We start from the raw sequence: 72,089 nt of genomic DNA, 5'->3' as shown, positions 1-72,089 counted from the left end.
TGGGTGAAGATTTTTGAAAAATTGAGGAGAGAGAAAGTGGTTAGGAAGTTTTGAAAAAAATCTGAATTTTAAAAATTGATTTTTGAAAAAGATGCTTTAAAATAGAGAGAAAAGCAATAAGATAGCACACGATTTAAAATTTTTAGATCTAATGCTCCTTGTTTTCGAAAATTGTTGGAGGGAAAAACACCAAGGAACACCAAACTTAAAAATTTTAAGATCAAGACACAAGGAAGACTCAAAAACACTTTGAAGACTCACAAGAACACAAGAACATGAAGGAAGAACACCAAACTTAAAATTTTTAGAAAACCAAACTAAAATTTTTGAAAAACACAGAAAAATCAACAAGAAAACACCAAACTTAAAGTTTGGCACATGATTTAATAGAAAAATTATTTTTGAAAAAGATTTTTAAAAAAGAGAAAATAAGGATTCTAAAATTTTAACACGACAATAATAAGAGACTCTAAACAAAAAAAAAGAGAAAATTTTCCTAATCTAAGCAACAAAATAAACCGTCAGTTGTCCAAACTCGAACAATCCCCGGCAACGGTGCCAAAAACTTGGTGCACGAATTGTGAATCACACTTTTCACAACTCGTACCACTAACCAGCAAGTGCACTGGGTCGTCCAAGTAATACCTTACGTGAGTAAGGGTCGAATCCCACGGAGATTGTTGGTTTGAAGCAATCTATGGTTATCTTGCAATTCTTAGTCAGGAAGCCAATTGTATTTATCAGTTGAATTGCGAATAAACAAGAGAGCATGGGTTAAAGGTTACTTGTTATGCAGTAATGGAGAATATGTTGGAGTTTTGGAGATGCTTTGTCTTCTGAACCTCTGCTTTCTTTTGTCCTCTAATTCACGTACGCACGTCCTTCTATGGCAAGCTGTGTGTTGGGGCATCACCGTTGTCAATGGTTACATCCCCTCCTCTTGTGAAAATGATCCAAATGCTCTGTCACGGCACGGCTAATCATCTGAGGTTCCCGATCGTGCTGGAATAGGATTCACCCTCCTTTTGCGTCTGTCACTACGCCCAGCACTCGCGAGTTTGAAGCTTGTCACATTCATTCAATCCCTAAATCCTACTCGGAATACCACAGACAAGGTTTAGACTTTCCGGATTCTCATGAATGCCGCCATCAATCTAGCTTATACCACGGAGATTCTGATTAAGGAATCTAAGAGATATTCATTCAATCTGATGTAGAACGGAGGTGATTGTCAAACACACATTCATGGATTAAGGAAGGTGATGAGTGTCACTGATCATCACCTTCTCCATAGTTAGGCACGAATGGATATCTTAGATAAGAACACGCATGTTTGAATGGAAAACAGAAATACTTGCATTAATTCATCGAGACACAGCAGAGCTCCTCACCCCCAACAATGGGGTTTAGAGACTCATGCCGTCAAAGAGTACAAAGTTTTGATCTAAATGTCATGAGATATAAAATAAGTCTCTAAAAGTTGTTTAAATACTAAACTAGTAGCCTAGGTTTACAGAAAATGAGTAAACTATAGCAGATGGTATAGAGATCCACTTCTGGGGCCCACTTGGTGTGTGCTGGGGCTGAGACTTAAGCAATTCACGTGCATAAGGCCATTTTGGGCGTTCAACGCCAGGTTTGGATCCATTTCTGGCGTTGAACTCCAACTTTTGATCCTTTTCTGGCGCTGGACGCCAGAATTGGGCAGTGAACTGGCGTTGAACGCCAGTTTACGTCGTCTATTTTTGAGCAAAGTATGGACTATTATATATGTTTGGAAAGCCCTGGATGTCTACTTTCCAACGCAATTGGAAGCACACCATTTCGAGTTCTGTAGCTCCAGAAAATTCACTTTGAGTGCAGGGAGGTCAGAATCCAACAGCATCAGCAGTCCTTTTTCAGCCTGAATCAGATTTTTGCTCAGCTCCCTCAATTTCAGCCAGAAAAATACCTGAAATTACAGAAAAACACACATCTCATAGTAAAGTCCAGAAATATGAATTTTTCCTAAAAACTAATGAAAATAAACTAAAAACTAACTAAAACATACTAAAAACTATATGAAATTAACCCCAAAAAGCGTATAAAATATCCGCTCATCAGGAAGCAGTTCGAGTTCTTTTTGGGCTTGAACGTTTCTGATTTCATCATAAAATCTCACCCTTAGACTTTGCTCATTGATCTCTACTAGGATCATGGCTTGTATTCCATATGCAAGTCGAAAGGGTGTTTCTCCAGTCGTGGAGTGAGGTGTTGTTCTATAAGCCCAGTACTTGAGGGAGCTCTTCAACCCAAGCTCCCTTCGCATCCTACAACCTCTTTTTTAACCCTGCCAATATAAATTTATTGACAGCTTCAGCTTGCCCATTGACTTGAGGATGCTCGACTAATGTGAATTGATACTTGATTTTCATACTAGCTACTAGATTTCTGAACGTAGTGTCGGTGAACTGTGTACCATTATCTGTAATGATGGAGTGAGGGACTCCAAATCGGGTAATGATACTCTTGTACAGGAACCTCCGACTTCTTTGAGCTGCGATAGTGGCTAGTGGCTCTGCTTCTATCCACTTAGTGAAGTAATCCACTCCACAATCAATTATTTGACCTGTCCAGGAGCTTGGAAAAAGGGTCCGAGTAGGTCCAATCCCCATTTTGCGAAAGGTCAGGGAGAGCTTACAGTAATGAGCTCTTTGGGGGGAGCGACGTGGAAGTTCGTATGCATCTGACAGGGTTGGCACTTTTTAATAAAGTCGGTGGCGTCCTTTTGTAAGGTCGGCCAGAAGAACCCAGCTCGAATCACCTTCCTGGCTAAAGACCTTACTCCGAGGTGATTCCCACAAATGCCATTGTGCACTTCTTCCAAGACTTCCTCTATCTTAGAAGTTGGAACACACTTTAGCAATGATGTAGATATCCCTCTTTTATAAAGGATATTTTGTACCAAAGTATAGTTCTGTGCTTCCCTCCGAAGTTTTTTGGCTTCTTTCTGTTTCTCGGGAAGTATGTCGAATTTCAGATATTCGACTAAAGGGGTCATCCATCCGACGTTTAAGCCCAAAACAGGTAGAACGTCCAATTTGTTATCCGTCTTCATAACTGAGGGCTCCTGGAGAGTCTCTTGTATCAAAATTCTGTTATTTCCTCCAGGCTTAGTATTTGCTAACTTGGAGAGGGTATCGGCTCTGCTATTGAGTTCCTGAGTTATGTGCGTGACCTCGGTCTCAAGAAATTGCCTAAGATGCTCAAGTATTTTTTCCAAGTACCTTTTCATATTAGGATCCTTTGCCTGGTACTCTCCATTGATTTGAGAAGTTACTACTTAGGAGTCATTGAAGACTATTACCTTGGTTGCACCGACTTCTTTTGCGAGTTTCAAGCCTGCGATTAAGGCCTCATATTTGGCCTGGTTGTTGGAAGCAGGGAATTCAAACTTCAGGGAGACCTCTATTTGAGTCCCCTCTTCACTCACTAAGATGATGCCAGCGCCGCTTCTGACTTTATTAGAGGCTCTATCAACATAAAGGCTCTAGGTCGTAGAGGCTTCGCTCTTGTCGCCTGTGTATTCTGCCAAGAAGTCGGTAAGGCATTAAGCTTTAATTGTTGTCCGAGTTTTGTATTTCAAGTCGAACTCGGATATCTCTATAGCCCATTAAACTATTCGACCTGCAATGTTTGTTTTCTGAAGGATTTGCTTCATGGGTTGGTTCGTCGGACTCTTATGGTGTGAGTCTGAAAATAAGGTCGGAGTCTTCTGGATGCCAAAATTAAGACATATGCAAATTTTTCTATTTTTTAATACCTCAATTCGGGTCCTTGTAAGACTTTGTTGGTGAAATAAATTGGATGCTGTCCGACCTTATCTTCTCGAATTAGTGCCGACGCTACTGCTTTCTCAGCGACAGCCAGGTACAATACAAGGTGCTCTCCCGCTTTAGGCCGGGTAAGGATTGGTGGCTGACTCAAGAACTTCTTGAATTCTTGGAAAGCTTCTTCACACTCAAGGGTCCATTCAAATTGGCACCATTTTCTTAGTAGAGAAAAAAATGGCAAGGATTTTAGGGCCAATCCTGCCAGAAATCTGGATAGAGCTGCAAGTCGGCCGTTCAACTATTGGACTTCTTTTATGCAGGTTGGGCTTCTCATCTCTAAGATTTTTCTTCACTTGTCAGGGTTAGCCTCAATCTCCCTTTTTGTGAGCATAAAACCCAGGAATTTTATTGCTTCTACTATAAAAGTGCATTTGGTGGGATTTAGTCTCATCCCATGTCTTCTTATGGTGTTGAAGACTTGTGAGAGGTCGGATAGAAGGCATGTCTCAACCTTGGTTTTTACTAACATGTCATCCACATAGACTTCCATTAAGCTTCTGAGATGGGGTGCAAACATCTTGTTCATCAACCTTTGATATGTGGCCCATGCGTTTTTTAATCCAAAAGGCATGACCACGTAGTAGTAGTTTGCTCTGGGTGTGATGAACGATGTCTTTTCCTGATCCAACTTATATATTGGGATCTAATTATATCCTAAGTACGCGTCCATGAATGATAGGTACTGGTATCCTGAGGAAGAATCCACCAAAGAATCAATGTTGGGAAGAGGATACGGGTCCTTAGGACACGCTTTGTTGAGGTCGGTATAATCGGCACACATCCTCCACTTCCCATTTTGCTTTTTCACCAGTACTACTTTTGCTAACTATGTTGGGTACTTGACTTCCCTTATGAACCTAGCTTCTAGGGGAGCTTGAACTTGTTCTTTGATCGCCTGGGCTCATTCGGTTCCGAGCTTCCGACGCCTTAGTTGAACAGGTTGGGACCTGATGAGCGGATAATTTATACGGTTTTTGGCATTGTTTTTAGCATGTTTTTAGTAGAATCTAGTTACTTTTAGGGATGTTTTCATTAGTTTTTATGTTAAATTCACATTTCTGAACTTTACTATGAGTTTGTGTGTTTTTCTGTGATTTTAGGTATTTTCTGGCTTAAATTGAGGGACTTGAGCAAAAATCAGATTCAGAGGTTGAAGAAGGACTGCTGATACTGTTGGATTCTGACCTCCTTGCACTCAAAATGGATTTTCTGGAGCTAAAGAACTCAAAATGGTGCGCTTCCAATTGCGTTGGAAATTAGACATCCAGGGCTTTCCAGCAATATATAATAGTTTATACTTTGCCCGAGTTTAGACGATGCAAACTGGCGTTCAACGCCAGTTTTCTGCCCAATTCTGGCGTCCAGCGCCAGAAACAAGTTGCAAAGTGGAGTTCAACGCCCAAAATGGCACAAAAGCTGGCGTTCAACTCCAAGAATGATCTCTCCACGTGTAGACTTCAAGCTCAGCCCAAGTACACACCAAGTGGGCCCCAGAAGTGGATTTATGCATCAATTACTTACTTCTGTAAACCCTAGTGACTAGTTTATTATAAATAGAACTTTTTATCATTGTATTCGTAGCTTTGGTTACTCCGGTTCCCCTCTGGGGCCAAGACCAATGAACTCCATTATCACTTATGTATTTTCAACAGTAGAGTTTCTGCACTCCATAGATTAAGGTGTGGAGCTCTGCTGTTCCTCAAAGATTAATGCAAAGTGCTACTGTTTTCTATTCAATTCATCTTATTTCGCTTCTAAGATATTCATTCGCACTTCAACCTGAATGTGATAAACGTGACAATCATCATCATTCCCTATGAACACGTGCCTGACAACCACTTCCGTTCTACATTAGATTGAATGAGTATCTCTTAGATCTCTTAATCAGAATCTTCGTGGTATAAGCTAGATTGATGGCGGCATTCATGAGAGTCCGGAAAGTCTAAACCTTGTCCGTGGTATTCCGAGTAGGACTCTAGGATTGAATGACTGTGGTGAACTCCAAACTCGCGAGTGCTGGGCGTAGTGACAGACGCAAAAGGATAGTAAATTCTATTCCAGTATGATCGAGAACCTCCAAGATGATTAGCCATGCAGTGACAGCGCATCAGACCATTTTCACAGAGAGGAATAGGATGCAACCAACGACAAGGGTGATGCCTCCAGACGATTAGCCGTGCTGTGACAGAGCATTTGGACCATTTTCCCGAGAGGATTGAAAGTAGCCATTGGCACCGGTGACATCCTTACATAAAGCCAGCCATAGAAAGGAGTAAGACGGATTGGATGAAGACAGCAGGAAAGCAGAGGTTTAGAGGAATGAATGCATCTCCATACGCTTATCTGAAATTCTCACCAATGATCTACATAAGTATTTCTATCCTTACTTTAGTATTAATTTCGAAAACTCCATAACTATTTTATATCCGCCTGACTGAGATTTACAAGGTGACCATAGCTTGCTTCATACCAACAATCTCCGTGGGATTCGACCCTTACTCACGTAAGGTATTACTTGGACGACCCAGTGCACTTGCTGGTTAGTTGTATCGAAGTTGTGACAAATTATGAATTGAGATTAGAGCACCAAGCCTTTGGAGCCATTACCAGAGATCACAATTTCATGTACCAGGACCCAGAATAGACAGCCAGCTTGTGCATCATGAGCTCGAGGTCTATTCTAGGCATATCGGAGGCTCTCCAAGCGAAGAGGTCGGAGTTCTCCTGTAGGAGTTTTATGAGATCGGTCTTCAACCCCGCTCTCATATTAGGTCCTATGTTGGTATTCTTTTCGGTTTCTTCCCCGATTTGGACCTCTTCTGTCTTCCCTTCGGGTTGTGGTTGTAGCTCTTATCTTCTTCGGACTCCTCTGAGTTCAATTGTATTGACCTCTTTACCTTTGCCTCGTAGGTTTAGGCTTTCATTATAGCATTTTTTTGCTAATTTTTTATCTCCTTTGATGGTAGCGATCCTTTCCTGTGTTGGAAATTTCATGCAAAGGTGGGGAGTAGAAATGACCGCGCCCAATCAATTTAGGGTTATCTATCATTCTCGACTTGGTAGACTTCTTTTAAATATTTCTTCCGAGATGACTTGGTCAGCCCCCTTTAGTGAATCCTCCAGATATCATGTGAATGTGTCGTTCTGGAGTCTGCGGGGGCGGACCTCTTCGGTCAAGGTCTTCGTTGTCTCTTTTCCTTTTTCCGTGATTGTCCGACCTTTCCATGAGATATCTATCCAACCGACCTTCCCTGGCCAGTTTTTCTATCACATTTTTTAGGTTATAAGAATCATTTGTTGAGTGCCCATACAACTTGTGGTACTCATAATACTCGTTACGGCTCCCACCTTTTTTGTTTTTAATTGGACGCGGGGGAGGGAGCTTCTCGGTGTGATAAATTTTCCTGTAAACATCCATGAGAGAAACTCGTAACAGAGTATAATTGTGGTACCTTCTGGGCTTCTCGGATTTGACTTCTTCTTTCCTCTTGGGTTCCCTCTCTTTTTCCTTTAGCTGGTGAGGGTGCCTAAGTCGCCAACTAGGTTCTTGTAGCCGGGCATTTTCTTCTATATTGATGTACTTTTCAGCTCTCTCTTGTACATCGATCAGGGAAGTCGGATGTCTTTTTGATATAGATTGGGAGAAGGGTCCTTCTCGGAGCCCATTGACTAGTCCCATGATTACGGCTTCAGTAAGCAGGTCTTGGATTTCCAAGCATGCTTTGCTAATGCTCTCCATGTAGTCTCTCAGGGGTTCTCGGGCTTCTTGTTTCACTTCGAGTAGGCTAGGTGCATGCTTAACCTTATCTTTCTGGATTGAAAATCGTGTGAGAAATTTACACGCGAGGTCGTCGAAACTGGTTACCAGCCTAGGAGGCAGGCTATTAAACCACTTCATGGCCGCTTTTGTCAAGGTTGTCGGGAAGGCCTTGCAGCGAGTAGCATCTGAGGCGTCGGCCAAATACATTTGACTTTTGAAATTACTGAGGTGATGCTTCGGGTCGGTTGTCCCGTCGTATAGATTCATATCTGGGCTTTAAAAGTTTCTAGGAACTCTAGCCTGCATGATGTCCTCAGTGAAAGAATCTTCTCCCCCCAGAGGGGTATCTTTCCGAGCTGTGTGGAAATCCTTCCTTCGAAGGTTGGTGTTCCGAGAGTTACCTAAAATTGTAGGTCAATCTCGGACGAGATCTTCTGTACTGGTCGGAGCTGACGTGTCCGGCTGGTGAATGGTGACCAGAACTGTGTCCGACTTGTCGGACTGGCTATGCTGCTGATTCTTTGTCACCGGAGGGTGGGGGTACCTGCAAGGGACTCCGATGCTTAAGTTAGCAAGGGTATTAAGCAGGTATTTTGTAGAATCAGAGTATGAGTTATACCTGGGTGCTCCAATGTATTTATAGTGGTGAGGAGTGACCTTCTTGGAGATAAGATAGTTATCTTATCTTATCTTATCTTATCTTTGAGTGAGGTCATCTTATCTTCAGGGGAACCGCCCTTATCTCTGTAGGCTTGGACTGCCTTTGGATTTGGGTCGTGTTCCTCTTGTTTGGGCCCTATTTGGGCTTTTCCTGATAATTTGGTCGAGCTCTTTGAGAAGAGGTCGGATAGTCCTGACCTGAAGAGGTCGGTTGACTTGTCGTCTAAACATCCCGGGTCGGACAGTTCGACCCAGGGTATGAATAGTGCCCCTGCTCGAGTGTGGTCTTCCTTTTGAGGTCGAGTCCTTAGTTTTAAGACTTCAATCCTTCTCTGGTGAAGCCGAACTCGAGCATTTTGTCGACTTCTTCTTTGTAGAGTTTCCCTTTGAATGCTGAACGCTTCCTTTAATTTTTTTGAAACAGGCGTTCCTTTGTTCTTTTGAAACGCGCGTCTCTCTGCCTTGGGAACGTGCGAGGGTTTAATAGCCCATTAATTCTTTCCTTTGCTGTTTTTCCCCCTTTCTTCATTTTGAATTTAGTTTTTCAAAGATTTGGCTTCCGTTTCTTCTTCTTTTATGCTTGCATTGTTCTATTCTTGGTAAAGTTTTGATCTGGCTTGACTTTGTGTTGGAAAGCTTGAACCTTTTCGTATTACCATGCTTGGTTGTTACTGTGATGTATGTTTTCTGGTTTTCTTTCGACCTTATGTACGCTCTTGGGTAGATTCCCTGGTAATTTGTCATTTTTAGGGCTTTGCATGTTGTTGTTGCTTTTCTGATCGCACTTTTGATTTTGAGGGTTTATGACCTACTGTTTGATTTTTAAGAAAGATTGCTCCTTTGATGACTTTTGCCATGTTGGTAGTTTTCTTTTTTGATAAACTTGTAGGAGATAACGACTTTCTGGTATCTTGTTTTGCTTCATGTTGATGCTTGTTTGGAAGGGGATTACTTTGCTGAGAGTTTTGTTGGGGTGTAGCTTTGTAGACTCTTTTTTGAGTCCTTACTCTATCCCTACTCCAAAGGATGCCCCTGGACCTTGGTGTGCGTCTTGGGGTTTTCCTTTTGCTGTTTGTGTTGCTCTTAGTCATGTTCATCCGAGCTGATTTCTTTTGTCCGAGCTGTTTTTGGCTAGTAATCCATTTTCTTTTCTGGCTGTAGGACTAGTTGACCATGTCTTCTCGCAAAAATATTGTCGAGACGTCTTCCAAGGTTCCTGAGGGTATGTCCGATTGGCTGGACTCCCTCGTCCTGCTATGTGTTTCTCTAGCTGACTCTGAATTCTATGCGAAGCTTAGAAAACATCATCGAATATGTAGTAGTAGAGATCAAGAGAACAACTATGAATTGGTAGCACCTGATTCTGATGAAAGGGTTTGCTTCCCTGTTCCAACCCAGGGGGAGCGTCCCTTCTTTTATGCGTACGACTTCTTTTTTAGCCAGATGAATATCACCCTTCCTTTCACCCCTTTTGAGACCGACCTGTTGTGGTCGTGTAACGTAGCTCTATCTCAGCTTCATCCAAACTCATGGGGGTTTATCAAAATTTTTCAATTGCTTTGTCAAGAATTTGATGTTAAACCTTCTCAAACTCTCTTTCTGTACCTCTTTGTGTTGACCAAGCTTGGGACTACCAAAAAGAAAGCTTCTTGAATTTCGTTCAGGTCTGCCCAGGGACACAAAGTTTTTTTCATGTATGATGAGTCTTTCAGGGATTTTAAGAATTACTTTTTTAAGATCCGAGCTGTTGAAGGAGCTCGTCCTTTCTTTTTGGATGAGAATTGCGAGTCCAGCTTTCCCTTAGAATGGCAGAGGAATGTAGTGGTGTCCAGGTACACCTGGGAGATGTTGGACGAAGTTGAGCAAGCTTTTGTAACTATGTTGGAAGAAAACTGGGGGCAGCCTCCCCATCTTGATACTAAGAAATTTTTGAAAAATCCTTTACTTCTCCGAACTGAACTGGGTAGGGGTCGACTTCCTTGATATTTGTCGTATTTGTTTATTTTGTCGAGTTCATTCTTCTTCTTTCTGGTTGATAACTTGGTTTTCTTTGTGTATTTTCAGAGATGGTTAAAAATAATGACTCCATGAGGGCCTTTAAGAAGGCAAGGAAGGCTACAGCTGCCCAGAACATCTCGGCCAGGGTGGCTGGGGAAAGATCTTCTTATGTTTTGCCAAAGCCATCAGTACCAAGCTCTCCTGGACCGACAAGGATGATTCCTACCCCTCAGGTTCATTTGGTCGATCCTCCCCAGACTTCTGCTGCTACCTCTTCTCCCACTGGTGCTCCTCCTTCGAAGAAACAGAAAACAGCTGAGCCCTTTAACCTTGATGCCCCCGATTTCGATGCTGTCGAGTTTGTTGATTAGCAAATTGGTCCTTATGGTACCATTCTTACTGACGATGTTTCTCTTCTTCGTCATTTGGATTTTATTACTTGGAGTAGCATTAAAATGGCACATGTGGGGGCAGCTTTATATCGGACTGCCCAGGACCTTCCTATTCATGCAACAAAGGTCTTTATGGAGGAAGCCAAGTTGGAGTTCGACCGGATGAATGGTTTGAAGGAAGAGCTCGAGGTGAAAGTGGCCAAGTTAGAAAAAGAGTTGGAGGGGGAGAAGACTTGGGCCATTGCCTTGGCGGCTTCTGCCAAGTTGTCTGAAGATATGGCGTTGAAGCATAAGGAGAGCTATGTCACGACTTATAGGGAGATGATGGGTCTTAGGGAGGATTTGAAGTCTGCCCGAGCTGATTACGCCGATCTCCAGGATCATCTTGTAGGCAGTGTAAATGCTGCTTATGAGAATTTGAAGGATTAAGTTTGAGTTCTTGCGCCCGAGCTTGACCTTACTTTTTTCAGCTTGGATAACATTGTAAAAGATGGTAAGATTGTCCCAGATGACCCTGATGATGATGATGATGTCAACCCTCCTCCTGTTCCTTTTGCCAAGGTCTCCGTTGCCCCGCCTTCTTCAACTCTGGCAGCTGAAGTCAATCAGCATGAGTCTGATCCCGATGTCCAGATCCTGAACCGGGATGATGGGACGGTAGATGCGGTGCCTCTTTAGACTCGTCCTCCTTCACCTCGGGATGCTGCTACTAGAAAATCCTTGGATTTTCTCTGATTATTTCTGATGTTTTTGTGTATAGCCCGGCCTGTGGGCTTTGAACTTTTTTTATTTTGTAATTTGTGGTTTCTGACTGCTGGATATTTTTAGTTGCTTTTCTGTTAGCAACTTTATTTTTGGAAAAAACAAGGTAGTTTCTCATACTTTTGGGGTCGACTTCAGGTGGCCTCTTGAGTCTTATTATTATAACAACTTTGTTTCTTTTTGTGATATGCTTGTTTGCACCTTTTTTGACACCTTCTGGAATCTTGAGAGTGTTGGAGCCTTGTTATCCAATCTCTTTTGACTGCCCTTTGTGTTGTATTTTCTATTTTAGTTGAGGCTAGCTTCGTGCCACTAGTCTTCTTTGCATTCTCTTGATATGGTGCCTGTATTTTGATTTTCTTGAGGTCATGGCTTTCTGGGTCTGACTTGGGTCCCCAATAGCGCCTGCCTCCTGTTGTCCGACTTCTTTTTGAAGCTATTTCTAGTAATTCCTTCTGCTTGGACCTTGGCAGGTCTCTTCCTATGGATTATAACTTTTAGTTTGGGCCGACCTTCTCATGTTGGTCCCTTCTAAGTTATTTCTAGTAATCTATTTTCTTGGACCTTGGTCAGGTCTCTTTTATGGATTATAACTTTTAGTTTGGGCCGACCTCCTCATGTCGGTCCCTTCTAAGTTATTTCTAGTAATCCATTTTCTTGGACCTTGGTCAGGTCTCTTTTATGGATTACTTTTTCATAACTTTTGGTTTGGACCGACTTCATCATGTCGGTCCCTTCTAAGTTATTTCTAGTAATCCATTTTCTTGGACCTTGGTCAGGTCTTTTTTATGGATTACTTTTTCATAACTTTTTTTGTTTGGACCGACTTCATCATATCGGTCCCTTCTAAGTTATTTCTAGTAATCCATTTTCTTGGACCTTAGTCAGGTCTCTTTTATGGATTACTTTTTCATAACTTTTGGTTTGGGCCGACTTCATCATGTCGGTCCCTTCTAAGTTATTTCTAGTAATCCTCTTTTTTAGGGCTGGCCAAGCCTCTTTTCAGGGATTTACTTTTTATAACTTTGGTTATTGTGGTCGACTAGTCTAACTTCTTTATGTCGGCCTGTCTTTTAAGTTATTTTTAGCAACCTATTTTTATTAAGACCTCGTCAGGTCCTTTCTATGGATCACTTTTGATAACCTTTTCATCTTTGCCGATTTTGTAGAAATTGTGTTTGATCCCCGTTGGGTCGACCTTTTGATGAATTTGGTTTTCATCTTTGTTGGTCTTTATCGTGATCGAGCAGTGAATTTGATTTTCACTTTCTGTCGATTTGTCGCTTTATAATCGGGCGATGAAAATTTTTGCGTTTCAGATTTATGCGTCTTGAGGATATGTAGAAAATCTAAAAACTTTATTCAAAATCAAGAAAATGCAAATATATACAGGTGGGCATTTTATCCCTCTAAGTCAGGCAGTTCATGGATCTTGGCTTGGTGCCTCGTTAAAAAACCTTTTTTAGGAAAAAGAGTGCACCTCATCCTAAGATCTTTTATTACCTCTTAACTGTAATACCTTCTTAAGTTTCAGGCGTGCCATGACCTTGGAAGCTCTCGCCCTTCGAGTTCGGTCAGCTTGTAGTATCCCTTTCTGAGTACTTCTATGACTCGATAGGGTCCTTTCCAGTTTGCTGCCAGCTTTCCTTCTCCAAGTCGAGTTGTTCCGATATCATTTTGGATTAATACAAGATCGTTCTCGATGAAACCTCGCTGTACTACTTTTTGGTTGTATCTTGAGGCCATCCGGTGTTTTAATGCTTTTTTCTTGATCCGAGCTCTTTCTCGAATTTCGGAAAGTAGATCGAGTTCCTCTTTTTGAAGTAGGGGATTGGCCTCTTCATTTTAGTGGATTACTCTGGGTGATCCTTCTTCGACCTCCACTAGGATCATTGCCTCCATTCAGTAAGCTAATCGGAAAGGTGATTCCTTAGTGGTGGAGTGTGGTATTGTTCGATATGCCCATAGGACTTGTAGGAGCTCTTCAGCCCAGGCTCCTTTTGTGTTCTGTAATCTCCGTTTTAACTCGGCCAGTATGATTTTGTTGGCAGCTTCTGCTTGCTCATTAGCCTGGGGGTGTTCTACGGATGTGAATTGGTGCTTTATTTTTAAGTTGGCCACCGGTTTTCTGAAGCCTGTATCTGTGAATTGAGTACCATTGTCTGTGGTGATGGAGTATGGAACCCCAAACCTTGTGATAATATTTCTATATAAGAATTTTTGACTTCTTTGAGCAGTGGCGTTAGCTAGGGGCTCTGCCTCAATCCACTTTGTGAAATAGTTTACCCCAACGATTAGGAACTTGACCTGTCCTGATCCTTGAGGGAACGGCCCAAGGAGGTCGAGTCCCTATTTTTCAAATGGCCAGGGTGAAGTTACGCTGATGAGTTCTTCTGGTGGGGCGATATGAAAATTAGCATGCTTCTGACATGGTGAACATGTCTTTACAAATTCCATTGCTTCTTTTTGCAAAGTTGGCCAATATAATCCAGCCCGGAGTACTTTTTTGGCGAGGGCTTGTGCTCCAAGATGGTTGCCACAAATGCCACTGTGTACTTCTTCTAAAACTTCTTTTGTGTTGGAAGTCGGTACACATTTTAACAGTGGTGTTGAAATTCCTCTCTTGTATAGAGTATTGTTTATGATGGTGTAGTATTGTGCCCCCCGTTTTAACCTCTTTGCTTCTTTCGTATCTGTAGGGAGTGTTTCTGCTTTGAGGTAATTAATTATGGGAGTCATCCATCCTTGATCCATACCTGTTATGGCTAGGACTTTTTCTTTTTCCGAGATTGATGGGTTCTGCAGTATTTCTTGGATGAGACTTCTATTGTTGCCCCCTGGTTTGGTGCTCGCTAGTTTTGAGAGTGCATCAGCTCGAGCATTCTGTTCCCGGAGTATGTGGCGGACCTCATATTCCCCGAGTTGTCCGAGCTGTTCCTTGGTTTTGTCCAAGTACTTTTTCATGGTGGGATTCTTGGCTTGGTAGCTCCCTGCTATTTGTGAGGTGATTACCTGTGAGTCGCTGAAGATGACAAGCTTTTGAGCTCCTACTTCCTTAGCCAGCTTCAAACCAGCTAGTAGTGCTTCATATTCGGCTTGGTTGTTTGAAGCAGGAAACCCGAATTTAAGGGAAAGTTCGATTTGGGTTCCCTGATCGCTTTCTATTATCACGCCTGCGCCACTTCCAGTTTTGTTTGAGGAACCGTCTACGTAGAGATTCCACTCTGTAGGGATTTTCGAGGTGTCCGTAAACTCTGAAATGAAGTCGGCCATGTATTGTGATTTGATGGCTGTCCGTGCTTCATATTGAAGATCGAATTTGGACAACTCGACTGCCCATTGCAAAATTCTTCCTGCTAAATCCATTTTCTGTAGAATGCCTTTTATGGGCTGGTTGGTCCGAACCCTGATGATGTGGGCTTGAAAATATGGGCGAAGTCGTCGAGATGTTAGTATGAGGGTATAGGCGAATTTTTCTATTTTTTGATAGTTCAGTTCGGACCCTTGTAGCGCTTTGCTGATTAAGTATATATGTTGTTGTCCACTGTCGTCTTCTTGGACTAGTGCTGAGGCTACTGCCCGATTTCCTACTGTGAGGTACAATACGAGTGGTTCTCCCTCCCGTGGACGAGTTAGAATAGGTGGTTGTCCTGGGAATCTTTTGAAATCCTGGAAGGCTTGCTCGCACTCTGCAGTCCATTCGAACCTCTTTCCTTTCCTTAGCGTGGCGTAGAAGGGGAGAGATCTTATTGCTGATCTAGCCAGAAATCTGGACAAGGCTGCCAATCTTCCATTGAGTTGTTGTACCTCTTTGACGCAAGTCGGGCTCTTCATATCAAGTATGGCCCGGCATTTATCCAGATTTTCCTCGATTCCTCTTTGTGTGAGCATAAAACCCAAGAATTTGCGAGCTTCTACTGCGAAGGTGCATTTTGCAGGGTTAAGTCGCATGCCATGCCTTCTTATAGTGTCGAATACTTGGGTAAGGTCAGACAGTAACGACTCTTCACTTTGTGTCTTTATTAACATGTCATTCACGTAGACTTCCATGATTTTCCCAAGGTGGTCTGTGAAGACCTTATTCATTAATCTTTGATAAGTGGCTCCTACATTTTTGAGTCCGAAAGGCATGCGATGTAGCAGTAGTTTGCTTTTGGGGTTAAGAATGAAGTTTTTTCTTGATCAGGTGGGTACATCGGGATTTGATTGTATCCCGAATAAGCGTCCATAAATGATAGGTATTTGTATCCGGAGGAGGCGTCTACTAGAGCATCGATACTTGGAAGCTGATAAGGATCTTTTGGGCAGGCTTTGTTGAGATCAGTGTAGTCGGTGCACATGCGCCATTTCCCGTTTGATTTCTTCACCAAGACGACGTTAGCTAGCCATAGTGGGTACTTGACTTCTCTTATGAATCCTGCCTCCAGTAGAGCTTGTACCCGCTCTTCCACAGCTCGGGATTATTCTGGTCCGAGCTTTCTACGTCTCTGCTGTACTGGCCGAGATCCTGGGTAGACTGCCAACTTGTGGCACATTAACTTAGGGTCTATGCCTGGCATGTCTGCGGCCTTCCATGCAAAGAGGTCGACATTGTCTCTTAAGAACTGTATGAGTGGTCTTTTTATATCTCCTTTTAGGATGGTGCCAATATTGGTTGTTTTCTCTGGGACATCTCCGATATGGATTTTTCTATTTCGCCTTCGGGTTGTGGACGAAGTTCTTCCCGTCCTCGAACTCTCCCGAGTTCGATGGTGTGAAATTCTTTTCCTCTGCCTCTAAGGTGTAGACTTTCGTTATAACAGCGGCACGCCATCTTCTGATCTGCTTTTATTGTAGCTATTCCTTTTGTGGTTGGGAACTTCATGCACAGATGTGGAGTCGAGACTACTGCGCCGAGCTGATTTAATGTTGTCCGACCTATTAAGGCGTTGTAGGTTGAACTCACGTCGACCACGATGTAATCTATGTTGAGTGTCCTTGACCGGTTTCCTTTTCCAAAGGTTGTGTGTAGTAAGATGTATCCAAGTGGTTGGATTAGAGTGTCTCCCAGCCCGAATAGGCTGTTCGAATATGCTCTGAGTTCTTTTTCTTCCAGGCCAAGTTTGTCAAAGGCGGTTTTGAACAAGATGTCGGCCGAGCTTTCCTGGTCTACCAGTGTGCGGTGGAGATTAGCGTTGGCTAATATGATAGTGATGACCATGGGGTCGTCATGTCCCGAGATGATTCCAGCTGCGTCCTCTTTAGTAAAAGTGATAGTGGGGATGTCAGGTGCTTCTTCTCCACCCTCAATATGATATACTTCTTTAAGATGTCTTTTGCGGGATGATTTGGAGATTCTGCTCCCGCAAATCCCCCGTGTATCATGTGGACATGTCTGTCCGGTGTACGAGGTGGTCGTTCAACTCGTCCGACATCTTCGTCCCTTCTTCTTTTTCTTGGTTCGTCTGCTCTGCTGGCTAAGTACCGATCTAGCTTTCCTTCTCTCGCTAGTTTTTCTATGACATTTTTCAAGTTGAAACATTCGTTGGTGGAATGTCCATAGATTCGATGGTATTCACAATATTCAGTCCGATTTCCTCCTCCTTTTTTACTTTTGAGTGGGCGAGCTGGGGTATCTTTTCAGTATGGCATACTTCTCGATAGACATCTACAAGAGACACCCGAAGAGGGGTGTAATTGTGGTATTTCTTGATCTTTTCTCTATGCTGATCTTCTTTTTTCTTGGACTCTTTGTCCTTATCTCGGGAGGAGTAGGAAAATCCAGACTTTGAGGTCTCTCATAGTCAAGAGTTTTCCTCCATATTGATATTTTTCTCTGCTCGTTCTTGCACTTTATTCAGAGATGTGGGATGTTTTTTCGATATAGAGTGGCTAAAAGGTCCCTCTCGCAAGCCATTGATGAGACCCATAATGGCTGCTTCTGTTGGTAGACTTTGTATGTCCAGACATGCTTTGTTGAATCTTTCCATGTAGCTGCGGAGACTTTCCTGATCTCCTTGCTTGATCCCTAGTAGACTTGGGGCGTGCTTAGTTTTGTCTTTCTGGATGGAGAATCTGGCTAGAAGCTTCTTGGCTAAGTCATCAAAGCTTGAAATGGACCTAGGGGGCAAATTATTGAACCATTTAATTGCTGTCTTTGTTAAGGTAGTTGGGAAGGCTTTGCAGTGGACTGCATCTGAGGCGTCAGTGAGGTACATTCTACTTCTGAAATTACTGAGATGATGGCTGGGATCTACTGTGCCATCGTATAGAGTCATGTTCGGAAGTTTGAAGTCCTTTGGGATTTTGGTCTTCATGATCTCTTTGGTGAATGGGTCTTGGTCCTTACGTGAGCTATCTTCATGGGTGGATCGAGTAGTTTTGGCCTTGAGATCGGCTTCGAGCTTTAGGAGTTTGTCCTCTAACTCGCGGTGTCGCCTAGCTTCCCTTCGTAGGTCTCTTTCGGCCTCCTGTTGATACTCGACCTCTTTTTTGAGTTGTTTTAGGCGATCCTGAAGTGCCTGCATGGCTCCCGTGTTTGGTAAATTTTTGTCTTTATTAGGTTGAGGAGTATCTTTTGGTGTAGTGTATGCGTTTTTGTGTGGCGTCCTGTCTTCTAGTTCAGAGTCGTGGTCATTGTCAAGGTTGTCCGCCATGATGATGGGATGACTTCCAGGTCCCCGGCAACGGCGCCAATGTTCCGAGGGTTACCTGAAACTGTAGGTCGATCTCAGACGAGATCTTCTGTACTGGTCGGAGCTGACGTGTCCGGTTGGTGAACGGCGACCGAAACTGTGTTCGACTTGTCGGACTGGCTATGTTGATGATCCTTTGTCACCGGAGGGTGGGGGTACCTGCAAGGGACTCCGATGCTTAAGTTAGCAAGGGTATTAAGCAGGTATTTTGTAGAATCAGAGTATGAGTTATACCTGGGTGCTCCAGTGTATTTATAGTGGTGAGGAGTGACCTTCTTGGAGATAAGATAGTTATCTTATCTTATCTTATCTTATCTTTGAGTGAGGTCATCTTATCTTCAGGGGAACCGCCCTTATCTCTGTAGGCTTGGACTACCTTTGGATTTGGGTCGTGTTCCTCTTGTTTGGGCCCTATTTGGGCTTTTCCAGATAATTTGGTCGAGCTTTTTGAGAAGAGGTCGGATAGTCCTGACCTGAAGAGGTCGGTTGACTTGTCGTCTAAACATCCCGGGTCGGATAGTTCGACCCAGGGTATGAACAGTTGGATTCTAGCTTTGAGAGCTTCTCCTCTACCTCTATTCGCCGTTTGATCTCCTTCCTCAGGCTCCTTTCTGCTTCGCGCTGTCTTTCTAATTCCTGCTCCAGTTGCTCAAGTCGACCCTGATGTCCATGCAGCAATCCTATGAGGTCGGCGCTATGAGGTTGTCCTTCCCCTTCGGGGAGATGAACCTCGGATGGGATTCTCCTTTGGTGTCGGTCGCCAGAGGGACCTTCACCATGTGGTTCCTCCGTTCTTGGAGGAGGTACTACTAGTGCTTGGTCGTTGTTGACCATGTCTTGGAATTCTTGATATGACTCAGATGCTATACGTCTGATAAACTACTATTTTATGGTTTATCTTGTGTTTAATTGAGTGGTTTCATCAAGTCTTTACCCACTTATTCATATGATTTGCATGATTTTACAATTCCTTCCTAGTTTTGTTCTATGGTTGAAAACTTGCTTCCTAAAGATCTTTAATTTATGTACTTTAATTATCCTTTATACCATTCGATGCCGTGATCCGTGTGTTAAGTGTTTCAGGCTTTATAGGGCAGGAATCGCTTAGAAAATGGAGAGGAAACTTGCAAAAATGGAAGGAACATAAGAAACTAAGGAGATGACCAGCGAGCATCGACGCGCACGCATGGCTCACGCATGCGCACGACATGGAGAAAATCACAGCGACGCGTGCGCAGATTGGAGTCTGCACGAACGACGCGCACGCATGGACGATGCGTACGCGTGACAAGAAAAATCGCTGAATGACGCGCACGCGTGACTAACGCGTACGCGTGACCTGCGCGATCTGCAGAATTAACAGAAAATGCTGGGGGCAATTTCAGGCCGCGTTTTGACCCATTTTTCAGTCCAGAAATACAGAATAAAGCCATGAAACATGTAGAGACTCAACAGACAATTTTAGACATTGACATATTCTCATTAGGATAGTTTTTAGGTTTTTAGATCTGAATTTAGAGAGGATTACTCTCCCTCTAGGTTCTCTTTACATTCATAGTTTATTAGTTTTATTGCTTTTGCTTTTGGATATTGAAGAGTCATTACCTCCGTTGAAGATACTATTCTAGTTTGTTTCTTTACTTACTCTTTTATTTATTCCATATTCTTAATTCTTGTTTAGAGTGATAATTGGATTATTTTCATGGATTGTTAGTGCAAAGCATTACTTTTACTTTTGATTAATTTTGAATCCATATTTTATTTAATTTATCATGTCTTCTTCTTATATTTTTATGAGCGTTATATTCATGTCAATGGAGTAGACTCCATACTTGACATGGGGGTTGATTAAAAGGAGACACTTGAGTTGGAAGGCTTAAGTGCTGATTAAACTGGAAGTTGTTGGCTAGTTCTGTATTTACTAACGCTAGACCTTCACAAGGGAGAGGACTAGGATTTGCAAATAAGAGTTAGCTCAATCACTTGACTTTCCTTTATTTAGTAAGGGTTAACTAAGTGAAAACAACAACCTTTTTGATACTACACTTAAGAGACCCCAACAATGATAGAACTTCCGATTAATCATTCTCCCAGTCAAGGCTTTTTATCTAGAATATTAATAATCATTCTTAGTTTTTATTGCTTTAATTTACAATTATTTAATTGCTTATCAACCAAACTCAAACTCTCTGGGAAATTCCTAATTAATAAAATAGCATCATTTCTTGCAACTCGTTGGGAGACGACCTGGGACTCATACTTCCAGTATTTTTATTCTAAATTTTTATGACACCTTTCTAAATTGGTGAGGTGGATTTTAGCTGGTTAAGAGCTATACTCGCAACGCTGTTCTTATATTACAATCTCTTCATTGGTGTAACTTTTGCCACGCACCAGTTTTTGACGCCGTTGCCGGGAAGTTACAATTGTGTGCTAAATTTTTAATTAGTGTACATATTTTTATTTTTTATTTGCATATTTTATTTTTATTTTATTACCATGAGTTATATGTTTCTTTCATTGAATGACGCGTTCACTACCTGATCCGACCTTAGCCGCGTTTGATCCTGAAATTGAAATAATTATTTCACGTATTAGGCGAGCTCGACGTCGGTTAGCCTCTGAGGGTGGTGAAGTGATTGTTATCGATTCACCAGTCTCATCTGAGGGCGAATCTGAACCACCATCCGAGAGCGAAACAAGCTCCTTTACTACTGATTCAGTTGATTCACGTGCAGATAGAATGGCAGCACCTAGGAGGATTACTCTGCAGGATGCTGGAGCCCCAGATTTTACAATGCAGCCGTATCAAGTGCATCATCCAACTCTGGCTGCAGATTTTGAACTGAAAACTACACTAATCAACTTAATGCCCAAGTTTCATGGCTTACCTGCTCAGGAGCCCATCAAGCACCTCAGGGATTTTCAGACAGCCTGTTCTACTGTTAGGCGTCAGGGTGCGAATGAAACTTCTATTTTATTAACTGCCTTCCCGTTTTCTCTTGAGGGAAAGGCGAGGGAGTGGTACTACTCCCAACCTGAAGCGACTGTTACTAACTGGGATACGCTCAGGAGAGAATTTCTGGAAAAATACTTTTCAGCTGAAGTTACGGATAGATTGAGAAAAGAGATCTCATGCATTGTTCAAGGTGAATCAGAAACTCTCTATGAGTATTGGGAGAATTTTAAGAATCTTTTAGACGCATGCCCCCACCACATGATTGACAAGCTAGTGTTGATCAGCTATTTTACTCAAGGCATGAAGCCTCGGGATAAAACTACACTAGATGGTGCTAGTAATGGTTCTCTGAAGAGGTACAAGACCGCAGATGAAGCATGGCAACTAATCAGCGACTTAGCTGAGTCCACCAAGAATCACAGGCACAAGAATAGCCACTCAAAAGCCGTTGCAGAAATTTTCTCTAGCACTGAGACTTCTGCTCTTACATAGAGTATATGTGAAATGACCAACCTACTAAAGCAATTACAGTTGAATCAACAACAACAAACTCAGCCTTCTCAACCACAGCAAAGCCAACAGTTAGTTCCCCAAAGAGTATGCGGCATATGTGCTAATTATAGTCATTATATTGATGAATGCCCGCATCTCCAACAAGAAGACAATACTGTGGCAGCTACTCATAACTTCTATGACCGCCCGAATCAAGGATACAACCAACAAGGTGGCAACTACAACCAAGGTGGAAACTATAACAAAGGATGGCAGGACAACTCCAACCAAGGTTGGAGGGATAATTCCAACTATGGCTGGAAGGACAAATATAACAGAGGAGGCAGAGACAACAATCGAAACCAGAGGTGGAATAACAACAACAGACAGCAGAATCAGAACCAACCTTACAGAGCTCCTCACTTAAGGCAATCACAAGGACCCCAGCAAAACCAACAATAAGTACCACAGATCACTTATCCCACTTCCTCATCAAACGACGAGATGCTTCGTTCTTTTGCACAAGGACAACAAGACATGCAGACTACACTGAACTCTACTCTAAATGGTCTAAATGCCACTTTACAAGCTCTCGCCGCCCGGATAGCTTCATTACCCACTTCCACTAACCAACCTTTAAACTCCAGTGAAATTCCTTCTCAACCCTTACCTAACCCCAAGAGTGGCATCAATGCCATCACTTTGAGGTCCAGAACCACACTGCAAGAGAGGAACCAAGAGGAGTCAAGCCCAAAAGTACACGCCCCAGCTGAGGATGTGATAGAAGTGGAAGATGCTGAAGAAGAAGAGGAAGTACAAGACATTGTTGAAGAAGAAGTAGCTCAGCAAAGGAATGGACCGCCAAAGGATACAGAAGCTGCAAGTGGCACCATTCCTATCCCATTTCCACATCTTGCAAGGAAGTCCAAAAAGAAGATGGAACTTGAGCCCAAAATGGTAAAAATTTTCAAAAAGGTTGAGGTAACTGTTCCCCTTTTTGATGTTATTCAGCAGGTACCTAAGTATGCAAAGTTTCTAAAAGATTTATGCATACATAAAGATAAAATTAATGAATTAGAAACTATTTCTTTAGGTAGTTCTATATCTGCTTTAATGGGAGGTATACCTAAAAAATGTAGTGATCCAGGTCCATGCATGGTTAACTGTACCATTGGAGGTGTAATATTTTCTAATTGCATGTGTGACTTAGGAGCGTGTGTTAATATAATGCCATTGTCTATATATGATACCTTAAGGCTCCCTCCCTTAAAAAGGTCGACAGCTCGTTTTGTGTTAGCAGATAAAAGCATTATTACAGTAGTTGGAATTGCTGAAGATGTATTAGTGAGCATTAAGGGGCTCACATTTCCTATTGATTTCTATATCCTGGAAATGCCCCCTAATGACTCAAGAAGACCATCATCAATCCTGCTTGGAAGACCATTCCTGAAGACTTCGAAGTTCAAGTTGGATGCGTTCTCAGGAACTTACTCCTTTGAGATAGATGGCAGAACAGTGAGTTTCAGTTTAAATGAAGCTATGAAGCACCCTCCGGAAGATCATTCTATCTTCCAGTGCGACATCATTAATGAAACTGTGGCTGAACTTCACCAAGAAGAATTAGAAGAGAAGCACATGGAGCAAGGTCCAAGTGTGGGGACACCCTCTAAACATAATAAAGACACCTTACCATTACCACTAGCCCCAAATGATCCATAACCTAGCCATGAGCAGAAATTGGAATTGAAGCCCCTTCCTCCACACCTCAAGTATGCTTACCTTGAGGATCATCAGAGGTTTCCAGTTATCATTGCAAGGGAACTCACTTCTCAACAGGAAGAGCAACTGCTTAGTGTACTGAGAAAGCACAAGAAAGTAATTGGGTGGAGCTTGGCGGATATAGTAGGCATCAGTCCTCAAGTCTGTGAGCACAGAATATATTTAGAAGAGGAATCAAAACCCGTCTGTCAACCCCAAAGAAAATTGAATCCCACCATCTTAGAAGTTGTCAAGAAAGAAGTGACCAGGCTACTTGAAGCAGATATCATTTACCCCATCTCAGACAGTGAATGGGTCAGTCCAGTACAAGTGGTGCCCAAGAAGTCTGGAGTCACAACAATAAAGAACAAGCATGGAGAGCTCTTGACAACTAGAGTGCATAATTCATGGAGGGTTTGCATTGATTATAGGCGTCTCAACCAAGCTACTCGTAAGGATCATTACCCCTTGCCATTTATTGATCAGATGCTCGATCGCCTGTCAGGTAAATCCCATTATTGTTTTTTAGATGGTTATACAGGCTACTTTCAAATTCATATAGCTCCTGAGATCAGGAGAAGAATACTTTTACATGCCCCTTTGGAACGTATGCATATAAGAGAATGACTTTTGGCTTGTGTAATACACCGGCTACTTTTCAAAGATGCATGATGAGTATCTTCTCAGATCTTATTGAGAACTGTATGGAAGTATTTATTGATGATTTTAGCGTATATGGTGATTCATTTGACCTCTGCTTGGTTAGTTTAGCTAGAGTATTAGACATGTGTGTTAGTTCAAACCTTGTATTAAATTTTGAAAAATGTCATTTTATGGTAAAACAAGGGATTGTTCTAGGACATGTTGTCTCCAAAACTGGTATTTCAGTAGATCCAGCAAAGTTAGATGTCATTTCTAGTTTACCTTACCCCTCCTCCATGAGGGAAGTCCGTTCATTCCTAGGCCATGCAGGTTTTTAGAAGAGATTCATTAAGGACTTCAGTAAGGTAGCATTACCTTTATCCAGACTGCTGCAGAAAGATATTGAGTTCGATTTCAGTGAGGACTGCATGAAAGCATTTGATAAGCTGAAGATCGCCCTGACTCAAGCTTCGATTGTGAGAGGACCAGACTGGAGCCAGCAATTTAAAATTATGTGTGATGCCTCCAACCATGCAGTAGGAGCGGTGCTGGCCCAGCGCGAAGGTAAGGATCCTTTCGTAATTGCTTATGCATCTAAGACCTTAGATGCTACTCAGTCTAATTACACTACTACTGAAAAAGAGCTTCTTGCTATTGTTTTTGCTCTAGATAAATTTCGAGCCTATTTACTTGGTACTAAGGTGGTAGTGTACTCAGACCATGCAGCTCTAAAATATTAGCTAAAAAAGAGTCTAAACCAAGGTTGATACGTTGGATACTGCTGCTGCAAGAATTTGATTTAGAAATTAAGGATAGGAATGGTAACCAGAATTTAGTGGCAGACCACTTGAGTCGCCTTGAGCACATTAAGGATGACTCCACTCCTATAAATGATGCTTTCCCGTTTGATAGCTTGCATGCAGTATCTGAAGTAGTTCCTTGGTCTGCACCTGTAGCTAATTATCAAGTTAGCCATAATTTCCTTCCCAATTTTACTAAACATCAAAGGGACAAGCTAAAAAGCGAGTCTAAATATTATATATGGTATGACCCATATTTATGGAGGTGTGGTGCTGACCAGGTAATTAGGAGGTGTGTGCCTCAAACAGAATTCCAGTCCATTTTAGAGGCCTGCCACTCTTCTGAGAGTGGAGGACATTTTGGCCCTCAAAGAACAGCTAGAAAAATCTTAGATTGTGGATTCTGGTGGCCTACTCTTTTTAAAGATGCTGCTGAATTTTGTAAATCTTGTTCCCCATGCCAAAGGTTTGGTAATATATCTAAGAGGGATGAGATGCCTCAACATATTATGCTTTTCTGTGAAATTTTTTATGTTTGGGGCATTGACTTTATGGGTCCATTTCCAAACTCTAATGGTTACCTTTATATACTGTTAGCTGTAGATTACGTTTCTAAATGGGTGGAAGCAATTCCTACTCGTACTGATGATGCTAACACTGTTGTTTCCTTTGTTAGAAACCATATTATCTGTCGCTTTGGATCACCATGAGCAATCGTGAGCGATCAAGGCACTCACTTTTGTAACAGGAGACTAACAGGATTACTGAAGAAGAATGGGATTGTTCACAAAGTAGCAACAGCTTATCATCCCCAGACCAATGGACAAGCAGAAGTGTCTAACAGAGAAATCAAACACATTCTGGAGAAGATAGTAAAGCCTCATAGGAAAGACTGGAGTGCCAGGCTACAAGATGCACTCTGGGCATATAGAACAGCGTATAAGACACCCATTGGGATGAGCCCCTTCAGCTTGGTATACGGAAAGGCTTGCCACCTTCCAGTAGAGGTGGAACCCAAGGCTTTCTGGGCTGTGAGGGGGTGCAACATGAATTTTGAAGAAGCTGATGCTGAAAGAAAGCCGCAACTAGCAGAATTGGAAAATCTTCGCCTAAAAGCATATGACAACTCCAGGCGATACAAAGAGAAGATGAAGGCTATCCATGACAAGCACATAAAAAGGAGAGAATTCAGACCAGAGGAGTTAGTTCTTCTTTATAACTCCAGACTGAGGCTTATGCCAGGCAAACTAAGATCAAGATGGGAAGGTCCCTATAGAGTAGAAAAGGCAGAGCCATACGGAGTTTTTCACCTGCGTTATCCTTCTAGCTCCAAATTCATTAAGGTCAATGGACATCGCCTAAAGCTTTATCATGGTGAAAAAATGAAGGATCACAAAGAACTAGAGGTTTTTCTCTTGGAAGACCCACCAACAGAAGTATAATGAGCCTGAAGACCGTCCAACTTAAGGACGCAAAAGCAAAGTGCTAGGTGGGAGACAACCCACCATGGCATGATCGTTCAGTTTCAGTCTTAGTTTTGTTTTACTTCATTTTATTTTGTTTTTGTTAATGACTCATCTCATAATCTCTGCATATAGCCTGCATTTGCATTTGCATACTGCATATATAAAAAAAATGCACGCGACGCGCAAGCGTCGCTGACGCGTCCGCGTCATTAATGCATTAGAAACAAGGAAGAAAAGAAGCATAGAGTCACGCGAGAGCGTGGCTGGAGGCGTGCCTTAGACACAAACATGCCCACGCGGACGCGTCACTGACGCGTCCGCATCATTTGAAAAACCAGCATTCCACGCGTGCGCGTCACCCACGCGCACGCGTGACCCTGCGAACTCGATGTAAATGGTTATATGGCAGTGAGTTATGATGGAGTTGGGCTGGAATGGTGCTGGAAGCACTAGCCCTATAACGCGAACGCGTGCCCCACGCGTCCGCGTCATTTTTCAAAAAGAGGCCATTCACGCGTGCGCGTCACCCACGCGCACGCGTCACCCAAAATTTTGGTCATGTGCGTATAAAACAGAGAGTTGTAAGTACGTGAGGTTGCACTCATGCCAATTGCACAAATCAGGTCACGCGTGCGCGTGACCCACGCGTCCGCGTCACCTCAACTTATCACCCACCACGCGATCGCGTGCACCACACGTCCGCGTCACTTGCGACGCACAGCTTATCCAGATCAGCGCCAGATATCTTATCTTTTCTTCCCCAAATCCAAATCTTTTCTTTTCCCTTCTTATTTCTTTCTTCTTCCTTCTTCCTTCTTTATCCTTTCTCACTTTTTACTTTCTTCTCCCTTATTTTTTACATCCATTATCAAGGTTCTTTTCTTTCTTTCTTCCTTTTTTACTTTTCCATCATTGTTTTTTATGTTTTCTTCTTCTTTTTCTTTTTACTTTCATTATCTATATTTTCTTTTTCTTTCTTTTTCTTTTTATTCGTTTAATTGGTGTTAGAAATTTAATTGGGTGATTATTTTCTCTTATATTTTGCTTGTGAGTATATTAAGGAATTGTTTGACAATTAATAATTACTTCTTAAAGGGTTGCTTGCATGTTCAATTTAATATTTTTGATAACATATTTACCATGCATGCTATGTGTTTGTGAAAAAGCCCGTATGGCATTGTGTATTATTTTAAATTATTCTATTCTACTACTCTAATGCCTGCTTTTCACAAAACCCCTTTTCATATTTTATTATTTAAATATAATTGTCAATACAAACAGATTGTTAGTTTAAGAGACTTGATAATCAATTTAGGCATTTAATGCTTGATCTATGCTACTCATGCCTTTGCCGGCATGCCAATAAACATCTTGCATCTACTTGCCATCACATGCACTTGCTATATTTCCATTGATGAACTTTTCACATGTAGTCATGACCATGTGTTAACGACATCCTTCCTTACTGTGCATTGATTATCACCTATACCATCCTCTTCCTTGCTCAAACCCTTAGCTTTACATGTACTCACTTTTTCCCTTTTCAGGATGGCCACCAAGAAGGGCAAAGAGAAAGCTACTTCCAAACACCCAGCAAGGAAAGGAACAAAAAGAGCACTAGTGGCAGAGCCATCTTCAACAGCAGTAAAGCCCTCAACAAAGCGAATCAAGAGGATCATCAAGGTCGATAAAAAAGAGAAAGCTTTTCCAGCAAAGGACACTGCGCGGTTCACCAACCGCTACTGTGAGCAGATGTTCCCCATTCTGGCTGAAAGAAACTATAACAATGAGCACCTTCTCATTCTCCCGACCCACATTGTTGAAATTGTTGAGCCCCGTATTGAGCGAAGATATTGGAAATTCCTATGGAGATAGCCACGGCAGGTTAATCTTTCATGGGTAGTTGAATTCTACTCCAATTTTCACATGCCAACCATGCAATCTGTCTATGTCCGTCAGAAGCAAGTCCCCATAATAGAAGAGTCTATTCAGCAAGCTTTAGATCTCTCTCCTGCACCAGAAGGATTGGACACATTCCAAGAAGCCTCATTCAAACGCCAGACTTACCAATTTGACTGGGACGCCGTTCTCAGAGTTATAGCATAACCAGGCAGCAGATGGATCTATGGATACCATCGTTCTCGACCAAAGAGCATATTGGCTTCAGCATTCACCTTGGAGGCTCGAGTATGGGCACATATTATGTCCCATTATGTCTTTTTGAGCACTCACGAGTCCTCCTTCACCGCAGACATGGCTGTTCTACTCTGGTGTATTCTTACAGACCAGCACCTCAATTTACCAAGACACATTCGGCATGCTATGGGACACGTACAAGATCGCGGGCAACCTACCTTTTCCTGCCTTGGTTTCAGATCTAGTCTCAGCAGCCGAAATCTCCTACAGAGCTGGGGACACCAAGGCCATGATTCCACGAGATGATCAAGTCGTCCCTAATGGGAAATATATCAGACCTCCAGCAGCCACTACTAGTCGGCTTGCAAAACCGGCCGAAGATATTCCTTCAGCTTCTACATCACAAGCACCTTCAACAAACCAGCTGCTCCATCAGATACTTAAGAGGCTAGACCGGCTTGACCGGAAAGGAAAGCAAAGGGAGCGCCGTAACAAGCGCCGATTTACATACCTCAAGGAGCTGCTTGTTGGTAACCACCCACCTGAAGAAGAACCAGACACCCCAGACTCCAGTTCATTTACCAGCACAGGGAGCCATGACGGTCCCGATTGTGGAGATGCTGCTACCAGCCCCCCATTGTTCCTGACTGATGGCATCGAGGACGATGCCAAGCTTTAAGTGTGGGGAGGTTGGTCAGTACCTGACTTCCGGAGGTAATTTTTCTTTCTTAGCACCAATAGAATATGATATTTATTTATTTTTTCTTTTGTTAGGATAGAATAAAATTGCATAGTAATAGGTTAATTGTATGCATGTTCTATTTAGTTGAAAATCAATAAGTTTCTTTTTAATACCATATTTTTGAAAATTTTCACTAATTTAAATCAAAATTTTTGTGTTAAACTTGTTTGGTAGTTGTAATTGGAATATAGTTAAAAGCTAGAACACAACCTGTGAGACTTGAGCTTAATTACATGGTTACATTATTTAACCATAAAAATTTTATTCTTGTGTGTTTGCTTCTCTATGATTGTAATCTATATTTTGTTCCATCCTATATGTCAATGTTTAATGTGTTATATGCATGCATATGATTGAGGCCATTATTTTATTAACTCACTTATCCCAAATAGCCTACCCTTTCAATCACCTTTGTTAGCCAACTTTGAGCCTTTGAATCCCATTTGTTCTATATTTTACCACATCACTAACCTTAAGCGGAAAAACAAGTAATACCCTAAATTGAATCTTTGGTTAGCTTAAGATAGAGATTGTGTGTCAATTAAGTGTGGAAAAATTATGGAAACATGGGTTAACAAGGGAATGTGTTATGTTTTTACAATTAATAAAATATTAGGAATTTGGGTACCTACTCATGTGAAACTAGAAAAATTATAAATCCATGTGCATTGATAAGCTACGTTTACTGTTACTTTTATTTAAAAAAAATCCAAAAATATTCAATTAATTAAGTAATTAAATAAATAAATGAGGGGACAAAATTACCCCAATGCTAAGCTAAGTTTAATAAAAATCAATGCATATGTGATACAAGTTAAAGAGAAAAGTTGATGCAAGAGTATGTAAAACAAAAGTGGAAAATTTTAGGTAGCTAAGGATGATTTAAGAAGAAAATAGAGTATGTATGTTAGGTAAGAGCTTAGGTTATTCAAAGATTCAATTTATAGCTCACTTAGCCATATATATACTCTCACCTTTATCTTGGCCCCATTACAACCTTGAAAAGACCTCATGATGTTTGCATTGGTACATTAAATACTTATTGATTGGTTAGGTGAAGAACAAGGTTTAGAAAGCATATTAGAGAAGAGTAGAGTGAATTACCCTATACACTTGAGTGACTAGAGTGCATATACACCATCAGTAAGGGTTCAATGCTTAAGTCTATGTTCCCTACTTTCATGAGCTGTCTTCCTATAAGTTTACTTGTTTTTACTGTATAATTTGAATTAGTGGAATTTGATTGATTTATTTTTTTGTCTTGAAGAACTTATTTATTTTAACCAATTAGGCAAAATCATTTCATCATATAGTTGCATTCATATACATAGGTTGTATTGCATGAGTCTTACTTTTCCCTACTCATTTATTTTATCTCCATAAGCTAAGCATGAGGACATGCTAATGTTTAAGTGTGGGGAGGTTGATAAACCACTATTTTATGGTTTATCTTGTGTTTAATTGAGTGGTTTCATCAAGTCTTTACCCACTTATTCATACGATTTGCATGATTTTACAATTCCTTCCTAGTTTTGTTCTATGGTTGAAAACTTGCTTTCTAAAGATCTTTAATTTATGTACTTTAATTCTCCTTTATACCATTCGATACCGTGATCCGTGTGTTAAGTGTTTTAGGCTTTATAGGGCAGGAATGGCTTAGAAAATGGAGAGGAAGCTTGCAAAAATGGAAGGAACACAAGAAACTAAGGAGATGACTAGCGAGCATCGACGCGCACGCATGGCTCACGCGTGCGCGCGACATGGAGAAAAATCGCAGCGACGCATGCGCGTGCCTGACGCATACGCGCGGCTTGGAGTCTGCACGAATGACGCGCACGCGTGGACGACGCGTACGCGTGACAAGAAAAAATGCTAAATGACGCGCACGCGTGACTAACGCGTACGCGTGACTGACGCGTACGCGTGACCTGCGCGATCTGCAAAATTAACAGAAAACGCTGGGGGCGATTTCGGGCCGCATTTTGACCCAGTTTTCAGCCCAGAAACACAGAATAAAGCCAGGGAACATGCAGAGACTCAACAGACAATTTTAGACATTGACATATTCTCATTAGGATAGTTTTTAGGTTTTTAGATCTGAATTTAGAGAGGATTACTCTCCCTCTAGGTTCTCTTTACATTCATAGTTTATAAGTTTTATTGCTTTTGCTTTTGGATATTGAAGAGTCATTACCTCCGTTGAAGATACTATTCTAGTTTGTTTCTTTACTTACTCTTTTATTTATTCCATATTCTTAATTCTTGTTTAGAGTGGTAATTAGATTATTTTCATGGATTGTTAGTGCAAATGATTACTTTTACTTTTGATTAATTTTGAATCCCTATTTTATTTAATTTATCATGTCTTCTTCTTATATTTTTATGAGCGTTATATTCATGTCAATGGAGTAGACTCCATACTTGACATGGGGGTTGATTAAAAGGAGACACTTGAGTTTGAAGGCTTAAGTGCTGATTAAACTGGAAGTTATTGGCTAGTTCTGTATTTACTAACGGGAGAGGACTAGGATTTGCGAATAAGAGTTAGCTCAATCACTTGACTTTCCTTTATTTAGTAAGGGTTAATTAAGTGAAAACAACAACCTTTTTGATAGTACACTTAAGAGACCCCAACAAGGATAGAACTTCCAATTAATCATTCCCCCAGTCAAGGCTTTTTATCTAGAATATTAATAATCATTCTTAGTTTTTTATTGCTTTAATTTACAATTATTTAATTGCTTGTCAACCAAACTCAAACTCTCTGAGAAATTCCTAATTAATAAAATAGCATCCTTTCTTGCAACTCGTTGGGAGACGACCTGGAACCCATACTTCCAGTATTTTTATTCTAAATTTTTGTGACACCTTTCTAAATTGGTGAGGTGGATTTTAGTTGGTTAAGAGCTATACTCGTAACGCTATTATTATATTACAATTTCTTAATTGGTCTAACTTTTGTCACGCACCAACGTCCGTCTTCATACTAATCAACCGCCATGTAGTGTTAGATCCCAAGTCCCCGGCAGCAGCGCCAATATTTCGAGGGTTACCTGAAACTAGGTTGCCTTTGGGCTTGTAAGAGAGGCCCAAATCCTCAATGGAGTGGGTTCTAACTTGTCCCACGTCCTGTGGCCATCATTCGAGTTGTTTATGAGAAGGTGGGGGGTGGTACCTATAAAATACTCTGATGCTTAAGTCAGCAAGGGTCTTAATAGTTTTAAGTGTATTGGAACTTAAATGTACCTGAGTGTGTCAGGGTATTTATAGGAGAGGAGCCAATAACCACCGCCGAAGTAGTTCCACTTCTTATGGTGGATAACCGCCCATTTATTTTAAAGTTGTTGAGATCTCTCTTCTAGAAGTAGGTGAGAGATTCGGGAAAGTAGATACTTTTGTGAGTAAGCATGAGTTGCCCGTTTTCGTCGAATCCGACCTCTTATAGGTGGTCGGGTGAGTGATAGAGGCTATCCTTGTAGTTGGACCTTTCAACCTTATTGGACTTGGCTTATGTTTTGGGCCAGGGTATGAACAAGTGTATTCATATTTAATAATATAATTTTGTATTACTCAATAAGAATAGAATGATGATATTAATGGGGTGTAGTTGTCACTTTCGAATTTTGTCCGAATTGTATTCTTCTTTTTTCTTCGATTCCTTATCTTTGTCTCGAGAGGAATATTGACTGTGTTGTCTTGGGGCAGGTTCCCTTAAACGAGTTGTTTCTTCCATATTGATGTACTTTTTAGTTCGCTCTTGTACATCGTACAGAGAGGTTGGGTGCCTCTTGGATATGCGTTGAGAGAAAGGTCCTTGTTTGAGGTCGTTGACTAGTCCCATGATGACTATTTCAGTAGGCAGGCTTTGAATCTTCATGCATACTTTGTTGAATGTTTCCATATAAACTCATAGAGATTCTCCGACTTCTTACTTTACTCCTAAGAGACTTGGCGTATGCTTGACCTTATCCTTTTGAATAGAAAATCAGGTAAGGAAGCTTTTTGCCAGATCGCCAAAGCATGTGACCGATCTAAGTGGTAAACTATCAAACCACTTCATGGCTACCTTGGTTAACGTAGTCGGAAAGGCTTTAGAACGAGTTGCATCTGACGCGTCTGCCAAGTACATGCGACTTTTGAAATTACTCAGAGGATGCCTCAAATCAGTGGTTCCATCATAAAGATCCATATCTGGGATTTTAAAGTTTCTAGAAACTTTAACCTGCATGAATTCTTCTATGAATAGATCTTTGCCCGTCAAAGGTGTTTCTTCTTGGTTAGCTCGGGTTCTTCTACCTTTAAAATCAGATTCCAGTTTCAAGAGCTTTTCTTATGATTCCCTTCGTCGTGGAACTTCCCTCCTCAGGACTCTTTCAAATTCTCTTTGTCGCTCTAGCTCCTGCTCGAGTTATTCCAGCCGATCTTGATGTCTGTGGACAAGCTCCATGATCTCTGAGGGATCCCTTGGCCTGGATCCTTCAGGTCGATATACTTCTGAGCTTATCCTGTGTCCTTCTGGGTTTGATGGTTGCACATCTCTGGTTACACCTTTCACTCTATCAGCTTGGGGAGGTATGACAATGCTCGCTCTTCGTTGTTTTGCTCTTCTTCTCAGGCTTCTAAATCAAAAGCTGTATGTCCATCTTCTGGGATGTCATATGCCCGTCATACAATCTTGATTTTCAAGTCTCCAACAACGGCGTCAATGTTCCGAAAGTTACCTGAAACAGATGGATTTGGGCCTGAACATTAGGTTCAGGCTCCTTTATGGGGTAGCGTCCGATGTCTCCTGGTATCGAGATGTCGCCATCTGAGTTCCTCGTGAGGAGGTGGGGTGGTACCTGCAAGGGATTCTGATGCTTAAATTAGTAAGGGCTTAGGCAGGTTTTAGTAGATTTGGTTCAAAGAATACCTGAGGGTGTCAGTATATTTATATGTGTAAATGTAAAGTCAATAACCACCTTTTGAGTAGTCCCACATTTGATGGTGGGTTAGTTACTCCCTTTCGGTAGGGAGATTATTGAGATCACCTTTCTAGATGAGTAGGAGAGATAGTAGAGTTGGTTATTTATTTAGATAAGTAAGGTTGTGACTATGTTGCTAGGATTGACCTCCATAAAATTGGGTAGGTATCGTTTTGCATGATGTCTGTAAATTGGGTTTTATTCATTTTGGGCCTGACTAAGTAATGGACGGGTTTTATTCATTTTGGGCCTGACTAAGTAATGGACCAGGATATGAACACTTTCTTATAACTAATATAATGAAATTTAATTTATATGTATGATCAAATTTTATAAATAATATGATCAAATTAAATTTATATTTCTAATCAAAATACGAATAGAGAAACAAAATGACAGTAGTTGTCATTCAATTTGGTCCAGTCCAAAAGTACAAAGTGGTGTGTTCAATTTTAACAAATAAAATTTTAAATATAAAAATAAAACAAAAACATTTGAATTAATGAAATGATTGGATAAAAATAGAAAATAAATAAGGTACGCAATTTATATTTACAAAATTTTGTTAATGTAATACAAATGATAGAATGAATGTCAATTATATATACTGTCAAAAACTGATGTATATAATAAGTAAAAAACATAAACTTAATAATATAGTATTATTTAGTTTGTATTGAATTTGAACGAGCAAATGCAATTTTCCTCTAATTGTTCTATCCTCAAAATAAGAAATCTAAAAAATATTGGCGCCATTATCATATAATAATATCTATTACCAAGTGAGTAGTTCGTCCTCAAGAACCAATGAATGAATAAATTAGACAGCAACGGGCAAATCAATAGAACGAAGCCATCAAATGGATTCCAAGTTAGTTTTCTGGTAACACGGATGGTTAAAAACTTAAAATTATGGACACAACTATACAATAACAAGTATGGCTCAAACACACCAGAGAAAATTCATCACGCCACAATATCAAAAATACCCTACTGACCAAGTACAAACAAATTCAACCTTTACTTCTAAAAGAAACAAGAGAATGAATGCGACCCTGCATGCGCACCGGGGGAAAAAAGGGGGGGGGGGGGGGGGAGCGGTCATGAAGAAAAAAATGTCAATACCAACAACTAAGGAAAAGATGTAAACAGTAAATAGATACCAGACTCTAAATAAACGGTTCTGAATGAATCCAGTTCACAATGGCAAGAATTTCATTTGGAAGTGGGATTGGAAAACTCGGTGCACAAGCATCCCGCACTAACGCAAGGTTTGGAGAAGAGCCGCATCCAAAGGGGTAATGTATGCAACCTAATTTGAAAATTACATCGGTGGCTGTTTCCAAGGCTTGAACCCGTAACCTTTGATGTCACACAGAAACAACTCAACTGATGCTCCCCTTCAAAATGGGATTGGGAAGAAAAAAGGAAAAAGCAAAAAACCTGAAAATAGTTGTGATCTTATAACGTTAGGTAATTGGAAGAAAGGGCTTCCACCCGCCTCACTCATGTAGACGAATATGATGTCAATAATCGCTTAATGCCGTTTTTCTGCTCGGATGTAAGCCTGGACGGGAACTTGATGTTGAACTTGATTCGCAAGTTACCTTTCTTGGAGGGTTCTTTAGGAATTGGCATGCCCTCTCCTTTAATGACTTCTTCGTAAGACGGACTAATGATTGAATTAACGGGGATGGTAAGGTTTCGGCCATCAAGGGTTGTCAGCTGCACCGTGTAACCTGTTAGAGCTTCTACAAGGGATACCTTCTGGGTGAAAACAAGATCATTGCCATCCCTCTTGAAGACACTATGCGGCTTCTCGTCGATGATGAACACAAGGTCTGCGGGGATATGTCCTCTTTGCTCATTTCCCTTCGCTGGAAAAGTTATTTTTGTTCCTTTCTTCCAACCTGGTTTGATCTCAATTGTAAGGATTTCCTCTACTTTGGTGGGCCTTCTAAACAATAAGAAAACAAAATTAATTAGTCATTATCAACCCTAAAACCTACACCCCACAAGTAGCTGCCAAATATAATAATTCAATTTTCCCTCCATAATTTAATTGCTAATCCAACATTGTTTCGATTAATTAATGATGCAGTACTCCAAAATCAACACCGCAATTTTCAACAAGTGTTAAACAACTCAGAGAACAAACTAATAAAGTAGTAAATAAGAGAGCAATATAGGGATTAGAAATGTGAAGACAAAGGATATTAGTAAACCAACACATCTAGGCATAAATTCCAAATTCATTGGAAGTATAAAAAATTTATGAAACCTGAAGAAATCAAATACATAAATTGATAGCAGCTGATACTTTCTTTTAAAAATATACACAAGCTGCCTAACAGCCTATGCTACTGAAATGTTTTCATCCATGTTAGACACCTGGCATCAAATTTTGCTGATAAATTTAACAAACTATTGTGCCAGCAAGGGTCTAATGTTAGATTCACTCATGCAAGGCTGGATGCACAAGATCAAGAGAGAAAAAATGTTTGGTCAAAATTCCTGATAGTTGAACAGAAATATCCAAGAAAGTTTATATTATCAGAAATAAACAAAATAAAAAACTCCAAGGTTCTATAACAAAAATGCAAGTTAAAGAACTACTAGAAAAAATATGAACCAGCAATGTTGTTAACGGCAGCAACCAAAATGCAACACCAAGACTGCAAATGTCGGTACTACAAATTCAAATCTATCAAGGTGATCAAGCTAACTGACCCCCCAAATAACAATACATTATTAGTTAACCCAAAACAAATTATCAAACTTGACTTCAAACATAACAATCTATATATGTATAACAAAATTTGGCTCTATAAACTATATGCTTCGGGCTCCTCGGAATTGCTAATCACCGACTAGACTTGCATTGCATCATTTAGTTTAATAATCCAGATAAAACATTAAGCCACATAATTTTGATTTCAAATTATATAGATTGATATATTACAAAAGCATAGCATATAAACAAATATATGATACAACAGAAGGACACTAGCAACAAACATAAAGAACCAAGTTTCCTCATAACACAGTGGCTAACTGCCTATTTTAAATTCTTCCAATGACCAATAACATAATTTTCTCATGAAATAGAAAGACAAAACGCAGCTAATGAGTAAAAGTAGATAGCTCACCCATTGGCATCAATAACATCCCTCGAAATCTTCATCTTTTTTGTTGTCCCTTTATACAAATCCTCCAAGCTACATAGCAATGTTATCTCTATTGGTGCACTTTTCCTTGGCATATGGGCAGAGCCCTCTCCAGCTCCACTCCTAAACTGAGCAAAGATATCATCACCAAACATGCCGCCCCTGGAAAAGCTAGATGGGCCAGCGCGACCACCCATGTCCCCCATTCCACCAAATGAACTGGAGAAACCAAAGAACTCCGAAAATATATCATCTGCACTTCTGGGATTGAACCGGAAATTCGCAGAACTGCTGTCACTGCCACCACCTGGTGGTGGTACCTGCCCCTTCAGCCCCTCCTCACCATACTGATCATAAACTGCACGCTTCTGAGGATCACTCAAAATCTGTTCAAATTGAATAACCACCATAACAAATTAATAATTAAATGAATAACTCCTCCACTTCAAAACATTAATCCCCACAGGAAATGAGGAATTTCTCGAAAGATCAAATTTGAAACTGGGCTTAAAACCCCAGCGCCTCACCCTCAAGAGCCAAATTAGGAAACCCTAGGAGCTAAAAATTGAAAAATTCTTACGGAAAGTTCCAACTTTGTAGGATAAAAACAAATTCGACAAGTTAAATTACTCAGCTATTTCTAATATTCAAGTAAAAACTAAGGAGGTTACACGCACAAGTTCAAAACTACTATGTGGCTGAAACCCTTATGAAAAAAAGTTGTGGACGTCACAGCAAAAAAATGATCAAAAGCTTGAACTGCCATAAAAATCTCACTCTAGAACGAAAAAAAGGAAGAAAGAGTCGCAGTGAAAAGCTTCACACTTATGAAAATTCAAAAACAATAACAAATAATCATTTATAATTAAAAATTTAATTTAGAAAACAATTGGCATGACATTGAGAAGATTGGGAAGAGTTTTGAACATTTGCAGACATCATAGGCTTCGGAGATTTGCTTGAATTTGGTCTCAGCGTCCTTCTTGTTGTTAGGGTTCTTATCAGGGTGCCACTTCATTGCAAGCTTTCGATACGCCTTCTTGAGATCATCGTCTTTAGCGTTTCTATCGACATCAAGAATTTTGTAGTAGTCGACACCCATAACAACTCTCTTCAGAAAAGTCGAAGAAGGAAGAAGAGGAAGTTATCTGCAATAATTGGAGAGGAAAACGGGGAGAAAGATGATTATATGACGTTACTTCCGGTAGAATTCATGTAGCAGAAGTAGCAGAAGTAGAAGAAGAAGAATCCTATTCTAAACTATATTACTATGTCAATGTATTTTGGTAGGCCCAACAAATTTTGCTTGGAGAGAAAAGTGAAAACCCAATTTGGTAGATCAAAATTAACGTAAGGGTAAGTTTGGTTTATTCCTTTAAATTGTTTTCATTTTTAATGTATTAAGCCGAGTTTGGGTAAATAATTTAAATAAGTTCTTGTGGAAAAAGAATTTAAAGTATAAAAACTTTTATTAATAGCAGCTTATGAATAAATTATTTTGTGTTTGGATTTTTAGTTATAGAAGTATTTATTTTAAAATTGTAGTGTTTGAATAAATAACTCAAAAAATATAATTTTTTTATACAAGAGAATGGATATTAAAATAACAATGATAACAAATACTTTCCAATATTAAAGGTTGATTTTACATAATCAAATTACTAAGATTACAATCGATTAGGCAATTGATTCTTTATTTATTTTCTAATTGGTTCCATTTTTCTAGCCCTTTTAGCATTCGGTTCTTCCTACGTAATATCATTAGAAACTGGTTCTTCTATTTCACCTTCACCTTCACCCATAAGATCAAAATTTTCATGGAATTCTTCAAATTGTTCATCACTTGTGTCATTCTGTCGAATAAAATTGTGTAAAGCCATACAAGCACCAATAATTCTAACTTGTGTGTCTAAGAAAAACGATGGCATGGCGCACAAAATTTTTCATCTTCCTTTACAACATCCAAATGAGCATTCAATTGTACATCTAAGGCTAAAATGATAGTAGTTGAATACTTCATTTCTTCCTCTTGCTCTGGGAGCCAATCTAAAATGCGGAAGATGGTATCTGTGACCTTTATAAGGACCTAAGAACTCCATAAAACATGGATAGCCAAAATCTACCAAGTAGTACTTATCTAGCAAAAATTTAGTGCACCACAAAATCAGTTAATAACAATAAAGAGTTTAATCTAATATAAATAATATCAGTCTCAAATATGCTAACCTTTAGGAGGAAGAGGAAAATGAAGACTTTGTCTACTCACAGCTTGATTAAAAATTTTAGTATCGTGTGCAGATTCCTCCCAGCCTAACCATATAAATGTGAAACACATGTTAAAATCACATACTGCCATCACATTTGTAGTTGTGATCCCCTTTCTCTATCAATGTATGGAATTTTCTTGTCGGCAGGAACAACAGCAGGTACATGAGTTCCATCTATTGCACCAATACAATTTTTAAAATATGGATAATATCTTTCATCATTTTTAATTTCCACTGGAGTATCTGTGAATGTGGATCAGTTGGTTGAATAATATGTTGAGCAAGCTTGCAAACAGCATCCAGTACATAATGAAATTGTCTAGAAAGAGTTTCTCCTGATTGTTGGAATCTCTCTTCTGCATTACGTATTGAACCTGATTGTCCAATGATATATAAAATATACCTACTTGTTCATGAATTTCAATTTCTTTTGTTGTCTTCAGATTGTAAGTATTTTGTAAAACATCACACGGATGAAAGAACACAAGCTTTTTCATCCTAAATTGCTGGTAACAACGAATAGGATGCTCATTTAAAAGTTCATTTACCCAACTACTTCCTGTCAATTTTGAAGTTCTTCGTGGATTTTTCACAACGTACTTTAGAAAATAATCAACACAAGTTGCGATTGTTATTAAAGTTATTGTCTTCTTCTTACGTTTGGCTGCGACTTTTTGTTTGTTTTCAAATTCTTCATCTGACACATTTGTATTTGATATTAAACTTTCAGTTGACAAACTTTCAGTTGAGCTGTTAGATATCTTGTTATACAAATATTTTAAACTAATATCAAATAATAAACACTAATCATACTTGTGTGTCAACCATAATCTTTAAATAAACAATAGTTCACATCTTAAATATAAAATAGCAAACAACCATAGAAAACAATAAAAAAATATAATTATAGAAAATATTTTTTGAACAACACATAAATATATTAAAAAGAGACATTCTAGCCAAAAAATATTAACTAGACACATCTGCTAAATTATGAGTCTTCAACCAACCAAGTTGTAAGGCAGAGTCTTCTAGCCCATAAAAATCTCTCTATTTGACCTTTTTGCCATTAGTCTTGTAGCTATAAAGAATATATCACTCCCCACTTCTAACCCAGGTAATTCTTTGAGAACAGCTAAACAAGTAGATATACTTGGTATTTTATTTTTATGAGCTATTTTATTGGCCTTTTCTTCTTCAAACACATTAATTATACGTTCTAGTTGAGTTGAAAGTTGAGAGGCTCCCGACCCCTTCCCAACCTTTCTTCTCTTTTGTCTCATTGCACTAGGAGGTGTTGATTCATTGTTTTACTCATCTTCTAAACCTTCTTCCTCATTACCATTATCTTCGTCATTATCTATCGTTCTAACTATCATTTATATCTTCAGAAGGTGCTCATGCACCTACACCAGTAGCTACAACATCTTCAGAAAGGAACTCCATTTCATCAAGATGTTTTGGACCTTCCTCTCTAAATTTTGCCACATCAGGATTTTCCTATGAGACGATAAAATAACAATTAAAAATTTCTCGATAAAATTGATATTTCTGAAATAGTTTTAAAAAATGTAAGATACCTGAATCTTAGCATCCCACCAATCATCACTTGCTTGTATGGTCTTCTTAATAGGACCCCAATTCCCAACCAAGACCGGTCTCCTTTCCTTTTAGTTTAGCCCATAGTCCCCACTCTCTTTTCATAGCTTCCCACTTGTTTTTAAATTGTTTAGACTCATAATTTAAACCAGTCTTTTTCAAAAATTTTATTTTCAAATTTGTCCAACCAACTTTGTTAAAATGTGTTCCAGGTCTATTTCCAGCCACCATTTCTTCTTTACATATTTTCAATATAATAGTATTTCGTTTACTCCAATCAGCTTTAAATTTTCTTCTGGACTTGCTACTTTCATGAATTTGTTGGGGAAGAACATAAAAAAAAAATCAAACAAAAATAAAAATAATAGCAAGAACTTTGCTATAACTAACTATAAAAATAATAGCAAGTTATATAAAAATAAAATCACATATAAAAAAATAAAATTAAAACTGAAATTTTATACTCCACACAATGTTAAATACAAAGTTAATAATAAAAATTGAATAATGAAATGATAAAAAAAATACCTGGAAAGAATATATGCAGTAGATGGTTCAGATAGAATATTGTCTGAAAATGGTGGTGAAGGATCAATACTTCTAACTGATTAATCATTATGTGAAAATGGTGGTGGAGGGCCAGCACTTCCAGTAGATGGAACATTGCGTGAAGATGATGGTGGAAGGCCAATGTTTCTAGAAGACGGAACTTTGCGTGAAAATGGTGGTGGAGGGCCAATATTTCTAGCAGAAACAGGAAACATTTTTTCACAGAATAAAAAATGAAAGTAGATTTTTTTTGCTTTAAAATCAATTTTTTTCATGGAAATGATAGAATGATAGAAGGAGAGAAGTCATATATTTCTACTTCTTCAAAAAGCTATAAATTAACTTTTCGGAAAGTTAAAAGCTTTTCTTTAAAATGGTGCCAAACACATGTATCGTGACTTTTCATAATTCAAAAGTCAAAATAAGTAGCTTCTGTCACTTCCCAAACGGGCTCTATAAGTGTTTTAACTTTTAATTTTACCTCTTAAAATTTAATTAATCCAATTTTTTTAAATTTAATTCTGCGATTCAACTTTGCATAAATTAATTTTTAAATAGATAACCCAATTTTTAGGGTAGAAGTGAAGCTGACAACATTATTTCGCACAGAAGTTCCAACTGAAGCCGCAGCCCAAAAGTTTAGTGGAGTCTGCCACGCCTCAAAACCTTGCCAGAAGTTGTAAGAAGGCCCAGAGAAAACTTTACCTGTATGCTCCTTTAAATGTATGTAACTATATTGGTATTAGGGCACGGTTTTCTCTCTAGGAGAATGTTTCTCTCAAGATAAGAGATTTTTCTAAGAATATATGATTCTTTCTGTTCACACTTAATCAAACATCACACAAACACATCGTCTGACTTATCCAGTATATTACATAAAATTTCGATACTTCTTCCAGCAAAATCTAACCTTTCCTATACAATCTACCATTACACACAATTAACAAATACATCCGTTCTTACACAATATCCACCATTACCCACAAATCACCAGCATACAAATTGCAAAACCAACAAATACTTGAACAACAATATCCTAAAACCTATTGAGTTTCAATGGAAAACTTTGGACTTGAATCTATAGAAGGAAAAATAATTTCTTTGTTGAAGACGACGCAACAAGAGTTCATGGCAGATTGCTTGAATCTAGTTGGAAAAGTGATCACTAACAAGGAGCTTGCTTTCAAAACCATCAAAAACACTCTAATTGGAGTTTGGAAAAATCCTGAAGGTATGTTAATTTTTGAAGTGGACAAAAACAAAGTTTTAGTCAGCTTCAAGAACAAGACGAAAGGGTTACAAATATTAAAAGGAGGGCCTTGGAATGTTAGAGGCCATATTCTAAATGTACAAATGTGGATGCATGGAGATTCCATATCTGAGGTTAGACATGATTTTTTGGAAATTCGGATCCAAATACATGGACTTCTCCAAGAGTTCATTAATATAGAATCAGCAAAAGAGATTGGGAATAAAATAGGCTTGGTTGTAGAGGATGAAGACCCAATGGTGGGAGACACTTTAGAAAGAATTTTTTCTAGAGTTAAAATAGCAATACCAGTTTCAAAACCTATATCCACTGGTTTTTATTTGAACAGGACAGACTACCAAAGGCATGGATACAGTTTAAGTATGAAAGAATCCTGGAGAGTTATTGTCTGAACTGTGGTATTATCGGTCATAACAAGAAAAAGTGCAAGAATCCAACAACAATGTCAACCTGGAACCCAAAGGAACCAAGGTATTCGGCTGGTTTAGGAGTGGCACAAGCAAGAGCATTAAAGCCAAAAGAATACAGAGTAGCAGGGAAGATAGTAGCTCAGGGCAGAATTAGAGAGAGGCGGCACGTGAAGAACATGATTGAAAGAAGGGAGGTGAGTCAACACAGCAGACAGCAGGGAGTAAAGCTGGCAGTGCACAGGAAAAAGAATGGGTAATAGAAGAGGATAGTATAGCCAAAGCTCCTAAAAGAACTAGCAAAGAAGATCATAGAGATGTGGAAAAGGGGAAGAACATCCTAGAAGATCTGCTTGTCAAAGAAACTGAGTTAGAATAAGTGGAGAGAGATGCTAGGGATTGTGTAAAGGAGAATAAATTTACTAAGGACAGCAAAAAGATCTATGAGAAAGGCAAAGAAATTGGTAGGCCAAGTGTGTTAAGAGAGGAGGCTATAATTAAAGTTATATGGGCTGACTTCTATCAAAGTCCTAATGAAAATATTCATCTTTTTAGAATTGGGTCACAAGAAGAAGATAATAATATCACTATTGGATAACCACTTAAAAGGCTCAATAACAACATGGCAAAGGAGAGAATTAAAGGAGTTATAAGAGAAAACAATGCTATTGAAGCCCAACATAATAATAAAAGGTGTCATATGAGTGTAGATGGAGACTATTGGGTTAAAAATAGAGAGTTAGAGCAGGATAACAAGTAGATATATACAACAGCTGATGAAGGTGTTTATTACGTTGAACTTGCAAATGAAGATGAAGAATTAGAGCCCAACAATAGCAAAGCATTAGTAGTGGCTACAGAATATGAAATGGAAATTGTACAAGGAATGGAGAAAAAACTGAAATTGAAAAGGAAAAGGGAGGACGAGCAATAATTGCTGATGGGAGATATATTCGGAGAGAAAGCTGCCCTACAAGTTTGGAAAGCTGGTAAAAGAAGCAAGCAATCATTAGGACCAGCTAGAGCAATGCCAACAGAGGAAGACCAGCAGAATAAAGAAGAGATAATAGAAGACTCAATGGCTGAGGAGGTGGGCCTAAACATGACCCCAACTCAGCCATGAGTATCATAAGCTGGAACTGTCGCGAGGTAGCAGCCCCTGCGACAGTTTCTGAATTGCACAAAATGTGCAAGCAAATCAAGCCAGCTTTAGTTTTTCTTATCGAAACAAGAGCGAAAAAAATCTATTATGAAATTAAAGAAAAAACTACATTTCAAGAATACTTTTTGTATAAAATCCCGTGATTTGTCCGGAGGGCTATGTCTCTTTTGGAATGATATATATAACGTTGATGTTTACTTTTTGTGTGATAGATACATAAAGGCCCATATTGTTGATAGAAAGGAAAATACATGGGTATGTAATTTTATTTATGGCAATCCTAATTTTGGCAGGAGGAGAGAGCAATGAAGAAAAATCATAGCAACCAATTATAACAAGGTGGAACTTCAACTCTTTATAAGCAATTTTAATGACATTTTGACTCAGGAGGAGAAGAGGGGTTTACCTAAAGCCACATAGCCAAGTAAGAGAATTCAGAAACTTTGTTGATTCTAACTTTCTTATGGATTTAGATCTCAAAAGGGATAGATTCACTTGGTTCAGTAATCCAAGAAACGGATTTGTAACTAGAAAAATGATTGATAGTGCATTAGTTAATTGGGAATGGAGAATTTTGTTTGAGAATGCTTCACTTTTGACTATGCCTGCTATAAGCTCGGATCATTGCCCGTTAATTTTGGACCCAAAACAGATATTAGGATAAGCAAGAGCTTTAAATTTGAGGTATTTTGGACTGACCATGAGGAATGTGAAAATATTGTTAAGAAGGGATGAGAAAAAGAGGTTTCACAGAGCTGCGAATAGACAAGGATAACAAAGAGGATGAATAATTACAAGGAAGAATTGAAAAAGTGGAGTAAATCTACATTCAAACGAGTAGATAAGGAAATAAATAGGCAGAAAGAAGAGTTGAAGAAGTTACAAGATTCAGATTTCACTGAAGAGAAGCAGAATAAGGTACAAGTTTTAAAGGAGAAAATAACAGCATTATGGAAGCAAGAGGAGAAATTTTGGGGCCAGAGATCCAAATTAAAGTGGTTGAAGTGGGATGATAAGAACACATCCTTTTTTCATGCAACAACCATCCAGAGAAGAGAGAGAAACCACATTGAAAGATTGAAAAATGAAGCAAGTTATTGGTTGGAAGAGAGGGAAGAAATAATGAGGTACATTGAAGAGCATTTTGAAGCATTGTTCACTTTGACTATAAGACAAAGGTATGACAACACCCTAAGTAAAATTCCAGTGAAGGTCACCGAAGAAATGAACAGAGGGTTGATTTCTGAGGTCTCAGACGATGAGATAAGGAATGCAGTTTTCAGCATGGGGAGTCTCAAAGCCCCAGGACCAGATGGCTTAAACGGGTTATTCTATCAGAAATATTGGCAGGTGATCAAGAAGGAGGTATGTGAGGTTGTCAAAGAATTTTTCAGAAGTGGGCTACTGCCAGAAGACATTAGTGAAACCACAATGGTCTTGATCTCAAAAATTAAAAATCTAGAAGGACTTAACCTGCTAAGATCTATTAGCTATTGTAATTTCATATATAAAATTATATCAAGGATCTCAGTGTTGAGGCTGAAAGGACTGGTGGAGGATATAATTTCACCAATTCAAAGTGCATTTATAGGAGGGAAATTGCTATATGATAATGTGGTGATCGTGCAAGAGATAGATCATAGCCTAAACAGAAAGGGAAGAAAAGGATCTAATAACATGGCAATCAAGTTAGACATGAATAAAGCGTATGATAGATTAGAATGGGATTTTTTTTAGAATGTATTAAAGAAGTTTGGATTTAATGAAAGATGGGTGGAATTAGTGATGAAATGTGTTAGAAGTGCCAATTACAGATTTAAGGTCAATGGCGAGTTGTCCAAAAAAATCAAGTCGCAAAGGGGCCTAAGACAGGGTGACCATTTATCTCCCTACCTATTTATTTTGGCAGCCAAAGTTTTTACTATTTTGATGCAGGAAGCACAGAATGAAGGCGATGTCTCTGGAATAAAGATTGCTCCTACAGCCCCTACAATTACTCATTTTTCGTTTGCAGACGACTGTATTATTTTTGCAAAAGCTAAAGAGGAAGAAGCATATCAAATTATTTTAGTGCTGAATGAATACACAGAGGCGTCTGGACAGAGGATAAATTTGAATAAGTCAGATATCACTTTTGGGAGTATGTGTCAATTCAGAAAAGGGTCGACATTGAGGAAATACTAGGCATGGCATCGTGGGAGACACCTGGAAAGTACCTTGGTCTTTCAGCTACTTGGGGAAGATCTCAAAGCGAAGCTTTAGCATGGATTGAAGAGAAAATAATGAATAAATTAGAAGGATGGAATGAGAAGCTATTAAATCAAGCAGGCAAGAAAACTCTAATCAAAGTAGTAATTCAAGCAATACTATCATACGCTATGAACAATATAAAGTTTTCAAAATAATTCTGCAGAAGAATATGCACTAAGGTGGCACGATTCTAGTAGGCAGCATCAGGTAGAGACCGATGTATCCATTGAAAAAAGTGAGAATCCATTACAAAGAGTAAGTTGGAAGGGGGGTTGGGATTCAAGGATCTAAAATCACAAAACACTGCCTATCTTGCAAAACAAGCTTGGAGAGCCGTCAAAAACTCGAATTTGATTTGGGTCCAAATTCTAAGATCATTATATTTTTCAGAAGGCAATTTCTAGACAGCAAAAAAAAAAAAAAAAAAGAAAAGGGGCAAATTGGGTTTGGAGAAGCATTTTGCATGGGTGAGAGCTTCTTAGAGCAAGAGGCAAGTGAAGCATAGGAGATGGGTCAAAGGTGTGCATTTGAAAGGATAATTGGATTTTCAGAAAGAACAAGGCTCTGAATGTAGAAAGTAGTGATGAGACCAAAGTTAGCGAGCTGATTATGGAGGGAGAGGGATGGAACGTAAGGAAAATTGTAGGAATGCTTTCCCACTAGATCAGCAGAGCAATTTTGATAACTCCTATTGGTGTTCTAAACAAAGTAGATAGAAGTCATGCGGCTAAAATGGCAAGTCAAGAACAGGATATCATGCGGCTAAAATGGCAAGTCAAGAATTGAACCAAGGAAATCCATCAACAAGTGAAGATAGAAGGGACCTATGGAAAGAAATATGAAAAATGTGTGTCCCACAAAAAATCAGAATGTTGCTATGGAGAGCAAGCCAGGATGTATTTCCAATGGGTCATAATCTGTATAAGAGGAATATAATACAAAGCCCAATTTGCCAAGTTTGTTCTAAAGAAGTGGAAACAGTGGAACACGCTTTCATGCTTTGCGATTGGGTAAGAGCTACATGGTTTGGGACTAAATGTCAAAGTATTCCAACTAGAGATACAATCTCATCTATTGGGAATTTGTTATTGGAAAATATAAGAAAAATTATAGCAACAGGAGGTGAAGAACAAGAGAAGAGAATCAGCAATTTTGGGTTCTTGATATGGGAAATATGAAAGACCAGAAATGACAAACTATTTCAATATCTAGAAATAAACTCAATGTGGACAATAAAGAAAGCAAATGTTATGGAAAATATTTACTGGAAATCAAAAGAAAAACAAGCAGGAACGATGCTTAGAGAAAGAGAGAACAGAACAAACCTGGTAAGATGGAGACCTCCTCCAATTGGTTGGCTGAAGACAAATGCCGATGCAGCATTCAGGAAAGAAAAGGGTTCTGGTGTAACATTTGTGGTAGTTAGGGATAACAGAGAAAGAATTGTGTTAGGCTTCACAGGAAAAATTCAAGCAAATTCAAGCATAACAGCAGAAGAAACAACAGTTAGACAAGCTATAATCATAGTTAATAATCTCCAGATGGGAAAGACTCTAATAGAATCTGATAATTTAAAATTCATACAAGAAATTAAATCCATGGGTTCAATAGGAGAAATTTTAGCAATTATTCAAGACATTGATATGCTAATGGAGTAATTACCGGAAAAGGGGTTAACTTGGACTCCCAGAAACGGGAATCTCCTCGCCCATGAAACAACCTAGGGATATTGCACTAAAATTTGAGCACTCAACCACCTGCAAACATCCACAGAATCATCAGAAGTGAAATTCAATTTAATTAAAGTTTGAGGATCAACAAAGAATTAAGCTTTAATAAAAGAGGAACAAAGTGCCATACAATTGAGGACCAAAATGGTACAGTGAATAAAAGCTTCTCGACTCTCGTGGCCACTTATGGTACAATGAATATAAGCTTCTCGCAATGGCTCTAGCAAAGCATTGAATCTCAGTTTGGAAGGGATGATCGCAATCTTCGATGCACCATATTTAGATGGAGTCCTAGCACAGTTGTAGGAGCAGCGTATTGAGTAGGTATTGATGGTGGGTGGCTGAGGATACCATTCCACTGATGAAAGATGAAGGTGGATAGAAGACGAGTTTTCTCTGGTTCACAGTTCAAAATGTGATAGTGTTAGAATGGAAATGGATTAGGTCTTTGTGTGTTTTTTTGGGTCTTATGGACCTAAGTCCAAAAAAAATGTATGTAATTGCTTCATTATAAAAACAATAGGAGAGTGAGGAGGTGAAAGTGAGGCTCTCGAGAAGACAAGTAATTTGGCCATTATAACTCGGTTGTAACCGACCTATATTTTTGTATTCTCTATGTAGGTTTTGTCTTAGGTGGGGAAAGAAATATTGAGGACTTTGGTGGTCTAAATAAAAAAATTAAAAAATAAAATATTAAATTACTTAAATACTCTCATCTTCTTTCTTTTGTTTTTTCCTTAACAATAACACCAACCACACCACTTACTAGACTATTGTCTTTCACTTTTTCTCCATAGCATAGCAATCACCACACCACTTATTTTTGTGTAATCAACATTAATAATAATAATTTTTCTCTTTTCAAAAACATCTTTCCTCATTCATTGGGTTTTTTCAATGAGTAAAGCGTTCACTTTTCTACAAATATTTACGCCTTGTGTGAACTCCATAGCACTCTTTTCCTTACCCGTGTGATTATCCCATTTATTATTGTCGAAGCATGTGGCATCACAATCTTCATTGGTGCAGTCGAAGGACCCGACCCAATTAACTTTTTCGTTAATGAGAAGATCAATCATGGTTTGAAAAATCAAGATCAACGTATGTACTATAGTAGTTATTCTAATGTTGATTTCAATATCATTATTTAATAAATTAGTTTCCTAAACATTTTGAGAATTTTCTGGTGATTTGAAGGGTGGATCATAGTTGTCAAGTCTTGGATATTTCACAAATTTGTTTGAAAGTTTATGCCTCGTGGAGTAACTCAAGAAGAAAAGAGAAGAGGATGAACATAGATGATGAGATAAGGAAGGAAAGGTATTGAAAAAAAAGGATAAAAAGGAAAAATCAAAATTTTATAAATGTTAAATAATTAATTTATATTATTATAAATTTTTAATATATAAAATAATCATTGAATCAAAACCGTACATCATTATTTTTAACGGTTAAAATTAAAATATTCTATTTAGACCACTAAGATCCTAAATATATTTTTTCCACCATAAAATTCTCCTTCTTATGTAACTGATGTATAACATTATAACATGAATAGTTCTCTGGTGGCAAGAATTTGGTGGCTAAGAAAAGGCGAAAATTGACCAGCTAATGATTTGGTGACATGTAACGATAAAGATTTTAAGAGAAATCCAAAATAAAAAAAGTTGATGTGTGATTTAGACTTAGTAAAACACGATAACTTTTTCTCTCTTACTACAATGACAATATTGAAAAAGCAAGGCCAAAAAATAATTTTTTATTGCAGTTGAGCAACGAATAAAGAAAAAGTCTGCTGCAATGGAGTTAAAGGAAGGAATCACCGCTTGCAAGGGACAAACTGTAGCTGCCTCATTGGGAAACGATTCAAAGATGATGATCGGCGATTCCTAGTAGACACAGCAGGGGCAATGGCAACCAATAGATTTGTTGTGGTGGAGCTGAATCTATAGGATGTCATCAAAAAATTGTTCTGTCGGAGAAGAAGAACCACGTCGGAGAAGCATCAGCTGCAACTGGCCAACGCTAGCTATGTCAGTGGGAATCAATTTGGAGATACTGATCGGCAATTCAGAGATGTTGATCGGCATCGAAAAAGAGGAACACCGGTTCTAAAGTCGCCATAAAGAAGGTGGCGGTGCCACCATAAGGACAGCTTCCTTTTCTCTCTCTCATTCAAAATTTTAACCATGGTCCCTTCTTCTCTTTATAATTCAAAACTTTAACCATGCTTTATTAGTAAATTTAACATCTTTAAGGTCAAATTATGGTTCTTGTAACTTCAAACTTTCCATATGTCAAATTCGGATTGGTCGATACTACTTGACTATCTTAGACACTCTTCCCAAACAACCACAAGAGAACTATCCTTATGAAATATACTAATATGGTCCTGAAGATGCATACTATTGTGTAGATGGATAATTCCTTCTACTTGTAAAGATAGATGTCAACAAATGATTGATGTAAATGCTGTGAATAGGACAATTATGGGAGACAATTGCTGAAGTGTAGGACCTACCACAGCACAAAGAATTTGAATTGTAGGTCCCACCAGCTGCTAAACTTAGTGTTAAGAGGTCTATTTATCTCTAAACTAATAAGCTGCATTAAAATAAAAAAAGCATAAAATAAAAATTATATTTTAACTAAAAATATAGCAATATCCTTTGTGAAATAAAAAAAAGGAAAATTTTTGGAAAGTGATGTACACTTTTATTTGAACCCGATTGAACCACGTCTCTCAGGTGTATGTCCTAGGTGTCATAAAAAGAGTAAACAGTCGTTTCTGACCATGAAAGATTTCGACGCTGATAAGATTGATTATGAAAAATTAAAACTAAAGTTATATCATATAAGATAAATTTTGTTCAACAAAAATGACCAATTGTTAAAAAATTACTCAAAATTCAAAAACTACTCTTTTCATCATCTTCAACCTTGAAAACTCTAACATTAACAACAATCAAACTACCATATTTTCTCCCTCTCTCCCTGCTCTTCATCCATCGCCGCGCTGACACCGTTGTGCCGTCGTGCCTCCCCTCTCTGTCGCACCTTTCCTCTTCGTTGCTAGCTCGCACCCCTCCATCACTCCTCTTCGTGGCAGGCTAGCTCCTCTCTATCGTTGATGCTTCTCTTGTATCGGATCTACAGTGTTCTACATTTCTTTCAATAGTTCAAAGAAATCGACGACGTCGAAGCCAACTGTCGTCACCTCCTTCTCTTTAGCACCACCATCCTCCCAACAAACAATCAGATTTAGAGATGAAAAAGCTAGATAGAACCTTTCTCTCTAGGCATTGTTGAGAAGATCAAGTACGATCCTAATAGCTCCTCTAGCATCGCCTTTATCCGATGGATCGAAGGAGTCTGTCGTTGTGTCATGCCGGAGAAATCCCTTAATTAACCGTCGCGTAAATTGCTCCAGATCTATAACACCACCGAAGGAAACAACTACATTCGCAGTGTGTTTGTGTTAATTCGATGCTTCCACCGCAGCACATTAGTTCAGCAGTGAGGAACGTGTTCTTGTCAGCATTCTCGCCGAAGGAAAAAGAAGCTTCAGCTTATGCATCTAGATCCGAATCGTTTCCCCTCGGGCCAAAGATTGCATTGGCTACGTTGAGATCATCGTTCTTTGTGCCGCGAGTGAGAGGTGAGAAGATGCTCCAGGTTCGGAATTGGACGAAGAACAACGACGTTTGGATGCATAGGAACAAACGCATAGCTGCAATTTCTTGGCACGGCATCACGTGATAGGGTTTACAGCACAAAGGAATTAGGGTTTGTGCTAGAAATTGACCTATTTTCACGCTCTTGTGAAACTATATTGTTGGGAGGATGGTAATGGTAATGACAAGGAGAAGAAAATCGAATAGCCATAGTGAATCAGAGGAAAATGAATCCGATTCAGAGGAGTCGAGGAGTCGATATGGTGGATTTTGCAGCGGAAGTAGTGGTTATGGAAGGAAGAGGAAAGGAGATGGGGTATTTATAAAATTATCAACAAAAAATTATTAATTGGTCATTTTTGTCGAACAAAACTTATCTTATATATATAGGTATAATTTTAGTTTCAATTTTTCGTGATCAATTCAGTCAGCGTCTGAATCGGTCAGAAATGGCTATTTACTCTCATAAAAATGATAATAGCATGTCTTACATAAATTGATTGTTGTTGTAAAATAAATAAATAAGAAAGATATAATAAATATAAAATAAAGAAGTATAAATAAAAGACAGTAGTATTGATATTCACTAATATAATTATCTCACTATAATAGAAGTAATTCATATATTTACTAGTATGTTGCAACTTAAAACCCACGGAGAAAAATAGAAAAGGAAGAGAATTTTATATGTTATTGTAGTGTGTAACCCTTTTGCCTCAGTTCATGCTTTTATAGGCATACACAATTTGCTTTTCAAACTTCATTAAGTTTGCTTCATCCTAAGAACTTGTTCCTTTCAACATAGGAAAGATGAGCCATTCATAAATGGGCATCCATCCTTATCTATCATCGTCACAACAGTCTCCCTTGGATGTCCATTTAAGATTACTGCCTCGTTAAAACCTTACTAAAGAAAAATTCAATGGGAAAAAAACTTTAGTGAAGGAAAAGGAGTACAATATCCTTTGTGATGGGGACTGCCTCATTAAAAACCTTGTCAAGAAAAATTCATTAGGGACAAAAATCTGACCAAGGAAAAAAGAGTACAGTCTTCTCCTCTTATTGATATTATTTAATATCTCGGAATTGGCACATCCCAATTTGATGTACCAATCTTTCAAAGGAAGATTTTGGAAGTGACTTTGTAAATAAGTCTGCCAGATTATTGCTTGAGCGGATCTGTTGGACATCAATTGTTCCTTGATTTTGAAGATCATGAATGAAGAAGAATTTGGAAGAAATATGCTTTGTTCTATCACCTTTGATGTATACACCCTTAAGTTGAGCAATGCATGCTGTATTATCTTCAAACAGAACAGTTGGAGCTATCTTATGATTAATCAGTCCACATGATGACAGAATATATTGGATCAAACTTTTGAGCCAAAAATACTCGTGACTTGCTTCATGAATCGCTAGTATTTCAGCATGATTAGAGGATGTTGATGTTATCATCTGTTTCGTGGACCTCTATGATATAGATGTACCACCATATGTGAATAAGTATCGTGTTTGAGATCTTCCTTTGTATGGATCAGATAAGTATCCAACATCTGCATAGCCAACTAATTGCGAGTTTGATTCATATGGATAAAACAAACCCATATCAATTATTCCATGAAGATAATGAAATATTTGTTTGATTCTAATCCAATGTCTTCTGATTAGAAAGGAACTATACTTTGCTAGTAAATTCACCGCAAATGATATGTCAGGTCATGTATTATTAGCAAGATACATTAGTGCTCTAATGGCACTAAGATATGGTACTTTAGGACCAAGGATATTCTCATTTTATTCTTTAGGATGGAATTTATCTTTTTTCACATCCAAACACCTTACGATCATTGGGGTACTTAATGGATGTGACCTATCCATATTCAAGATCTTTTCTGTGTATGTTGTTTGATGAATAAAGATACCATTTTTTGTATGTTCGATCTGTAGGCCGAGACAAAATTTAGTCTTTCCAAGATCTTGCATCTCAAACTCTTCTTTCAGAGCTTTTATAGTTGTTGGAATCTCTTCAGGGGTTCCAATGATATTTAAATCATCAACGTACACAACAATTATAATGAATCCAGATGCAGATTTCTTTATGAAAACACATCGGCCGATATCATCATTCTTAAATTCGTTTTTGACCAAATACTCTGTAAAACGATTATACCACATTCGTCTAGATTGCTTTAAACCATATAAAAATCTTTGCAATTTGATTGAGTATAATCCCTGCGAATATTCATTGGATGGTTTAGATATCTTTAGTCCTTCAGGGACTTTCATATAGATATCACGATCTAATGATCCGTATAAATAGGTTGTTACGACATCCATTAAATACATATGTAGTTTATAGTATGCGGATAAATTGACCAAATAACGCATTGTTATTGCATCCACTAAAGGGGAATATATTTCTTCATAATCTATACCGGGCCTTTGTTAAAAATCTTTTGCCACAAGTCGAGCTTTATAGCATACAACTTCATTTTTCACATTTTGTTTTCTCACAAATACCCATCTGTATCCAACAGGTTTTACATCTTCTGGTGTACGGACTACAGGTCCAAAGACTTGACGTTTTGCAAGTGAGTCTAACTCAGCCTTCATAGCTTCTTCCCATTTTGGCCAATCATTCTTTTATCGACATTCTTCGACTGTTCTTGGTTCAAGATTCTTACTTTCATGCATGATATTTAATGCCACATTATATGCAAATATTTCATTGACAATTGTCTTATCTCGGTCCCATTTTTCTCCTATAAAGACATAATTTATCGAGATCTCGTCATTTTCACAATTTTTAGGTACCTGAATATCTTCTGGCGTCAAAAGTATATCAGAATTTTGGACAACTGCAAGTGTCTTTACTATATCTTTATCTTTTTCAACAGGAGTAGTATTTACCTCTTTTCTTTTTCAAAATTTTTTTGCCTTTGGAACCGACAGACCTACCACGCTTCTAACGTGAATTGTTTCGGTGGCCATTTGTCCGACTAGGAGATTAATTCGAATTGGAGCATTTTCAATTGGTATATAGGATTTAGTAATCCTTTTCGTATCAGAAAATGCATCAGGCAATTTATTTGCTATTCTTTGCAAATGTATGATCTTTTGAACTTTGAGTTTACATTGCCCTGATCGAGGATCTAAATGCATCAAGGATGATGCATCCAAATTAAGTTCCTTTTTAGGAAGCTTATTCTCTCTCCCTAATGTTGAAAATTTTGATTCATCAAAATAACAATCTGCAAATTGGACTTTAAATATATCTCCAGCTTGTATCTCAAGATACCTCACTATAGAGGGAGAATCATATCCAACATATATCCTCAATTTTCTTTGGGGTCCTATTTTGGTGTGAGAAGGTGGTGCAATGGGAACATATATCACACATCCGAATATTCTTAAATGGGAAATATTTGGCTGATGGCCAATAGTTAATTACATAGGAGAGAACTGATGGTAACTTATTAGCCTCAAACGAATAAGTGATGCAGCATGTAAAATTGCATGCCCCCAAACAGAGGTTGGGAGATTTGTTCTCATAAGTAAGGGTCTAGCAATTAATTGGAGACGTTTAATACGTGATTTTGCTTACCCATTTTGTGTATGAACATGAGCTACTGGATGTTTAACGCTTATTCCGCTAGCCATACAATAAGCATCAAAGGCTTGGGAAGTGAATTCACCAACATTATCAAGACGAATTACTTTGATTAGATTTTCTGGAAACTGTGCTTTTAATCGAATAATTTGAGCAAGTAATCTCGCAAATGCCAGGTTGCGAGAAGACAATAAGCACACATGTGACCATCTCGAAAATGCATCTATTAAGACTATAAAATATCTAAAAGATCTACATGGTGGATGAATAGGTCCACATATATCACCTTGAATCTTTTTTAGGAATTCATGGGACTCAAATCCAATCTTTACTGGTGATGGCCTTAAAATTAGCTTTCCTTGAGAACATGCATCACAACGAAATTCATTAGACTTAAGAATCTTCTGGTTCTTTAGTGAATATCCATGGGAGTTTTCAATAATTCTCCATATCATGGTTGTTCTCGGATGACCCAATCGATCATGCCAAATTATAAATTCATTTGGGCTAGTAAACTTCTGGTTTACAGTGGCATGTGATTCAATTGCACTAATTTTAGTATAATATAAAAGATAAAAGTGAGGATAACTTTTCTAATATAACCTTTTTAATTGAATCATGAATTGTGATATATAAGTACTCATGATTTTTCTCATTCATTGTTTCAATATGATATCCATTTTGGTGAATATCTTTAAAACTCAACAAGTTCCTTAGAGATTTAGTAGACAATAGTGTATTATTTATTATAAATTTTGTTCCTTCGGAAAACAAAATTATAGCTCTTTCGGAGCTTTCTATCATGTTGTCTGAGCTAATAATGGTATTAACATATTCTTCTTTTGGCAAAAGATGAGTAAAATATATATTACTTTTGAGAATGATATGCGAACTTGCACTATCCGCAAGGCAAACATCTTCATTATATATCTTGCCATTTTCTTCAAAGACAAATAATAATAATAAAATGAGTAGTAGTACATGCACAGTAAAATTATATTCCTGATTGGAATTATTTTTCTAAGAAATACTGTACATAAAAATAGTGTCATGTACTAAATTTATTATTATTATTATTAATATTATTATTATTTTAAAACTTGACACATTCGAAATTCTTAAACATAAACATTAATATTTTATTAAACATTATTTATATACATCATACTTGAAATTTAAATACATTAAAAATAAAACTTAACAAGAATTTTTTTTTACATTTTTTATTTACATGAGTACTTTAACAAACCCACATATTAAACGTTTCTATCTGATCAAATGACTAATATTTCTTTCAGAATCATCAAAGAAATCAGATACTTCATAATGAGTGGTGTAATTTTCAGCAACATCATTTGAAACAAAATTTGTTTCCTTTTCTTTCTCATCCTTTTTCAAGAATGCTTGATAAAGATCAACTAGGTGCCTCGGAATACGACAGGTATGCGACCAATGCCCCTTTCCACCACAACGAAAATATTTATCCTCTGTTGATTTATTTTACCCATTGTTTCTTTCTTTATCCCACTTCTGGTGAGATCCTTTCTTGTGAATATAATTTTTCTTCCTTTCATAATTTTTCTTGTTACCAAAGCCTTTCCATTTACCTCTTCTGAAGTAATGATTCACTGCATTTACTTCAGAAAATGGGGTGGCGCCAGCTGGGCGTGCTTCATGATTTTTTAAAAGCAACTCATTGTTGCGTTCAGCAACAAAAAGGCAAGAAATTAGCTCAAAATATTTTTTAAATTCTTTTCTCGATACTGGTGCTGTAGGAGCACATTCGAGGCATGGAAAGTTGAGAAAGTTTTCTCTAACATGCCATTATTAGTTATCATTTCTCCACATAATTTCATTTGTAAGGTAATTCAGAACATTGCAGAATGGTATTCATTTATGGATTTAAAATTCTGTAGACGTAAGTGCGTCCACTTGTAACACCCTAACTATCAAAATGTCACGCTTTCGGCTGCGCCACTCTGATAGCTCGGGTATTACGATGACTCTTATAATATTTAATACTAAAATATGAGCCTGTTTAAAACTTAAATCGTGTTACCGCTCAAGAGACTTTTTAATAGATAACATACATCCATACAAATATCAATACTTACAAAGGATACCTATATATATACATATTAATAATTTTACAAGCATTACCTGATACAATTGCTATCCCTCTTACAGAATGTATATAAAGATAAAGGCGAGGGAAAACGTAATATTCTAAACAATACAATACATCATATAAACAGAAAATAGAATAAACTCTTCGTGACTTCCTTGTCCATATCCTAAAAAGGAAACACCTATAGGGGAGTGAGAACATTGTCTTCAAAAGGGTTCTCACTATACGGTTGCAGAATTACTATAATAGGATACGTGAAATTAAAACCGTTACAGTGATTAATAGCCGCCTTATGTATCTTTTCAAAATAAAAAATTTAATATCAAAATTCCGAAATTCTTTCTGGAAGAGAAAACTGTTAACTATTCAAAAATCCGAAAGCCTTTCTAAAAGTTTAGTTCTTCATGATTTTCTAAGCCAAAAACATAAACCAAACACGGCCTTCGACCCATCTCATAATCATTCATGACCCTAGGCCCAAACAATTCAATCCACAACCAATCCATCACAATCCACCAACAGAGTTTCAGTCGCAAACACAAGTAGAAAAGCTTAAGCACAAACAGGCAGTTACATCAAGTAGAACAATTAACAGTTAAACACAATCAATCACATAGGCTAACCAAGTATAATATGCACACCCAAACAATGTCACAAAGATGCATATGATGAATGCTTATCCTAATGGCTGATGAGTCTCATCTATCGGTTATAAAGCCAACCCGACAAGTCCTGGTAGCTAACCATTGGACTGTCCCTCTATCGTGCATCCCCAACTCGAGTTATTCACAATCATAATCATAATCACACAACACCCACACTAGTGTTTATCCATGGGGGCGAGCTCATCCGGAACTTTCACAGTGTCTGGCCACACTTATGACATAGGGTCAGGAGAGTATTGAGTCTCAACCTGGAGCACGTGGTGGCTAGCCACTGCTTTTACCCAGGAAAGCTCGTATCTCAGATAATTGGAAGTGCAACAATCACTTTATCAACTTATAATCATCCATATTCATACTCAGCCATCTGCCTCATAACATATTCCACAATCAGCCATAATTTATTATCATATACAGCCATTCTGGCTCATAACATATTCCACAATCAGTCATAATTCATTATCATATACAGCCATTCTGGCTCATAACATAACAACACTTCCACCATCCAACATCATAAAACTCATAAAATCATCATTCAAGCCATAAATCACTTAAATCACTTTTCTCTGAAATCAAATTCAATTCATCCCAGTCTTAACTTCAAAATCCACATTTCTCAAATCACTTCTAGCTTATAAGCCATCTTTCTCAAAAGAAATTTTCTCTTTCAAAACAAGCCACATTTCCACAACATCCTTCTAAAACTTCCAAAGATTCAGCAACTAGGCCAAATTAAAAATCTCTGTTGAAAGATCTAAAAATCAGTCATCCTAAAACAGAATTTGGTAATAGAAATTTTTCAGTAGAGTCTCAAGACTTTAGGGGAGGACAACCTATCTCAATTTCTTAAAGATTTATTGAAACTCTTAAAATTATAAATTCTTGGTTTAACTAAATAGAAACAGAATTTATTATAAAACCAAATAATATAAAGTCACAAGTCCTAACCCAATCCAAAACCAAATTCACTTGAAACGGAGCCAATCCATTTAAATCAAAACCACTTTCAGGTTTCTTCTTAAAACCAATTATCTGACTTCTCGCAAAATGTCAAAAACGCAATTATGCAATCAAAAGTCCAATTTTCTTTAAAATCACTAAAAGCTCCTCTGAACGAAATCCTTAAGTCTAACCAAAAGCAAAAGTCCTTTTTATATTAAAAATCAATATTAGAACATAATACTTTCTCTCAGTGATTCAAAATGGTAAAATAATTCCTTTCTAAATAAATCGAACTCAAGACATATAGTTCACTTAAATAAATTTAACTCGAAAACATAACTATTTTCTTATAATAAATCAAATAACACAATTTCTCAAATCCAAACCTTTCTAAATAACTTTTTAAACAAAGTCTAAGATTTTTATAGAAATTTCGGCAACACCTTCCCTAAAACTTGGACTTTGCAACCCTGTTCGGGTCCCAACCAAACCATTCCGCAATCCTTTTCAACGGTCCAAAACCCAAAATCAGTTCAAAAGCAAGCTAAATCCAACAGTCACCTCATTTTCATATCTCAAGGAAAACGTTTTAAGATCAAATCATTACCAACCGATTAAACTCATTTCCAAAACTTTAAAGAAACAGTTCAGCAACAATCCATTTATCAAAATCAAATAATAATCTAATCAAACATATATTCATATTCATCCAAGCCAGCCAAGCAATACATAAGACTTATACAATCACTAAAAAGTATATAATTCTCACATCAGTATCCATTTATAACAATTCCAAAATATAAAATGGCTTTTTAGAAAAACCCCTACCGCAAAGTCGAATTTCACAGAAATCGAAGACGGAATTGTTGCGTGATGACTGGTTAGGCTACACCCAAAATGCAGCAGTTCCTTCATCCCTTATCCACCCATGTTAGCAACATTCGCAACAGTCTTGACAGAACTGCAGCAACGCGAGTTGGCCACGACAGCGAGCAAAAACGATGAATTCAAATTGGATAGAATAACAATTCTGGAAATTCAAGGGTGGAACAGAGGCTAAATTAAATTGGAACAAGAGCAAGGCTAATAAAATGGTAGCGGAATAAACAAAAAGCGTCAAGTAGAGGTTCAGAACAAGAATATCTTACAAGAATTAGAAAGGAATAACAGAACAAAGAAGCAGCGGCATTTTTGGTATCTTTGATCGATAGCAGCGGTGCTGTCAGATTCTGGTACCCGTTTTATTCCCATGGCAGCCACAATGGTGGTTCTGGGCAACTCTGGTGGCAGTGGAAGGCCTCAATGTCAGCCTAACGGTGATGGTTACGGCTTAGAATGGATCTAGAGCAAAGCTAAGGCAACAACAACAACAGTTTCAGCAACGGCGGTGGCGTTTTCTCAGATTCCAGAAACTAGAAGCAGAGGCAGAACTGGCGAGAACTCCTCTTTCAGCGGGCTTGGTGAGACATGGCAGCAGCAGAGTGCGACAACAGTGGCGATGGCTTCATGCAATGACAACATCTTCCCTCTTTCCCTCGCGTTGTTCTCTTCTCCACGGCGGAATCCAACAGAGATGGCGGCGACACCACCCGCGACGGGTTGGCTGCGATGAAACCCCTGGTGGCAAGACGTGATGGCTCTCAGTGCATGACTTCTCTCCTCTCGGATGCGTCACAGCGATGACAACTCACCGGTGGTAGCGGCTTCCTCTCGATGTTGCTTTCTGTCTCAACATCTCTCTCTCTCCACTTTGCGAACAGTGGCGGCAACGATGTGGAGGATGGCAGCGAGCTGGGCACGATGGTGGCGCGGTGGTGGTGCGATTGGACGGCGTAGAGTGCGGCCCCTTCCCCTCCAATTCTGAGCTCTCGCTTCTTCCTCTCCATCTCTGCGTTTCTTCTCTGTTTTGTGTGTGTTTGATACGTTGAAGGAGGAGGGTGAGGCTGCATCTGTTAGAGTTTGGAATTGGGGAAATTAGGATTTGGTGAGGTGAGTGTGTGTGAAAATTAGGGTTAAGGTTAGTTTAGTAATTTCAAATAAAAATAGGAACAATATGGTAATTGAAACCCAAATTAAATCCAATACTAATTATATATAGAAAATATTATTTGTTCATCAATTTTACAAATTACTTTCAATTAAATGCTCAAATCTAAGATTTAGAGATAATACGATTTAATTTTCTTTATTCATAAAAACTAAAGTATTGAATTCCAAAATCTTAATTATTTAAATCAATTTATACAAAATTCTTATTATTTTACGATTACTAAACTTTATAATTTAAATATAGAAAACACTAAATAATTGTAAAATCAGATAAAAACCTTAATTTATTTTAAACTCAATTTACCAAAATTTGCTTTAATTACATTTAATAAAATAAGTTCTGAGATTAAAGTATTTATTGAATAAATAAATTGAATTTAGCTCATAATAAGATTTTTCTAAAAATTCTGGGTCTTACACCACTCATATCGGACTTGAGAAAGTATCACTGTCTTTTGATGATTATACTTTTCTTTAAGGTTTTTTCACAGATCTGTAGGATCTTTTAGTGTGAGATATTCATTTTTCAATCCTTCATCAAGATGACGACGAAGGAGATCATGACTTTGGCTTTATCCTTCTGGGATGCATTATTTTCAGCCTTAATGGTATCTCCAAGATCTATTGAATCAAGATGGATTTTAGCATCTAGTATCCATGATAAGTAGTTATTTCCAGATATATCAAGAGTATTAAATTCAAAATGAGAGAGTTACGACATAATAAAAATTTATTACTTAAGTCTTTCTTAAATTTGATCAGAGTCCAGTGCTGATAATGTGTTGTAAAATAAATAAATAAAAAAGATATAATAAATATAAAATAAAAAATATAAATAAAAGACTGTAGTATTGATATTCACTAATATAATTATCTCACTATAATAAAAGTAATTCATATATTTACTAATTACTAGTATATTGTAACTTAAAACTTACAGAAAAAATAAAAAAGGAGAGAATTTTATATGTTATTATAGTATGTAACTCTTTTGCTTCAGTTCATATTTTTATAGATATACAAAATTTACTTTTCAAATTTCATTAAATTTGCTTTATCCTAAAAACTTATTCCTTTTAACATAGAAAAAAATGAACCATTCATAAATACACATCCATCTTTATCTATCTGCGTCACAATAATTGTGAGTTTTATTTGCATTTGAATGCTATAATTTTCATTTTTTTTTTTATCCCACGAAACTTATTCCAATGGGAGAAATAGAGTTTTTGCCCGAGGGCACACCAAAGAGGCAAAGACATTGTTAAGTCATGTTAGATGGACGGTTCCAGTGTTAAATTTGATAATGGTTGAATTTATTTGCATTAAAATTGCCATCAATAGTATTAGAATTAGTGTTGAGGGTATAAATATTAGAACTTAAATTAAAGAATTTAAAGATTTAGAATAATTAGACATTATAATAAATTAAATTTAACCATTATTCGTTTTTTTTTCTGGCACAAATTCAAGTCTCTTATTTTCGGTAAAAAAAAAAAACCATTATTCAGTTGATAATTTTATAATAATATAAAAAATCTTTGAATTTATTAAATAATAATATTTTGCATGACAAATGAAATTATTATAGCATTTATAAATTGATATAGAAATATCATATCTTGAGATAAGTGGTAACAACTAACAAGTAGATATAATGTTAGTTTTTTTTTTTTTTTTTCTATTTTTTCTAGCAGTGATTGATCTCATAATATATACTTTTGTTAAATTATTATGACTTATACAGCGTAAAGTAATAATTAGTTTTGTGTTGGTATTTAAGCATATATTATTTTATTATTCATTTATTCTAAAATAATAAATTTTTTTGTCCGAAAGTAATTTTTTTAGTATATTTAAGCATACACATTTCAGTATTCATTTACATTGACATATTTATTTTTATTTTTTTATTTATAAATTAATATAAAATATACTAAAATATAACTAAAATGACCTATTAAATTATTTTATAGGCACATCTAAATTCAACTAAATGTATTTTAAACTATTTTTAAAAGCACTTTTTAAAGGCACTTTTTAAATTCTTTGATTCGATAAATCATTTTCAAAAAGTGGATGTGAGGTTGGAGACTTGAGGTAGATTAAGCTAAGTTTTATAGACGTGCTTTAAGGATTATGCATTGAAACCTAGAGCTGAGTCACAAAATAAATTTTAAAAAAATTCCATGGAAAAATAGTTTTTGTAAGTATATAATTAGATGTGTGCTAATTTAGATACTTCATAAAACTAATAGTTTTATGCTGTAACCTGGAAAACGTTATGTTGATTTTCTTAATTTTAAGATTGATGGGAAAGACTAATACACAACTAGCATACGTGATAAACCACTATTTTATGATTTATCTTGTGCTCAATTGATTGTTTTTATTAATTCTTCACCCACTTATTCATATGAATTGCATGGTTTTACAATTCCTTTCTTATTCTATGATATATGTGAAAACATGTTTCCTATGCCTTAAAAATATTATTTTAATTATCCTTTACTACCCTTCGATGCCGTGATCCGTGTGTTGAGTATTTTCAGGCTTTATAGGGCAGGAATGACTTAGAAGATAGAAAGGAAACATACAAAAGTGGAAGGAACGCACAAAATGGAGTTTTGAAAAAAATGGCAGCGACGCGTACGCATGGACGACGCGGACGTGTGCCTAGCGCAAAATGGCATCGACGCGCACGCGTGAACAACGCGGATGCGTGCCTAGTGAAAAACACAAGAGACGCGTACGCGTGACTGACGCGTACGCGTGGAAAGGAAAATCTCCAAACGACGCGCACGTGTGATAGACGCCACGTGCATAAATCTGCAGAAAACGTCCTTAGCGATTTCTGGGCCCCTTTTCAGCCCAAATCCAAGCCCAGAGACACAAAATAGAGGCTGGAGAAGGGGGGAATTGAATCATTCATTATTCATTCATTGAAAAACACAATTTTAGGTTTTTAGATGTAGCTTTTAGAGAGAGAGAGAGAGAGGCTCTCTCCTCTCTCTTAGGTTTTAGGATTAGGATTTCTCTTAATTTTAGGATTGCTTCTCAATTCCAGGTTCAACATTTCTTTAATTTAATTTCTCTTCTACTTTTATTTACTTAATCACTTAGTTGTTTATTTTCCCGAATTTGATTTATGAACTTTTTCATGTTAGGATTGATATCTTTATTTAATATGATTTGAGGTATTTCAGACTTATGATTGCTTTCTTTTATTTATTATATAAATAATTTGGATCTTTTCTCTTTTGGATTTGGTTGAGTAATTGGTGACACTTGAGTTATCAAACTCAGCTGTTGATTAAAAATTGAAAGTTGCTGATTAATTTGGATTCCTCTAAAGCTAGTCTTTCTATAGGAGTTGACTAGGACTTGAGGAATCAAGTTAATTATTGGTCCACTTGACTTTCCTTTATTTAGTAAGGGTTAACTAAGTGGGAGCAACAGATAATTTTCATCACACCTGATAAGGATAACTAAGATGGGATTTCCAGTTCTCATACCTTGCCAAGAGATCTTCTAATTATTAATTTATTTTTCTTGTCATTTAAATTACTTGTTCCTTATTTCAAAAACCCAAACAAAAATACGCATTTTCTCATAACCAATAATAAACACACATCCCTGCAATTCCTTGAGATACGACCCAAGGTTTAAATACTTCGGTTATAAATTTTATTGGGTTTTGTTACTTGTGACAACCAAACTTTTGTACGAAAGGATTCTTTGCTGGTTTAGAAACTATACTTGCAACGAGATTTTAATGAAATTCTTTACTAGCAGAAATCCGTTCGTCAAAATGGCGCCGTCCTTCTTCTCTTCTTCTATTCCTCTTCACCACACCCCCTCTCAACCACCACTGCCCCCACCGAGCCAACCCAGCCACACCGCCCCCACCCATCGCTGCCATCCAACACACCCCCCAACGCCACCCCCCTACTCGCCCCCTCCCTTCTTCCTCTCCCTCTTTCAACCCCTACCTCAACCAAGTCAGCCACCCCCGCCGCCTCCCACCACCGCCGTGCTGCCCCACAATGCCGCCATGCCAACCAACAGTACCACCACACCACCACCCTCTCTCTGCGTTCCAATTCTGCTACTGCGCACACCAGGTTCCACTACGCTACAATCCCTTTCCCAGTTAGTTAGTTAGTTGCATATTTTTCAAATTTTGTTCAAATTAGGATAGTTAGAGATGCATGATCATAGTGGATTTTAGGTTGTTAGGTAGCTAGGATGTGGTTAGTGGATTTAGGTCTGATAATTGCGCTGTTCTTGCTGCTTGTTTTATCTGTTTTGCAATTCCAAAATTGCTGTGCTAATGATGCTGCTCATATGCTATTTAATGCTGTTTTTATAATATTCAACCTGAATCACATTTCTTGCTGCAGCTTGAGTTTGTTTATGCTGAATTCATGTGACTTGCTAATTGTTACTCTTTTATGCATTACTTTAATGTCATATGAACTGATTTCTGTTGCTGTTTATTACCTGGGAACATCCAATTTATAGCCGGAATGCTACCCGGTTTTTTTTCCACAAATTGTTTCACTCAACTCCTATTCATGAATTGGTTTGAGCACTTTCAAGTTCTACACTAATTGGTTTCAACCAAGCCAATTCATTGATGAATGGGCTAGCATTCTTACTCTTTCTGGTTCCCTTATTAATTAAATCGCATTATTGATGATTTCATTCATTTTTCAATTCTTTTATATGATTTATCATCAATAATCTGCAATCTTTGATTGAATGTGAGTTACTTGTTTTTCAAGTTTGTGCAATTTTCGTTAATTAGGAACCACAATACCATGCCACTTACTCTAACTTCACTTTTTAACTCCTAACTGCATTAACTTTCTAACTTCTTTCTTAATTTTCAACTAACTCCTTTTAACCCATTTCAAGGCATGATTATTGTTGTTCCTGATAAACAAGCCTTCTGCATATCATAGATCTTGGATTGTGATTTTTATTCTTTGACATTTAGCTTACATACAATCCATAATCTTACATCTATTTAACTCACTTCATGCTGCTTTTGCTATATTATTCCTCTTTTGGCCATCTATGCTTATACTGCTCCATTACTATTTGCTTACTTATTTTCCTGCTTTAGTTTTTAATAAACTGTATCCTGGAACCTCTGTTTTTCAGGATGTCTGACCCAAAAGGCAAAGGAAAAGCCAAAACAGGCACAGGCAAAAGAAAAAGAGGAGAATCCTCTTTGGCCATCCTGGATATCCTACATGATGATTCCTGGCGGGAGAAAAACTTTACTCCACAGGAAAAGGCTGATCAGTTACTGCCTGCCACCGACCCAGTCAAGTTCGCAAATCGATAATGTGAACTGAAGTATCCGGTCTTTGCCACTTTAAGGAACCTATACTTGGAAAGAACCCTCAAAATTCCAGCTGAACTACAACAGTACATTACAAAACAGATAAAACAGAGAGGCTGGTTCTTTCTGGAAAGGAACTTGACTGAGGTCAATGCATCCTGGGTTAGAGAATTTTACTGCAACTATTTTAAAATGACCCTGGATGTAGTACAGCTTAGAGGGAAGCAGATTCTAGTTACTGAGGAAGCAATTGAAGATATCCTCACCTCCAGCCCAAATCAGATAAACCAGATGGTTACCAACAGGCTGAGGAGGATATGAGATTTATGAGGTTTGACTGGGACACAGTGAAGCGTGCTATAGCTCTCGATCCTACTGTCCCATGGGTTATGGGTAAGACAACAACAACTCCAAAGGGCATCAAGATCATCTATCTGAATGATGAGGCTCGGCTCTTGCAGCAAATTCTGAGCAATTTTGTGATGCCGAGCACTCACGAGACTGAGGTGCCAGCTGCCATGATTACACTCATCTGGTGCGTGATGCAAGGCAAGGACTTGTACCTTCCCCAGTTTATCCGGTACTACATGGCTAGGGTCCATGTCCGAGGCACTCTGCCCTTCCCCTATTTGATTGCCCAGCTAGGCCGCCGAGCTGAGGTACCTTGGGAGCTTGCAGATGAGAAGCCATCAGCCGTCGAGTGCAAGAAGATCATCCCACATGGCAGGAAATTTATGGCTTTGGGCTACAGACCACCCTTTCTCACTGCATCCGCTGATGCAACCACATCTTCTGCTGCCCCTTCAGCATCTACTGCACCAGCCACCACCACAGCACCCTCACCTGCTTCCGAGCCCATTTACCACTTAGTGCGCCGCCTCTTTGAGCGGCTGGATAAGATGGAGCGCCGCGACAAGCGGCGTTATGAGCATCTGAAGCTGATGATCCGGTCCGGCAACCTTGACATCCCCTCCGAGCCTGACACACCATTGGAGCCATCTGAGGCGGAGGCGGGTGATCATGAGGAGGAGGCACGTGCAGAGGCTGAGCAAGTAGGACCTGAGCAGGATGCGCCACGTCATGAGAAGCCCCATCAGATACAGCCAGCAGATCTAGAGGTCCCTCTACAAACAGAGCCTCCGCTTCAGCAGGCAGATCCTCCGACACTCACACAGACTGCAGACCCTCTGGCCACCACCGAGACACCAGCAGCACATCCTTCCGGAGATAACACTTCTTCACACCCAACTTGATTGAGCATCGAGGACGATGCTATTATTTAAGTGTGGGGAGGTTGCCATCTTTGGCGAATCTTTTTAGTGAACTACTTTCAGACTCTTTTTATCCTATTTTGTTTATTTTCTGTATTTTATTTTTATTTTATCTTATCTTATATGTCTTTCAGTACTTGCACATTTTCTTTTGCTGTATTTCTACTTTATTTCTGTATTTTGCACTTTGGGCTGTATATATCTTAGATATTTAGCTTAATTTACACTCTTAGCTTATTAGTTGTGATATAAAAAATATGGATTATTTAGTTTAGTTTCCCCTTTTAGCATATGATAATTTGGTTTAATTGAAAATAAAAAGAGTAAACTAGAAACTTTAGTTTTTCAGAATCACAACAATCCACCTACCATATATATATATATATAGCAATAAATGTTAGTATATTGACAACATTTTTCAAAGAAAATACTTATTTTTGTAAGAGCCATTCAAGGATTCACATTGAGTTGAATGGAAACTCTTGATTTCTACTTGCATGATATACATAACTGATATATGGTTTTTGAGCCAAAGAACACACAACCCGTGAGTTTTTGAGCTTAACTGTATGGTTACATTTAACCATAAATTTCATTCCTGTGTGTTCCTCCCTTCTTTTCTATGCTTGCAATCTTTACTTTGTTTCAGTCTATATGTCCAATATAGAATGTATTTACATACTCACATATGATTGAGGCCATTATTTGAATTTTTGCTCACTTATCCCAAATAAGCCTACCTTTTACATCACCCTTGTTAGCCACCTTGATCCTTTTAATCCCCATTTATTCTGTTCTATAACCACATCACTAGCCTTAAGCAGAAAAACAAATTAAAAATTCCAAGTTGAATCCTTGGTTATCTTAAGATAGAGATTATGTATCCATTAAGTGTGGGAAAAACTGTGGAAACATGGGATGATAGAAAAGGTATTCAATTGATAAAATTATTTGAAGTTTGGGTGCATGCTCATGTGAAATCAACATAATTAAAATACCATGTGCATTGATATATTGTATTTATGTTTAAAAAAAAAATCCCTTTTTAATTAAGTAAATAAATAAGGGGACAAAATTACCCCAAAAATAAGTTTAGTAAAGAAATCAATGCACATAGGATAAAATTAAAAAATAATTTGATGCATGAGTATGTGATAAGAAAATGGAAAAATTATGGGAAGCTAAGCATAATTTTAATTGTATAGAGTATGTATATGTTAGGTGAGATCTTAGACTACTCAAGGATTCAATTTATAGCTCACTTAGCCTTATATATATGCCCTCACCTTTACCTTAGCCCCATTACAACCTTGAAAAAGACCTCATGATGTTTGCATGTGTACATTAAATATTTGTTGATTGGTTAGATGAAGAACAAAGTTTTAGAAAGCATGACTAGAGAAGAATAGAGTGATTAACCCCAAACACTGAGAGATTAGAGTGTAAACACAAATCCAGTAAGGGTTCAATAGCTCAATTCCATATATCCATGTTTAATTATTGCTTATCTTGCAAGTTTGTCAAATCTTTTGGTTAACTCAACTCAATTGTGAACATATTTTAATATGGCTTGGCCCTTTGTTGTGCATAAATGATTCTTTGAAAAATTTGACTCAATATAACCACATGTAAGCTTTATATATATTAGTGGATAGTAATTAGAATTGCATGATTCATCTAGGTAGCTTGTATTTAGAAAAAATTGCATTGCATAGATTCCACCAATCTACCTTTACTCCTTTTCCATTTCTCTTGAATTAAGCATGGGACATGCTATTGTTTAAGTGTGGGGAGGTTGATAAACCACTATTTTATGATTTATCTTGTGCTCAATTGAGTGTTTTTATTAATTCCTCACCCACTTATTCATATGAATTGCATGATTTTACAATTCCTTCCTTATTCTATGATATATGTGAAAATATGTTTCCTATACCTTAAAAATATTTATTTTAATTATCCTTTACTACCATTCAATGCCGTGATCCGTGTGTTGAGTATTTTCAGGTTTTATAGGGCAGGAATGGCTTAGCGAGGACAGAAAGGAAACATACAAAAGTGGAAGGAACGCACAAAATAGAGTTTTGAAGAAAATGACAGCGACGCGCACGCATGGACGACGCGGACGCGTGCCTAGCGCAAAATGGTATCGACGCGCACGCGTGAATGATGCGGACATGTGCCTAGTGAAAAACACAAGTGACGCGTACGCATGACTGATGCGTATTGATGAGCGGATAATTTATACGCTTTTTGGCGTTGTTTTTAGTATGTTTTAGTTAGTTTTTATTATATTTTTATTAGTTTTTAAATAAAAATTACATTTCTGGACTTTACTATGAGTTTGTGTGTGTTTTCTGTGATTTCAGGTATTTTCTGGCTGAAATTGAGGGACCTGAGCAAAAATCTGATTCAGAGGCTGAAAAAGGACTACAGATGCTGTTGGATTCTGACCTCCCTGTATTCGAAGTGGATTTTCTGGAGCTACAAAAGCCCAATTGGTGCGCTCTCAATTGCGTTGAAAAGTAGATATTCTGGGCTTTCCAGAAATATATAATAGTCCATACTTTGCCCGAGATTTGATGGCCCAAACTGGCGTTCTAAGTCAGCATAAAAATTCTGGCGTCAAAACGCCAGAACTGGCATAAAAGCTGGAGTTAAACGCCCAAACTAGCACAAAAGTTGGCGTTTAACTCCAAGAAAAGTCTCTACACGTGAAAGCTTCAATGCTCAGCCCAAGCACACACCAAGTGGGCCCGGAAGAAGATTTCTGCATTAATTACCTATTTCTGTAACCCTAGGCTACTAGTTTTCTATAAATAAGACCTTTTGCTATAGACTTTTACACACTTTTCATATTTGGAACTTATATGTTCACGTTTGAGGCTAGCCATTCGGCCATGCCTAGACCCTTTTGTTCTTATGTATTTTCAACGGTGGAGTTTTTACACACCATAGATTAAGGTGTGGAGCTCTGCTGTTCTTCATGAATTAATGCAAAGTACTACTGTTTTCTATTCAATTCACGCCTACTTCTTCTCTAAGATATACACTCGTTCTTCAACTTGATGAATGTGATGATCCGTGACACTCATCATCATTCTCACCTATGAACGCATGCCTGACAACCACCTCCGTTCTACATGCAAACAAGTTTGAATGTGTATCTCTTGGGTTTCTAATCTAAGATTAAAACTTTCGTGGTATAGGCTAGAATTATTGGCGGCCATTCCTGAGATCCGGAAAGTCTAAACCTAGTTAGTGGTATTCCGAGTAGGATCTGAGAAGGGATGACTGTGACGAGCTTCAAACTCGCGAGTGTTGGGCGTAGTGACAGACGTAAAAGGATCAATGGATCCTATTCCAACATGATCAAGAACCAACAGATGATTAGCCGTGCGGTGACAGCGCATTTGGACCATTTTCACTGAGAGGACGGGAAGTAGCCATTGACAACGGTGATGCCCAACATAAAGCTTGCCATGGAAAGGAGTATGAATGATTGGATGAAGGCAAAAGGAAAGCAGAAGTTTAGGAGGAACAAAGCATCTTCATACGCTTATCTGAAATTCTCACCAATGAATTACATAAGTATCTCTATCTTATTTTATATTTTATTCATCTTTTAATTATCAATCCTCCATAACCATTTGAATCCGCCTGACTGAGATTTACAAGATGACCATAGCTTGCTTCAAACCGACAATCTCCGTGGGATCGACCCTTACTCACGTAAGGTTTATTACTTGGACGACCCAGTGCACTTGCTGGTTAGTTGTGCGGAGTTGTGACAAAGAGTTGAGATTACAATTGTGCGTACCAAGTTGTTGGCACCATTGATGATCACAATTTCGTGCACCACGTATGCATGGAAAGGAAAATCTCCAAACGACGCGCACGCGTGACAGACGCCATGTGC

General features: G+C 38.3%; 1 protein-coding gene, 1 non-coding gene and 2 pseudogenes across 5 annotated transcripts; 1 reads left to right on the top strand and 3 right to left on the bottom strand.

Annotated features, from left to right (window-relative positions):
* Nucleotides 1-21,233: 21,233 nt before the first annotated feature.
* Nucleotides 21,234-21,337, bottom strand: LOC148568814 (small nucleolar RNA R71). Its single transcript, XR_015882264.1, has one exon. It is a non-coding gene; the product is annotated as a small nucleolar RNA R71 (small nucleolar RNA).
* Nucleotides 21,338-35,211: 13,874 nt separating this feature from the next.
* Nucleotides 35,212-38,590, bottom strand: LOC107639554 (uncharacterized). Of its 4 annotated transcripts, none has more exons than XM_016343091.3 (3): nt 38,172-38,590; nt 37,227-37,630; nt 35,212-36,034 (listed from the first exon to the last, which is right to left on the bottom strand). In XM_016343091.3, the coding sequence occupies exons 1-3, from the start codon at nt 38,184-38,186 to the stop codon at nt 35,584-35,586; spliced, it is 870 nt and encodes a 289-aa protein (XP_016198577.1). In that variant the 5' UTR covers nt 38,187-38,590; the 3' UTR covers nt 35,212-35,583. The 4 variants fall into 4 exon arrangements, with proteins under 4 accessions (XP_016198577.1, XP_016198575.1, XP_088341502.1 ...); XM_016343089.3 differs by having other exon boundaries at nt 38,182-38,590; XM_088485376.1 differs by having other exon boundaries at nt 38,144-38,314.
* A 1,890-nt stretch (nt 38,591-40,480) lies between these two features.
* LOC148568812 (uncharacterized) lies at nt 40,481-50,438 on the bottom strand (annotated as a pseudogene).
* Nucleotides 44,456-48,406, top strand: LOC148568813 (uncharacterized; annotated as a pseudogene).
* Nucleotides 50,439-72,089: the final 21,651 nt, after the last annotated feature.

Source organism: Arachis ipaensis, chromosome B4 (assembly GCF_059453495.1).
Source record: "Arachis ipaensis isolate K30076 ecotype BB chromosome B4, ASM5945349v1, whole genome shotgun sequence".
Classification (NCBI taxonomy): Eukaryota; Viridiplantae; Streptophyta; class Magnoliopsida; order Fabales; family Fabaceae; genus Arachis; species Arachis ipaensis.
This window is presented reverse-complemented; position numbering and strand designations above follow the sequence as displayed.

What these genes read in the sequence shown, in the direction of transcription:
- LOC107639554 (XM_016343089.3), bottom strand. Translation starts at nt 38,346, where the DNA reads ATGGGTGTCGACTACTACAAAATTCTTGATGTCGATAGAAACGCTAAA. An exon ending in AAATCTCCGAAGCCTATGAT is followed by an intron (nt 37,631 to 38,181) that starts GTCTGCAAATGT and finishes CAATTTGAACAG; the next exon opens with ATTTTGAGTGATCCTCAGAA. An exon ending in GATGTTATTGATGCCAATGG is followed by an intron (nt 36,035 to 37,226) that starts GTGAGCTATCTA and finishes CTTATTGTTTAG; the next exon opens with AAGGCCCACCAAAGTAGAGG.